Consider the following 72,089-nt stretch of genomic DNA (forward strand, 5'->3'; position numbering starts at 1 on the left):
CCCAGAACCCCCCACACTGTATTATCTGTGTATTATCTCCTATCTTTCTCTAGTATAACACTATACTAATCCTCAGAACCCCCACACTGTATTATCTGTATATTATCTCCTATCTCTCTCTAGTATAACACTACACTAATCGTCAGAACCCCCCCACACTGTATTATCTGTGTATTATCTCCTATCTCTCTATAGTATAACACTGCACTAATCCCCAGAACCCCCCACACTGTATTATCTGTTTATTATCTCCAATCTCTCTATACTATAACACTGCAGTAATCCCCAGAACCCCCCACACTGTATTATCTGTGTATTATCTCCTATCTCTCTCTAGTATAACACTACATTAATCCCCAGAACCCCCCACACTGTATTATCTGTGTATTATCTCCTATCTTTCTCTAGAATAACACTATACTAATCCTCAGAACCCCCACACTGTATTATCTGTATATTATCTCCTATCTCTCTCTAGTCCTAACAGTACACTAATCCCCAGAACCCCCCACACTGTATTATCTGTGTATTATCTCCTATCTCTCTTGTATAACACTACACTAACCCCCAGAACCACTCACACTGTATTATCTGTGTATTATCTCCTATCTCTCTCTAGTATAACACTACACTAATCCCCAGAACCCCCCACACTGTATTATCTGTGTATTATCTCCTATCTCTCTAGTATAACACTACACTAATCGCCAGAACCCCCCACACTGAATTATCTGTGTATTATCTCCTATCTCTCTCTAGTATAACACTACACTAATCGCCAGAACCCCCCACACTGAATTATCTGTGTATTATCTCCTATCTCTCTCTAGTATAACACTACACTAATCCTCAGAATCCCCCACACTGTATTATCTGTGTATTATCTCCTATCTCTCTCTAGTATAACACTACACTAATCGCCAGAACCCCCCACACTGAATTATCTGTGTATTATCTCCTATCTCTCTCTAAATATAACACTACACTAATCCCCAGAACCCACCACACTGTATTATCTGTGTATTATCTCCTATCTCTCTCTAAATATAAAACTACACTAATCGTCAGAACCCCCCCACACTGTATTATCTGTGTATTATCTCCTATCTCTCTATAGTATAACACTGCACTAATCCCCAGAACCCCCCACACTGTATTATCTGTGTATTATCTCCTATCTCTCTCTAGTATAACACTACACTAATCCCCGGAACCCCCCACACTGAATTATCTGTATATTATCTCCTATCTCTCTGTAGTATAACACTATACTAATCCTCAGAACCCCCCACACTGTAATATCTGTATATTATCTCCTATCTCTCTCTAGTATAACACTACACTAATCCCCGGAACCCCCCATACTGAATTATCTGTATATTATCTCCTATCTCTCTGTAGTATAACACTATACTAATCCTCAGAACCCCCACACTGTAATATCTGTATATCATCTCCTATCTCTCTGTAGTATAACACTATACTAATCCTCAGAACCCCCCACACTGTAATATCTGTATATTATCTCCTATCTCTCTGTAGTATAACACTATACTAATCCTCAGAACCCCCCACACTGTATTATCTGTGTATTATCTCCTATCTCTCTAGTATAACACTATACTAATCCTCAGAACCCCCCCACTGTATTATCTGTGTATTATTTCCTATCTCTCTCTAGTCCTAACACTACACTAATCCCCAGAATCCCCACACTTTATTATCTGTGTATTATCTCCTATCTCTCTCTAGTATAATACTATACTAATCCTCAGAACCCCCCACACTGTATTATCTGTGTATTATCTCCTATCTCTCTCTAGTATAACACTATACTAATCCCCAGAACCCCCCCAACACACACACACTGTATTATCTGTGTATTATCTAATATCTCTCTCTAGTATAACACTATACTAATCCTCAGAACCCCCCACACTGTATTATCTGTATATTATCTCCTATCTCTCTCTAGTCCTAACACTACACTAATCCCCGGAACCCCCCACACTGTATTATCTGTGTATTATCTCCTATCTCTCTCTTGTATAACACTACACTAACCCCCAGAACCACTCACGCTGTATTATCTGTGTATTATCTCCTATCTCTCTAGTATAACACTACACTAATCCCCAGAACCCTCCAAACTGTATTATCTGTGTATTATCTCCTATCTCTCTCTTTGTCCTAACACTACACTAATCCCCAGAACCCCCCACACTGTATTATCTGTGTATTATCTCCTATCTCTCTCTTTGTCCTAACACTACACTAATCGCCAGAACCCCCCACACTGAATTATCTGTGTATTATCTCCTAACTCTCTCTAGTATAACACTACACTAATTCCCAGAACCCCCCACACTGTATTATCTGTGTATTATCTCCTATCTCTCTCTAGTATAACACTACATTAATCCCCAGAACCCCCCCACACTGTATTATCTGTGTATTATCTCCTATCTCTCTCTAGTATAACACTACACTAATCCTCAGAACCCCCCACACTGTATTATCTGTATATTATCTCCTATCTCTCTCCTAGTATAACACTACACTAATCCCCAGAACCCCCCACACTGTATTATCTGTGTATTATCTCCTATCTCTCTCCTAGTATAACACTTACACTAATCCCCAGAACCCCCCACACTGTATTATTTGTGTATTATCTCCTATCTCTCTCTAGTATAACACTACACTAATCCCCAGAACCCCCCACACTGTATTATCTGTGTATTATCTCCTATCTCTCTCTAGTATAACACTACACTAATCCCCAGAACCCCCCACACTGTATTATCTGTATATTATCTCCTATCTCTCTCTAGTATAACACGACACTAATCCCCAGAACAGTCCACACTGTATTATCTGTGTATTATCTCCTATCTCTCTCTAGTGTAACACTACACTAATCCCCAGAACCCCCCACACTTTATTATCTGTGTATTATCTCCTATCTATTTCTAGTCCTAACACTACACTAATCCCCAGAACCCCATACACTGTATTATCTGTATATTATCTCCTATCTCTCTCTAGTATAACACTACACTAATCCCCAGAACCCCCCCACACTGTATTATATGTGTATTATCTCCTATCTCTTTCTAGTATAACACTATACTAATCCTCAGAACCCCCCACACTGAATTATCTGTATATTATCTCCTATCTCTCTCTAGTATAACACGACACTAATCCCCAGAACCCCATACACTGTATTATCTGTGTATTATCTCCTATCTCTCTCTAGTATAACACTACACTAATCCCCAGAACCCCCCACACTGTATTATATGTGTATTATCTCCTATCTCTCTCTAGTATAACACTATACTAATCCTCAGAACCCCCCACACTGAATTATCTGTATATTATCTCCTATCTCTCTCTAGTATAACACTACACTAATCCCCAGAACCCCCCACACTGTATTATCTGTGTATTATCTCTTATCTCTCTCTAGTATAACACTACACTAATCCCCAGAACCCCCACACACTGTATTATCTGTGTATTATCTCCTATCTCTCTCTGGTATAACATTACACTAACCCCCAGAATCCCCCACACTGTATTATCTGTGTATTATCTCCTATCTCTCTCTAGTATAACACTACACTAATCCCCAGAACCCCGTACACTGTATTACCTGTGTATTATCTCCTATCTCTCTCTAGTATAACACTACACTAATCCCCAGAACCCCCCACACTTCATTATCTGTGTATTATCTCCTATCTTTCTCTAGTATAATACTTTAATAATCCTCAGAACCCCCCACACTGTATTATCTGTATATTATCTCCTATCTCTCTCTAGTATAACACTATACTAATCCCCAGAACCCCCCCACACTGTATTATCTGTGTATTATCTCCTCTCTCTCTAGTATAACACGATACTAATCCTCAGAACCCCCCACACTGTATTATCTGTTTATTATCTCCTATCTCTCTCTAGTATAACACTACACTAATCCCCAGAACCCCCCCACACTGTATTATCTGTGTATTATCTCCTATCTCTCTCTAGTATAACACTACACTAATCACCAGAACACCCCCCACTGTATTATCTGTTTATTATCTCCTATCTCTCTCTAGTATAACACTACACTAATCCCCAGAACCCCCCACACTGTGTTATATGTGTATTACCTCCTATCTCTCTCTAGTATAACACTGTACTAATCCTTAGAACCCCCCACACTGTATTATCTGTTTATTATCTCCTATCTCTCTAGTATAACACTATACTAATCCCCTGAACCCCCCCCACTGTATTATCTGTGTATTATTTCCTATCTCTCTCTAGTCCTAACACTACGAAATCCCCAGAATCCCCACACTTTATTATCTGTGTATTATCTCCTATCTCTCTCTAGTATAACACTATACTAATCCTCAGAACCCCCCACACTGTATTATCTGTGTATTATCTCCTATCTCTCTCTAGTATAACACTACACTAATCCCCAGAACCACCCACACTGTATTATCTGTGTATTATCTCCAATCTCTCTATAGTATAACACAACACTAATCCTCAGAATCCCCCACACTGTATTATCTGTGTATTATCTCCTATCTCTCTCTAGTATAACACTACACTAATCGCCAGAACCCCCCACACTGAATTATCTGTGTATTATCTCCTATCTCTCTCTAAATATAACACTACACTAATCCCCAGAACCCACCACACTGTATTATCTGTGTATTATCTCCTATCTCTCTCTAAATATAAAACTACACTAATCGTCAGAACCCCCCCACACTGTATTATCTGTGTATTATCTCCTATCTCTCTATAGTATAACACTGCACTAATCCCCAGAACCCCCCACACTGTATTATCTGTGTATTATCTCCTATCTCTCTCTAGTATAACACTACACTAATCCGCAGAACCCACCACACTGAATTATCTGTGCATTATCTCCTATCTCTCTCTAGTATAACACTACACTAATCCCCAGAACCCCCCCCACACTGTATTATCTGTGTATTATCTCCTATCTCTCTCTAGTATAACACTACACTAATCACCAGAACACCCCCCACTGTATTATCTGTTTAATATCTCCTATCTCTCTCTAGTATAACACTACACTAATCCCCAGAACCCCCCACACTGTGTTATATGTGTATTACCTCCTATCTCTCTCTAGTATAACACTGTACTAATCCTTAGAACCCCCCACACTGTATTATCTGTTTTTTATCTCCTATCTCTCTAGTATAACACTATACTAATCCCCTGAACCCCCCCACTGTATTATCTGTGTATTATTTCCTATCTCTCTCTAGTCCTAACACTACGAAATCCCCAGAATCCCCACACTTTATTATCTGTGTATTATCTCCTATCTCTCTCTAGTATAACACTATACTAATCCTCAGAACCCCCCACACTGTATTATCTGTGTATTATCTCCTATCTCTCTCTAGTATAACACTACACTAATCCCCAGAACCACCCACACTGTATTATCTGTGTATTATCTCCAATCTCTCTATAGTATAACACAACACTAATCCCCAGAACCCCCCACATTGTATTATCTGTGTATTATCTCCTATCTCTCTCTAGTATAACACTATACTAATCCTCAGAACCCCCCACACTGTATTATCTGTATATTATCTCCTATCTCTCTCTAGTCCTAACACTACACTAATCACCAGAACCCCCCACACTGTATTATCTGTGTATTATCTCCTATCTCTCTCTAGTATAACACTATACTAATCCCCAGAACCCCCCCACACACACACACACTGTATTATCTGTTTATTATCTCCTATCTCTCTCTTGTATAACACTACACTAACCCCCAGAACCACTCACATTGTATTATCTGTGTATTATCTCCTATCTCTCTAGTATAACACTACACTAATCCCCAGAACCCCCCACACTGTATTATCTGTGTATTATCTCCTATCTCTCTCTAGTATGACACTACACTAATCGCCAGAACCCCCCACACTTCATTATCTGTGTATTATCTCCTATCTTTCTCTAGTATAATACTTTAATAATCCTCAGAACCCCCCACACTGTATTATCTGTATATTATCTCCTATCTCTCTCTAGTATAACACTATACTAATCCCCAGAACCCCCCACACTGTATTATCTGTGTATTATCTCCTATCTCTCTCTAGTATAACACTACATTAATCCCCAGAACCCCCCACACTGTATTATCTGTGTATTATCTCCTATCTTTCTCTAGTATAACACTATACTAATCCTCAGAACCCCCACACTGTATTATCTGTATATTATCTCCTATCTCTCTCTAGTATAACACTACACTAATCGTCAGAACCCCCCCACACTGTATTATCTGTGTATTATCTCCAATCTCTCTATACTATAACACTGCAGTAATCCCCAGAACCCCCCACACTGTATTATCTGTGTATTATCTCCTATCTCTCTCTAGTATAACACTACATTAATCCCCAGAACCCCCCACACTGTATTATCTGTGTATTATCTCCTATCTTTCTCTAGAATAACACTATACTAATCCTCAGAACCCCCACACTGTATTATCTGTATATTATCTCCTATCTCTCTCTAGTATAACACTACACTAATCGTCAGAACCCCCCCACACTGTATTATCTGTGTATTATCTCCAATCTCTCTATACTATAACACTGCAGTAATCCCCAGAACCCCCCACACTGTATTATCTGTGTATTATCTCCTATCTCTCTCTAGTATAACACTACATTAATCCCCAGAACCCCCCACACTGTATTATCTGTGTATTATCTCCTATCTTTCTCTAGAATAACACTATACTAATCCTCAGAACCCCCCACACTGTATTATCTGTATATTATCTCCTATCTCTCTCTAGTCCTAACAGTACACTAATCCCCAGAACCCCCCACACTGTATTATCTGTGTATTATCTCCTATCTCTCTTGTATAACACTACACTAACCCCCAGAACCACTCACACTGTATTATCTGTGTATTATCTCCTATCTCTCTCTAGTATAACACTACACTAATCCTCAGAATCCCCCACACTGTATTATCTGTGTATTATCTCCTATCTCTCTATAGTATAACACTGCACTAATCCCCAGAACCCCCCACACTGAATTATCTGTGTATTATCTCCTATCTCTCTCTAAATATAAAACTACACTAATCGTCAGAACCCCCCCACACTGTATTATCTGTGTATTATCTCCTATCTCTCTATAGTATAACACTGCACTAATCCCCAGAACTCCCCACACTGTATTATCTGTATATTATCTCCTATCTCTCTCTAGTCCTAACACTACACTAATCCCCAGAACCCCCCACACTGTATTATCTGTGTATTATCTCCTATCTCTCTCTTTGTCCTAACACTACACTAATCGCCAGAACCCCCCACACTGAATTATCTGTGTATTATCTCCTAACTCTCTCTAGTATAACACTACACTAATCCCCAGAACCCCCCCCACTGTATTATCTGTGTATTATCTCCTATCTCTCTATAGTATAACACTGCACTAATCCCCAGAACCCCCCACACTGTATTATCTGTGTATTATCTCCTATCTCTCTCTAGTATAACACTGCACTAATCCCCAGAACCCCCCACACTGAATTATCTGTGTATTATCTCCTAACACTCTCTAGTATAACACTACACTAATCCCCAGAACCCCCCCCACTGTATTATCTGTGTATTATCTCCTATCTCTCTATAGTATAACACTTACACTAATCCCCAGAACCCCCCACACTGTATTATCTGTGTATTATCTCCAATCTCTCTATAGTATAACACTGCACTAATCCCCAGAACCCCCCACACTGTATTATCTGTGTATTATCTCCTATCTATCTCTAGTATAACACTACATTAATCCCCAGAACCCCCCACACTGTATTATCTGTGTATTATCTCCTATCTCTCTCTAGTATAACACTACACTAATCCTCAGAACCCCCCACACTGTATTATCTGTATATTATCTCCTATCTCTCTCCTAGTATAACACTACACTAATCCCCAGAACCCCCCACACTGTATTATCTGTGTATTATCTCCTATCTCTCTCCTAGTATAACACTTACACTAATCCCCAGAACCCCCCACACTGTATTATTTGTGTATTATCTCCTATCTCTCTCTAGTATAACACTACACTAATCCCCAGAACCCCCCACACTGTATTATCTGTGTATTATCTCCTATCTCTCTCCTAGTATAACACTTACACTAATCCCCAGAACCCCCCACACTGTATTATTTGTGTATTATCTCCTATCTCTCTCCTAGTATAACACTTACACTAATCCCCAGAACCCCCCACACTGTATTATTTGTGTATTATCTCCTATCTCTCTCTAGTATAACACTACACTAATCCCCAGAACCCCCCACACTGTATTATCTGTATATTATCTCCTATCTCTCTCTAGTATAACACGACACTAATCCCCAGAACAGTCCACACTGTATTATCTGTGTATTATCTCCTATCTCTCTCTAGTATAACACTACACTAATCCCCAGAACCCCCCACACTTTATTATCTGTGTATTATCTCCTATCTATTTCTAGTCCTAACACTACACTAATCCCCAGAACCCCATACACTGTATTATCTGTGTATTATCTCCTATCTCTCTCTAGTATAACACTACACTAATCCCCAGAACCCCCCACACTGTATTATATGTGTATTATCTCCTATCTCTCTCTAGTATAACACTATACTAATCCTCAGAACCCCCCACACTGAATTATCTGTATATTATCTCCTATCTCTCTCTAGTATAACAGGACACTAATCCCCAGAACCCCATACACTGTATTATCTGTGTATTATCTCCTATCTCTCTCTAGTATAACACTACACTAATCCCCAGAACCCCCCACACTGTATTATCTGTGTATTATCTCTTATCTCTCTCTAGTATAACACTACACTAATCCCCAGAACCCCCACACACTGTATTATCTGATTATTATCTCCTATCTCTCTCTGGTATAACATTACACTAACCCCCAGAATCCCCCACACTGTATTATCTGTGTATTATCTCCTATCTCTCTCTAGTATAACACTACACTAATCCCCAGAACCCCGTACACTGTATTACCTGTGTATTATCTCCTATCTCTCTCTAGTATAACACTACACTAATCCCCAGAACCCCCCACACTTCATTATCTGTGTATTATCTCCTATCTTTCTCTAGTATAACACTACTCTAATCCCCAGAACCCCCCCACACTGTATTATCTGTGTATTATCTCCTCTCTCTCTAGTATAACACGATACTAATCCTCAGAACCCCCCACACTGTATTATCTGTTTATTATCTCCTATCTCTCTCTAGTATAACACTACACTAATCCCAAGAACCCCCCCACACTGTATTATCTGTGTATTATCTCCTATCTCTCTCTAGTATAACACTACACTAATCACCAGAACACCCCCCACTGTATTATCTGTTTATTATCTCCTATCTCTCTCTAGTATAACACTACACTAATCCCCAGAACCCCCCACACTGTGTTATATGTGTATTACCTCCTATCTCTCTCTAGTATAACACTGTACTAATCCTTAGAACCCCCCACACTGTATTATCTGTTTATTATCTCCTATCTCTCTAGTATAACACTATACTAATCCCCTGAACCCCCCCACTGTATTATCTGTGTATTTTTTCCTATCTCTCTCTAGTCCTAACACTACGAAATCCCCAGAATCCCCACACTTTATTATCTGTGTATTATCTCCTATCTCTCTCTAGTATAACACTATACTAATCCTCAGAACCCCCCACACTGTATTATCTGTGTATTATCTCTTATCTCTCTCTAGTATAACACTATACTAATCCCCAGAACCCCCCCCACACACACACACACTGTATTATCTGTGTATTATCTCCTATCTCTCTCTAGTATAACACTACACTAATCCCCAGAACCACCCACACTGTATTATCTGTGTATTATCTCCAATCTCTCTCTAGTATAACACAACACTAATCCCCAGAACCCCCCACATTGTATTATCTGTGTATTATCTCCTATCTCTCTCTAGTATAACACTATACTAATCCTCAGAACCCCCCACACTGTATTATCTGTGTATTATCTCCTCTCTCTCTAGTCCTAACACTACACTAATCACCAGAACCCCCCACACTGTATTATCTGTGTATTATCTCCTATCTCTCTCTAGTATAACACTATACTAATCCCCAGACCCCCCCCCCCCCACACACACACTGTATTATCTGTGTATTATCTCCTATCTCTCTCTAGTATAACACTACACTAACCCCCAGAACCACTCACATTGTATTATCTGTGTATTATCTCCTATCTTTCTCTAGTATAACACTATACTAATCCTCAGAACCCCCACACTGTATTATCTGTATATTATCTCCTATCTCTCTCTAGTATAACACTATACTAATCCTCAGAACCCCCACACTGTATTATCTGTATATTAACTCCTATCTCTCTCTAGTATAACACTACACTAATCGTCAGAACCCCCCCACACTGTATTATCTGTGTATTATCTCCTATCTCTCTATAGTATAACACTGAACTAATCCCCAGAACCCCCCACACAATATTATCTGTTTATTATCTCCAATCTCTCTATACTATAACACTGCAGTAATCCCCAGAACCCCCCACACTGTATTATCTGTGTATTATCTCCTATCTTTCTCTAGAATAACACTATACTAATCCTCAGAACCCCCACACTGTATTATCTGTATATTATCTCCTATCTCTCTCTAGTCCTAACAGTACACTAATCCCCAGAACCCCCCACACTGTATTATCTGTGTATTATCTCCTATCTCTCTTGTATAACACTACACTAACCCCCAGAACCACTCACACTGTATTATCTGTGTATTATCTCCTATCTCTCTCTAGTATAACACTACACTAATCCTCAGAATCCCCCACACTGTATTATCTGTGTATTATCTCCTATCTCTCTCTAGTATAACACTACACTAATCGCCAGAACCCCCCACACTGAATTATCTGTGTATTATCTCCTATCTCTCTCTAAATATAACACTACACTAATCCCCAGAACCCACCACACTGTATTATCTGTGTATTATCTCCTATCTCTCTCTAAATATAAAACTACACTAATCGTCAGAACCCCCCCACACTGTATTATCTGTGTATTATCTCCTATCTCTCTATAGTATAACACTGCACTAATCCCCAGAACCCCCCACACTGTATTATCTGTGTATTATCTCCTATCTCTCTCTAGTATAACACTACACTAATCCGCAGAACCCACCACACTGAATTATCTGTGCATTATCTCCTATCTCTCTCTAGTATAACACTACACTAATCCCCGGAACCCCCCACACTGAATTATCTGTATATTATCTCCTATCTCTCTGTAGTATAACACTACACTAATCCCCGGAACCCCCCACACTGAATTATCTGTATATTATCTCCTATCTCTCTGTAGTATAACACTATACTAATCCTCAGAACCCCCCACACTGTAATATCTGTATATTATCTCCTATCTCTCTCTAGTATAACACTACACTAATCCCCGGAACCCCCCACACTGAATTATCTGTGCATTATCTCCTATCTCTCTCTAGTATAACACTACACTAATCCCCGGAACCCCCCACACTGAATTATCTGTATATTATCTCCTATCTCTCTGTAGTATAACACTATACTAATCCTCAGAACCCCCCACACTCTATTATCTGTGTATTATCTCCTATCACTCTAGTATAACACTATACTAATCCACTGAACCCCCCCACTGTATTATCTGTGTATTATTTCCTATCTCTCTCTAGTCCTAACACTACACTAATCCCCAGAATCCCCCCACTTTATTATCTGTGTATTATCTCCTATCTCTCTCTAGTATAACACTATACTAATCCTCAGAACCCCCCAAACTGTATTATCTGTGTATTATCTCCTATCTCTCTCTAGTATAACACTATACTAATCCCCAGAACCCCCCCACACACACACACACTGTATTATCTGTGTATTATCTCCTATCTCTCTCTAGTATAACACTACACTAATCCCCAGAACCACCCACACTGTATTATCTTTGTATTATCTCCAATCTCTCTATAGTATAACACAACACTAATCCCCAGAACCCCCCACATTGTATTATCTGTGTATTATCTCCTATCTCTCTCTAGTATAACACTATACTAATCCTCAGAACCCCCCACACTGTATTATCTGTGTATTATCTCCTATCTCTCTAGTATAACACTATACTAATCCACTGAACCCCCCCACTGTATTATCTGTGTATTATTTCCTATCTCTCTCTAGTCCTAACACTACACTAATCCCCAGAATCCCCCCACTTTATTATCTGTGTATTATCTCCTATCTCTCTCTAGTATAACACTATACTAATCCTCAGAACCCCCCACACTGTATTATCTGTGTATTATCTCCTATCTCTCTCTAGTATAACACTATACTAATCCCCAGAACCCCCCCCACACACACACACTGTATTATCTGTGTATTATCTCCTATCTCTCTCTAGTATAACACTACACTAATCCCCAGAACCACCCACACTGTATTATCTTTGTATTATCTCCAATCTCTCTATAGTATAACACAACACTAATCCCCAGAACCCCCCACATTGTATTATCTGTGTATTATCTCCTATCTCTCTCTAGTATAACACTATACTAATCCTCAGAACCCCCCACACTGTATTATCTGTGTATTATCTCCTATCTCTCTAGTATAACACTATACTAATCCACTGAACCCCCCCACTGTATTATCTGTGTATTATTTCCTATCTCTCTCTAGTCCTAACACTACACTAATCCCCAGAATCCCCCCACTTTATTATCTGTGTATTATCTCCTATCTCTCTCTAGTATAACACTATACTAATCCTCAGAACCCCCCACACTGTATTATCTGTGTATTATCTCCTATCTCTCTCTAGTATAACACTATACTAATCCCCAGAACCCCCCCCACACACACACTGTATTATCTGTGTATTATCTCCTATCTCTCTCTAGTATAACACTACACTAATCCCCAGAACCACCCACACTGTATTATCTTTGTATTATCTCCAATCTCTCTATAGTATAACACAACACTAATCCCCAGAACCCCCCACATTGTATTATCTGTGTATTATCTCCTATCTCTCTCTAGTATAACACTATACTAATCCCCAGAACCCCCCCCACACACACACACTGTATTATCTGTGTATTATCTCCTATCTCTCTCTTGTATAACACTACACTAACCCCCAGAACCACTCACATTGTATTATCTGTGTATTATCTCCTATCTCTCTAGTATAACACTACTCTAATCCCCAGAACCCCCCACACTGTATTATCTGTGTATTATCTCCTATCTCTCTCTAGTATGACACTACACTAATCGCCAGAACCCCCCACACTTCATTATCTGTGTATTATCTCCTATCTTTCTCTAGTATAATACTTTAATAATCCTCAGAACCCCCCACACTGTATTATCTGTATATTATCTCCTATCTCTCTCTAGTATAACACTATAATAATCCCCAGAACCCCCCACACTGTATTATCTGTGTATTATCTCCTATCTCTCTATAGTATAACACTGCACTAATCCCCAGAACCCCCCACACTGTATTATCTGTGTATTATCTCCTATCTCTCTATAGTATAACACTTACACTAATCCCCAGAACCTCCCACACTGTATTATTTGTGTATTATCTCCTATCTCTCTCTCTAGTATAACACTACACTAATCCCCAGAACCCCCCCACACTGTATTATCTGTGTATTATCTCCTATCTCTCTCTAGTATAAAACTACACTAATCCCCAGAACCCCCCACACTGTATTATCTGTTTATTATCTCCAATCTCTCTATACTATAACACTGCAGTAATCCCCAGAACCCCCCATACTGTATTATCTGTGTATTATCTCCTATCTCTCTCTAGTATAACACTACATTAATCCCCAGAACCCCCCACACTGTATTATCTGTGTATTATCTCCTATCTTTCTCTAGTATAACACTATACTAATCCTCAGAACCCCCACAATGTATTATCTGTATATTATCTCCTATCTCTCTCTAGTCCTAACAGTACACTAATCCCCAGAACCCCCCCCCCCACACACACACTGTATTATCTGTGTATTATCTCCTATCTCTCTCTTGTATAACACTACACTAACCCCCAGAACCACTCACATTGTATTATCTGTGTATTATCTCCTATCTCTCTAGTATAACACTACTCTAATCCCCAGAACCCCCCACACTGTATTATCTGTGTATTATCTCCTATCTCTCTCTAGTATGACACTACACTAATCGCCAGAACCCCCCACACTTCATTATCTGTGTATTATCTCCTATCTTTCTCTAGTATAATACTTTAATAATCCTCAGAACCCCCCACACTGTATTATCTGTATATTATCTCCTATCTCTCTCTAGTATAACACTATAATAATCCCCAGAACCCCCCACACTGTATTATCTGTGTATTATCTCCTATCTCTCTATAGTATAACACTGCACTAATCCCCAGAACCCCCCACACTGTATTATCTGTGTATTATCTCCTATCTCTCTATAGTATAACACTTACACTAATCCCCAGAACCTCCCACACTGTATTATTTGTGTATTATCTCCTATCTCTCTCTCTAGTATAACACTACACTAATCCCCAGAACCCCCCCACACTGTATTATCTGTGTATTATCTCCTATCTCTCTCTAGTATAAAACTACACTAATCCCCAGAACCCCCCACACTGTATTATCTGTTTATTATCTCCAATCTCTCTATACTATAACACTGCAGTAATCCCCAGAACCCCCCATACTGTATTATCTGTGTATTATCTCCTATCTCTCTCTAGTATAACACTACATTAATCCCCAGAACCCCCCACACTGTATTATCTGTGTATTATCTCCTATCTTTCTCTAGTATAACACTATACTAATCCTCAGAACCCCCACAATGTATTATCTGTATATTATCTCCTATCTCTCTCTAGTCCTAACAGTACACTAATCCCCAGAACCCCCCACACTGTATTATCTGTGTATTATCTCCTATCTCTCTCTAGTATAACACTATACTAATCCCCAGAACCCCCCCCCCCCCCACACACACACACATACACACACACACACTGTATTATCTGTGTATTATCTCCTACCTCTCTCTAAATATAACACTACACTAATCGCCAGAACCCCCCACACTGTATTATCTGTGCATTTTTTCCTATCTCTCTCTAGTATAACACTACACTAATCTCCGGAACCCCCCACACTGAATTATCTGTATATTATCTCCTATCTCTCTCTAGTATAACACTATACTAATCCTCAGAACCCCCCACACTGTAATATCTGTATATTATCTCCTATCTCTCGCTAGTATAACACTACACTAATCCCCAGAACCCTCCACACTGTATTATCTGTGTATTATCTCCTAACTCTCTAGTATAACACTATACTAATCCTCAGAACCCCCCACACTGTAATATCTGTATATTATCTCCTATCTCTCGCTAGTATAACACTACACTAATCCCCAGAACCCACCACACTGTATTATCTGTGTATTATCTCCTATCTCTCTCTAAATATAAAACTACACTAATCGTCAGAACCCCCCCACACTGTATTATCTGTGTATTATCTCGTATCTCTCTATAGTATAACACTGCACTAATCCCCAGAACCCCCCACACTGTATTATCTGTGTATTATCTCCTATCTCTCTCTAGTATAACACTACACTAATCCGCAGAACCCACCACACTGTATTATCTGTGTATTATCTCCTACCTCTCTCTAAATATAACACTACACTAATCGCCAGAACCCCCCACACTGTATTATCTGTGCATTTTGTCCTATCTCTCTCTAGTATAACACTACACTAATCCCCGGAACCCCCCACACTGAATTATCTGTATATTATCTCCTATCTCTCTCTAGTATAACACTATACTAATCCTCAGAACCCCACACACTGTAATATCTGTATATTATCTCCTATCTCTCGCTAGTATAACACTACACTAATCCCCAGAACCCTCCACACTGTATTATCTGTGTATTATCTCCTAACTCTCTAGTATAATACTACACTAATCCCCAGAACCCCCCACACTGTATTATCTATGTATTATCTCCTATCTCTCTCTAGTATAACACTACACTAATCCCCAGAACCCCCCACACTGTATTATCTGTGTATTGTCCACTATCTCTTTCTAGTCCTAACACTACACTAATCCCCAGAACCCACCACACTGTATTATCTGTGTATTATCTTCTATCTATCTCTAGTCCTAACACTACACTAATTCCCAGAACCCCATACACTGTATTATCTGTGTATTATCTCCTATCTCTCTCTAGTATAACACTACACTAATCCTCAGAACCCCCCACACTGTATTATATGTGTATTATCTCCTATCTCTCTCTAGTATAACACTATACTAATCCTCAGAACCCCCCACACTGTATTATCTGTATATTATCCCCTATCTCTCTCTAGTATAACAGTATACTAATCCCCAGAACCCCCCCACACACACTGTATTATCTGTATATTATCTCCTATCTCTCTCTAGTATAACACGACACTAATCCGGAGAACCCCCACACTGTATTATCTGTGTGTTATCTCTTATCTCTCTCTAGTATAACACTACACTAATCCCCAGAACCCCCACACACTGTATTATCTGTGTATTATCTCCTATCTCTCTCTGGTATAACATTACACTAACCCCCAGAATCCCCCACACTGTATTATCTGTGTATTATCTCCTATCTCTCTCTAGTATAACACTACACTAATCCGCAGAACCCACCACACTGTATTATCTGTGTATTATCTCCTATCTCTCTCTAGTATAACACTACACTAATCCCCGGAACCCCCCACACTGAATTATCTGTATATTATCTCCTATCTCTCTGTAGTATAACACTATACTAATCCTCAGAACCCCCCACACTGTAATATCTGTATATTATCTCCTATCTCTCGCTAGTATAACACTAAACTAATCCCCAGAACCCTCCACACTGTATTATCTGTGTATTATCTCCTAACTCTCTAGTATAATACTACACTAATCCCCAGAACCCCCCACACTGTATTATCTATGTATTATCTCCTATCTCTCTCTAGTATAACACTACACTAATCTCCAGAAACCCCCACACTGTATTATTTGTGTATTGTCCACTATCTCTTTCTAGTCCTAACACTACACTAATCTCCAGAACCCCCCACACTGTGTTATCTGTGTATTATCTCCTATCTCTCTCTAGTATAACACTACATTATTCCCCTGAACCCCCCACACTGTATTATTTGTGTATTATCTCCTATCTCTCTCTAGTATAACACTACACTAATCCCCAGAACAGTCCACACTGTATTATCTGTGTATTATCTCCTATCTCTCTCTAGTATAACACTACACTAATCCCCAGAACCCACCACACTGTATTATCTGTGTATTATCTTCTATCTATCTCTAGTCCTAACACTACACTAATTCCCAGAACCCCATACACTGTATTATCTGTGTATTATCTCCTATCTCTCTCTAGTATAACACTATACTAATCCTCAGAACCCCCCACACTGTATTATCTGTATATTATCCCCTATCTCTCTCTAGTATAACAGTATACTAATCCCCAGAACCCCCCCCCCCCCACACTGTATTATCTGTATATTATCTCCTATCTCTCTCTAGTATAACACGACACTAATCCGGAGAACCCCCACACTGTATTATCTGTGTGTTATCTCTTATCTCTCTCTAGTATAACACTACACTAATCCCCAGAACCCCCACACACTGTATTATCTGTGTATTATCTCCTATTTCTCTCTGGTATAACATTACACTAACCCCCAGAATCCCCCACACTGTATTATCTGTGTATTATCTCCTATCTCTCTCTATTATAACACAACACTAATCCCCAGAACCCCCCACATTGTATTATCTGTGTATTATCTCCTATCTCTCTCTAGTATAACACTATACTAATCCTCAGAACCCCCCACACTGTATTATCTGTATATTATCTCCAATCTCTCTCTAGTCCTAACACTACACTAATCACCAGAACCCCCCACACTGTATTATCTGTGTATTATCTCCTATCTCTCTCTAGTATAACACTATACTAATCCCCAGAACCCCCACACACACACACACACTGTATTATCTGTGTATTATCTCCTATCTCTCTCTTGTATAACACTACACTAACCCCCAGAACCACTCACATTGTATTATCTGTGTATTATCTCCTATCTCTCTCTTTGTCCTAACACTACACTAATCCTCAGAATCCCCCACACTGTATTATCTGTGTATTATCTCCTATCTCTCTCTAGTATAACACTACACTAATCGCCAGAACCCCCCACACTGAATTATCTGTGTATTATCTCCTATCTCTCTCTAAATATAACACTACACTAATCCCCAGAACCCACCACACTGTATTATCTGTGTATTATCTCCTATCTCTCTCTAAATATAAAACTACACTAATCGTCAGAACCCCCCCCACACTGTATTATCTGTGTATTATCTCCTATCTCTCTATAGTATAACACTGCACTAATCCCCAGAACCCCCCACACTGTATTATCTGTGTATTATCTCCTATCTCTCTCTAGTATAACACTACACTAATCCGCAGAACCCACCACACTGTATTATCTGTGTATTATCTCCTACCTCTCTCTAAATATAACACTACACTAATCGCCAGAACCCCCCACACTGTATTATCTGTGCATTTTTTCCTATCTCTCTCTAGTATAACACTACACTAATCCCCGGAACCCCCCACACTGAATTATCTGTATATTATCTCCTATCTCTCTCTAGTATAACACTATACTAATCCTCAGAACCCCCCACACTGTAATATCTGTATATTATCTCCTATCTCTCTCTAGTATAACACTACACTAATCCCCAGAACCCTCCACACTGTATTATCTGTGTATTATCTCCTAACTCTCTAGTATAATACTACACTAATCCCCAGAACCCCCCACACTGTATTATCTATGTATTATCTCCTATCTCTCTCTAGTATAACACTACACTAATCCCCAGAACCCCCCACACTGTATTATCTGTGTATTGTCCACTATCTCTTTCTAGTCCTAACACTACACTAATCCCCAGAACCCACCACACTGTATTATCTGTGTATTATCTTCTATCTATCTCTAGTCCTAACACTACACTAATTCCCAGAACCCCATACACTGTATTATCTGTGTATTATCTCCTATCTCTCTCTAGTATAACACTACACTAATCCCCAGAACCCCCCACACTGTATTATATATGTATTATCTCCTATCTCTCTCTAGTATAACATTATACTAATCCTCAGAACCCCCCACACTGTATTATCTGTATATTATCCCCTATCTCTCTCTAGTATAACAGTATACTAATCCCCAGAACCCCCCCCCACACACTGTATTATCTGTATATTATCTCCTATCTCTCTCTAGTATAACACGACACTAATCCGGAGAACCCCCACACTGTATTATCTGTGTGTTATCTCTTATCTCTCTCTAGTATAACACTACACTAATCCCCAGAACCCCCACACACTGTATTATCTGTGTATTATCTCCTATCTCTCTGTAGTATAACACTATACTAATCCTCAGAACCCCCCACACTGTAATATCTGTATATTATCTCCTATCTCTCGCTAGTATAACACTACACTAATCCCCAGAACCCTCCACACTGTATTATCTGTGTATTATCTCCTATCTCTCTAGTATAATACTACACTAATCCCCAGAACCCCCCACACTGTATTATCTATGTATTATCTCCTATCTCTCTCTAGTATAACACTACACTAATCTCCAGAACCCCCCACACTGTATTATCTGTGTATTGTCCACTATCTCTTTCTAGTCCTAACACTACACTAATCCCCAGAACCCACCACACTGTATTATCTGTGTATTATCTCCTATCTCTCTCTAGTATAACACTACATTATTCCCCTGAACCCCCCACACTGTATTATTTGTGTATTATCTCCTATCTCTCTCTAGTATAACACTACACTAATCCCCAGAACAGTCCACACTGTATTATCTGTGTATTATCTCCTATCTCTCTCTAGTATAACACTACACTAATCCCCAGAACCCACCACACTGTATTATCTGTGTATTATCTTCTATCTATCTCTAGTCCTAACACTACACTAATTCCCAGAACCCCATACACTGTATTATCTGTGTATTATCTCCTATCTCTCTCTAGTATAACACTATACTAATCCTCAGAACCCCCCACACTGTATTATCTGTATATTATCCCCTATCTCTCTCTAGTATAACTGTATACTAATCCCCAGAACCCCCCCCCCCCACACTGTATTATCTGTATATTATCTCCTATCTCTCTCTAGTATAACACTACACTAATCCGGAGAACCCCCACACTGTATTATCTGTGTGTTATCTCTTATCTCTCTCTAGTATAACACTACACTAATCCCCAGAACCCCCACACACTGTATTATCTGTGTATTATCTCCTATCTCTCTCTGGTATAACATTACACTAACCCCCAGAATCCCCCACACTGTATTATCTGTGTATTATCTCCTATCTCTCTCTAGTATAACACTACACTAATCGCCAGAATCCCCCACACTGTATTATCTGTGTATTATCTCCTATCTCTCTCTAGTATAACACTACACTAATCCCCAGAACCCCCACACACTGTATTATCTGTGTATTATCTCCTATCTCTCTCTAGTATAACACTACACTAATCCCCAGAACCCCCCACACTTCATTATCTGTGTATTTTCTCCTATCTTTCTCTAGTATAATACTTTAATAATCCTCAGAACCCCCCACACTTTATTATCTGTGTATTATCTCCTATCTCTCTCTAGTATAACACTACACTAATCCCCAGAACCTCCCCACTGTATTATCTGTGTATTTGTGTATTATCTCCTATCTCTCTCTAGTCCTAACACTATTTCACAGAAGAGGGATTGACCTATCCACCCATAGGAATAATTCTAAAACATCACTTTTATTTTTACTATTAAAACCACCCAAATAGTGTAAAAAACATGCACACCGAAGCTGATGCTAATTCCTCTAGTGAGCAAATAGAGCTACGAAAGGGGGCTACATTGTATTCATACTGAGCCTAGGTATTGTATCCTGCCTCCCTTTCCACAAACTAGTGTTCACAACTTCCACATATTTCAAAAGACAGGACCTGTATTGGCACAGCTCGGTAGAAAACTTCCCCACCCCTCTGAGGTTACTGGCCTAATGCCATGCCAATAGAGAGGGGAGGTTCTGACAGCTAGAAACCTGTTCAGACACTCAGCGGGAGTATGACACACTAAATAGCTATAATTGCTGACCCAATTATTCCTATGGGTGGATAGGTCAATACCTCTTCTGTCAAATACTTTTGATAGGAATAGGCAAAATTGGTTTCAACAGTGAATTACAGTCCTAACACTACACTAATCCTAAGAACCCTCCAACCTGTATTATCTGTGTATTATCTCCTATCTCTCTCTAGTCCTAACACTACATTAATCCCCAGAACCCCCCCACACTGTATTATCTGTATATTATCTCCTATCTCTCTCTAAATATAACACTACACTAATCCCCAGAACCTCCCACACTGTATTATCTGTGTATTATCTCCTATCTCTCTCTAGTCCTAACACTACACTAATCCCCAGAACCCCCACACTGTATTATCTATGTATTATCTCCTATCTCTCTCTAGTATAACACTACACTAATCCCCAGAACCCCCCACACTGTATTATCTTTGTATTATCTCCTATCTCTCTCTAGTATAACACTACACTAATCCCCAGAACCCCCCACACTGTATTATCTGTGTATTATCTCCTAGCTCTCTCTAGTATAAGACTACACTAATCCCCAGAACCCCCCAAACTGTATTATCTGTGTATTATCTGTCCCCCGGACTCCGAAGGCCCTCAGCCTCCTGAGCAGGTAGAGTCTGCTGTGGTCCTTTCTGTGCAGCGCCTCCAGGTGATCAGCTCAGTCTAGTTTATTGTTGAGGAGCACGCCCAGGTACTTATAGGTCCTGACTATCTCAATACATGTTCCTAGGATCTCCACCGGGGTCGGAGCACCTCTCCGTTTACTAAAGTCCACCACCATCTCCTTGGTCTTCCCAGCATTAATCCTGAGCTGGTTCTGCTGGCACCATTCAACAAAATCCCGGTTTAAGTCTCTGTATTCCCTATCGTCACCATCAGTGATAAGGCCGACTATAGCAGAGTCATCGGAGTACTTCTGTAAGTAACAACTGGATGAGTTGTGCCTAAAGTCAGCAGTGTACAGTGTGAAGAGGAATGGGGCAAGAACTGTACCTTGTGGTGTCCCCGTATTACAGATCACAGTGTCAGACACACAGTCCTGGGCTCTCACATACTGAGGGCGGTTTGTCAGGTAGTCTAGGATCCAGATGGACAGGTGATGGTCCACACCACCAAGGTTCAGCTTCTCCCTCAGTAGCCCTGGCTGAATGGTGTTGAAAGCACTAGAGAAATCAAAGAACATTATTCTCACAGTGTTCCCGGGTTTCTCCAGGTGAGAGAGAGCTCTATGAAGAAGGTGGATGATGGCGTCATCTACCCCAATGCCCGGCCGATAGGCAAACTGGAGGGGGTCCAGAGCGGAGCTCACTAGGGGGCGTAGGTGTGTCAGGACCAGTCTCTCTAGGACCTTCATCAGGTGGGATGTCAGTGCTACAGGTCGGTAGTCATTGTAGCCCATCGGGTTGGGTTTCTTTGGGACTGGTACCACGCAAGATGTTTTCCACAGTTGAGGTACCACTCCCAGCTTTAGACTCATATTGTATATGTGCGTAATAATTTCGCACAGCTGGTCACTGCACATTTTAAGAACTCTTGCGCTTATACCATCAGGTCCCCCCGCTTTGTTTGCTCTATTCTTCTTCATTTCCTTACACACTAGAGACTCCGGCAGGATCAGATATTCAGATTGCAGTTGACCGCAGTTCGGTGGGGGTTGGGTCTTGGTGTGTGAGGGGAGGGGGATTGGCTGACATGCTGGTGGAGGGAGCATTGGCTTGGAGTCGAATCTATTGAAGAATAGACTAAGCTCGTTAAGCCACTTCCTGTCCCCTACTGTTCGATACCCTGTTGTTTTTTTCTTGTGTCCTGAAATTGCCCCCATCTGTAGTTCCATCTTCCGCCTGTAGTTGGCTTTCCCTTCTCTGATCAGTTGTTTCTGCACCGCCCCCAGGCCATTTTTGTCCCCAGACCTAAAAATTCGCTTTTTCTCCTTAAGAAGAGTTTTAATCTCAGAGCTGATCCATGGTTTGTTATTGGAGAAACACCTCACCTTTCTAGTTGGTACCGTGCTGTCCACACAGAAATTAATGTAGTCCGTTATGCAGTGTGTGAGCCCCTCAATGTCCTCTGGAAATGAGTCTTGAAACACTTCCCATAATGTTATATCAAAACAGTCCCTTAGAGACTCGACGCTTACCTCTGACCAAATCTTCACTGTACGGGTAACTGCCGGTTCTCTGCGCACCAGTGGAGTGTATGTGGGTCACAGATGTACCAGGTTGTGGTCTGATCTGCCTAGGGGTGGTAGGGCAGATGAGTTATATGCATCCCTTACATTAGCAAAGAGCAAGTCCAGTGTTTTGCTGTCTCTTGTATGGCAGGTTACGTACTGTGTGAAGCCTGGTAGAGTGAATGCTGAGACATGGTTGAAATCTCCCGACACTAGGAGCAGGGCATGGGGGTGAGATGATTGCAGCTCACTCACAACAGCATGGAGGACTTCACAGGCAGCGTCAGCTTTAGCAGAGGGGGGGGGACATATGCAGCTAGTACGATAACATGTGATAGTTCCCTTGGCAGGTAAAAAGGTCTCATGCCCACGGCTAGCAGTTCAATATCCTTTCCACACAATTGTTTCTTAACTACAATATGTCCTGGATTACACCATCTCTCATTGACAAATATTGCAATCCCTCCGCCTTTTCGATTACCGCTCTCCAGCGTCCGGTCCGCTCGAAGAAGTTTGAAGCCCTCCACGGAGGCAAGTATGTCCGGAGTGATTTCAGTAAGCCAAGTCTCTGTAAACAGCATCATACTGCACTCACGAAACTCCTGTTGATGTCTGGTCAGTGCTGTCAGTTCATCCATCTTATTCACAATTGATCTCACATTCCCCATGATGATGGACGGGATCACATGCTTTTTGCGTTTTTTTCCTTCACGTTTCAGTATGCCGGCTCGTTTTCCGCGTTTTCTAAGTTTTCTTATTAGTTCGTGGGGGATAGTAAGAGCATGCTTGCCCTGTAGCTTGTCCTGCAGCATGCTTCTAAGGTGTAATAGTGTCTCCTTAGTGTAAACCAGTCTTCCTTGTCTGTGTGGAGGCATGCTTCAGACAAAAAGGCTCAAAAAGGGTTTCTTTATAAGAGTTTCTGCATCAAATTCCAGCCCATGGTAAGTTCTTATACTAATACTCCTTATAGTAATAGAAAAAAGTGAAGAAAAAGGACGGGATAGAGAAAGATCAGTTTAGTTTTTAGCAGCTGTAAACACAGGCAGCCACACACTAGGCAGGCGCCTTGAGGCATAGGAGAAGATTATGAAGATTATGAAGATAATCTTGTTTCCCTTAGTCCTAACAGCGGCACAAGACTTCCCGCCCGGAAGAATTTTGTCATTGTTATAAATATATTATGTTACCTATGTATAATTATGTTACTCTTGTATATACACACAGGGGGGAGGTTCTTGTGCCCTCTTATAGGGCAAGCCATGATTAATTATTTGGCTAATTAAAAATCCGCCTGTCCTACCAGCACACAGGGGCAGAAATACCCCATATTGTGCTGCTGTTAGGACTAAGGGAAACAAGATTATCTTCATAATCCTTCGTTCACAACTTCCACATATGTCAAAAGACAGGACCTGTATTGGCACAGCTTGGTAGAAAACTCCCCCACCCCTCTGAGGTTACTGGCCTAATGCCATGCCAAATTCAGAAACTCAGCTGGAGTATGACACACTAAATAGCTATAATTGCTGACCCAATTATTCCTATGGGTGGATAGGTCAATCTGTCAAATACTTTTGATAGGAATAGGCAAAATTGGTTTCAACAGTGAATTACAGTCCTAACACTACACTAATCCTAAGAACCCCCCACACTGTATTATCTGTGTATTATCTCCTATCTCTCTCTAGTATAACACTACACTAATCCCCAGAACCCCCCACACTGTATTATCTGTGTATTATCTCCTATCTCTCTCTAGTATAACACTACACTAATCCTAAGAACCCCCCACACTGTATTATCTGTGTATTATCTCCTATCTCTCTCTAGTATAACACTACACTAATCCTAAGAACCCCCCACACTGTATTATCTGTGTATTATCTCCTATCTCTCTAGTATAACACTACACTAATCCCCAGAACCCCCCACACTGTATTATCTGTGTATTATCTCCTATCTCTCTCTAGTATAACACTACACTAATCCTAAGAACCCCCCACACTGTATTATCTGTGTATTATCTCCTATCTCTCTCTAGTATAACACTACACTAATCCTAAGAACCCCCCACACTGTGTTATCTGTGTATTATCTCCTATCTCTCTCCAGTCCTAACACTACACTAATCCCCAGAACTAGAGATGAGTGAACAGTAAAATATTCGATGTTCATTATTCGTTAGGAATAGCATCTCAATATTGGACTATTCAAACGAATATCGACCCCCATTATAGTCTATGGGAGAAAATGCTTCGTTTCAGGGGATCCCACCATTCGACTCTGGAGGGTCACCAAGTCCACTATGACACCTCAGCAAATGATGCCAACACAGAGAGCAGCAGAGATTGAGGCCCTTCAGGTGACTTCAGCCTTGTACCAGCAGAGTTTTAGATTTTGTCCCTTAGAGTGAGTACAGCCTTTAAAATACAGTGCTTTATTTTTGGCCCTTGGGAGGAGCCCTAAAAAATTGCTTTGCAGGCCCTTGGGGGGTATCCATGAAAAATTAATTAAAATAAAAAAAAAATTAAAAGTTTTTTTAAGAATTACATTAGGGTGAAGGGGCTGGGGTTGGAGGAGGAGGATGATGAGTGAATTGGGTGCTGGCAGCCCCTCTCCAGTACCTGGACTTTGGACTGGATATCCACGTCCACGTCCTCACCCACGTCCCCTGCTGCATAATTGGCAGGTTCACTGTATGTTTCTCACACTGAGAACAAGCTCTCCCTATCACTCCAAGGTCAAAGGTCACATGTTTTCGGCAGCCAATGGGTTCTTCCAATTTTTTTTCAATGCCTACGTTGTCGTAGTTCCTGTCCCACCTCCCCTGCACAGTTATTGGTGCAAAAAACGCGCCAGGAAGATGGGAGGGGATACGAATTTTTAATACGTTTGCCACGTGGTATTCGATTGGAATCGAATACCTCGAACAGCCTGATATTCGATCGAACGGTGTTCAATCGTCTCTACTACTAATCTCTCTATATGATAAAAATGAATTCTTGTCTGTCTGTCTGTTCTCTATGCGCGACCAAACGACTGGATCGATCTTCACCAAATTTGGCACACAGATACTTCAGGTGTCCGGGAAGGTTTAAGACGAGACTCCAATTCACTCGGCCATACCATTCCGGATATGTTGAGGCCTTTTCCTACTTTTGTCTCCTCTGACCAGAGAACATTCTTCCAGAACGTTTTTGGCTTTCTCAGGTAAGTTTTGGCAAACTCCAGCCCGGCTTTTCTATGTCTCTGGGTAAGAAGTGGGGTCTTCCTGGGTCTCCTACCATATAGTCCCTTCTCATTCAGACGCTGACACTGGATAGTACGAGGTGACACTGTTGTACCCTCGGACTGCAGGGCAGCTTGGACTTGTTTGGATGTTAGTCGAGGTTCTTTATCCGCCATCCGCACAATCTTGCGTTGAAATCTCTCGTCAATTTTTCTTTTGCGTCCACATCTAGGGAGGTTAGCCACAGGGCCATGGGCTTTACACTTCTTGATGACACTGCGCACGTTAGACACAGGAACATTCAGGTCTTTGGAGATGGACTTGTAGCCTTGAGATTGCTCATGCTTCCTCACAATTTTGCTTGTCAAGTCCTCAGACAGTTCTTTGGTCTTCTTTCTTTTCTCCATGCTCAATGTGGTAAACACAAGGACACAGGACAGAGGTGGAGTCAACTTTAATCCGTTTCAACAGGCTGCAAGTGTGATTTAGTTATTGCCACCACCTGTTAGGTGCCTCAGGTAAGTAACAGGTGCTGTTAATTACACAAATTAGAGAAGCATCCCATGATTTTTCAAACAGTGCCAATACTTTTGTCCACCCCCTTTTTTATGTTTGCTGTGGAATTATATCCAATTTGGCTTTTTGACAATTCTTTTTGTGGTTTCCCATTGAAGACAAATTAAATGAAGAAAATACCAAAGAGTTTGTGATTGCAATCATTTTCTGGAGGAAACTGAGTATTAGCTGACAGAATTGCAGGGGTGCCAATACTTTTGGCCAACACTGTACCTTTGATAAGCCCCCATATTAGGATTATTATTACGGACTCCTTCCAATCCTCGTGTCTCCTGCTATTATCATTATCTCCTTGGGGGCCCTCTTATTGGGGTGTATGTCGGGGGGGAATGACTTGTGGAATTGTATAGTATATCAATAAAAGTTGCCATTATAATGAATAGGGTCACGAGGAGGGGGTATTATACTGTGTGGGGCCACATAGAGAGGGCATCATAATGCGTGTGGGTAGCAAAGAGGGAGCATTATATTGTGTGGGGCCAAAAGTGGGCATTATACTTTGTGGGGTTCACAGTAAGGGGGCAATATACTGTATTGGGGCCGCATGGAGGGGTAATTATTAGAGATGAGCGAATACTGTTCGGATCAGCCGATCTGAACAGCACGCTCCCATAGAAATGAATGGAAGAACCTGGTGATAAGGAAATCAATATGAAATCCATATATGTTAAGGTATATTCATCTGCCCTGTCCCTTTAAGCTAGAAATATAAGTTTCCTTCTTGAAATACTAAAATCTCTAACTTGTTGTTTTCTAAAGTTATACATGACCCATGGACCCATTTAGCTGAATCAGAGTAATAAAGTGACTGGAATAAAATTGATAAGCGGGTGATTAGATATGATTAGGAGTAAATACTGCTGGGCAATGGGAAAAATATAACATTGAATAAACCTTGATATAACACACGGTTGGGTGACTAATATACGACGGATCAACCATATTCAGTAGGAACAGTAGTCAGAATATTAATTTCCATGATAGGGAAATGAATATACATTTATACATATACTCTATACTTGCTTTCCAATAACTTAAGCTAGGTCAGCTTGACCCATCGTCCATAATAAAGTGGACTATGTGCAGACATATTGCTGCACCCTATAATAAACCAGATCATAATAAAGTCATAAACTTCTATTAATACAGTTCAGATAAAATTACCTGCAGCAAGTCATTGGGACTTTGCCTTGTAACATGATGATTTCAGCTAAATTATTTCATGTGGTGTGATGGGAATTTACCTATTTCCAGAAATTGTCATTGGATATTAAAATTGCTTATTCAGATGTACGCCCACTTCTGTGGGTATAAGAAGAGATGATTTGTTCAATAAAGTATGCTTTTGCTCAGATTCAACTTGTTTCTGTGTCATTGCATCACTGACGCTCCGGAGTGCGACGTAATTTGGAATCCACCCAATATACCTATTAGTCTGACTTAAGGACTTCCTTATCACTGGCATGGCGACCGGCCGCCGGCAAAGTGTACAGTCCTATGAAAAAGTTTGGGCACCCCTATTAATCTTAATCATTTTTAGTTCTAAATATTTTGGTGTTTGCAACAGCCATTTCAGTTTGATATATCTAATAACTGATGGACACAGTAATATTTCAGGATTGAAATGAGGTTTATTGTACTAACAGAAAATGCGCAATATGCATTAAACCAAAATTTGACCGGTGCAAAAATATGGGCACCTCAACAGAAAAGTGACATTAATATTTAGTAGATCCTCCTTTTGCAAAGATAACAGCCTCTAGTCGCTTCCTGTAGCTTTTAATCAGTTCCTGGATCCTGGATGAAGGTATTTTGGACCATTTCTTTCTACAAAACAATTCAAGTTCAGTTAAGTTTGATGGTCGCCGAGCATGGACAGCCTGCTCTCAAATGATCTGAAAACAAAGATTGTTCAACATAGTTGTTCAGGGGAAGGATACAAAACGTTGTCTCAGAGATTTAACCTGTCAGTTTCCACTGTGAGGAACATAGTAAGGAAATGGAAGACCACGGGGACAGTTCTTGTTAAGCCCAGAAGTGGCAGGCCAAGAAAAATATCAGAAAGGCAGAGAAGGAGAATGGTGAGAACAGTCAAGGACAATCCACAGACACCTCCAAAGAGCTGCAGCATCATCTTGCTGCAGATGGTGTCACTGTGCATCGGTCAGCAATACAGCACACTTTGCACAAATAGAAGCTGTATGGGAGAGTGATGAGAAAGAAGCCGTTTCTGCACGTACGCCACAAATAGAGTTGCCTGAGGTATGAAAAAGCACATTTGGACAAGGCAGCTTCATTTTGGAAACAAAAATTGAGTTGTTTGGTTATAAAAAAAAGGCGTTATGCATGGTGTCCAAAAAGAAACAGCATTCCAAGAAAAACACATGCTACCCAATGTAAAATTTGGTGGAGGTTCCATCATGCTTTGGGGCTGTGTGGCCAATGCCGGCACCGGGAATCTTGTTAAAGTTGAGGGTCGCATGGATTCCACTCAGTATCAGCAGATTCTTGAGAATAATGTTCAAGAATCAGTGACGAAGTTGAAGTTACGCCGGGGATGGATATTTCAGCAAGACAATGATCCAAAACACCGCTCCAAATCCTCAGGCATTCATGCAGAGGAACAATTACAATGTTCTGGAATGGCTATCCCAGTCCCCAGACCTGAATATCATTGAACATCTGTGGGATGATTTGAAGCGGGCTGTCCATGCTCGGCGACCATCTAACTTAACTGAACCTGAATTGTTTGTCCAAAATCCCTTCATCCAGGATCCAGGAACTGATTAAAAGCTACAGGAAGCGACTAGAGGCTGTTATCTTTGCAAAAGGAGGATCTACTAAATATTAATGTCACTTTTCTGTTGAGGTGCCCATACTTTTGCACCGGTCAAATTTTGGTTTAATGCATATTGCGCATTTTCTGTTAGTACAATAAACCTCATTTCAATCCTGAAATATTACTGTGTCCATCAGTTATTAGATATATCAAACTGAAATGGCTGTTGCAAATACCAAAATATTTAGAACTAAAAATGATTAAGATTAATAGGGGTGCCCAAACTTTTTCATAGGACTGTATGTGCCAGGTGCTTCCATTCATTTCTATGGGAACGTGCTGTTCAGATCGGCTGATCCGAACAGTGTTCGCTCATCTCTAATAATTATAATTGGCCAAAAGGTGGACATTATACTGTGTGGAGGCCAAAAGAAAGGGACATTATCATGTGTGGGGGCCACAAGTAGGGTGCATTATCATGTGCGGGGATCAAGTGTGTGTGAGCTACTGGGGATAGCTATACTCTGTAGGGGCCACTGAGGTGGTGTTCTGCTCTGCAGGGGGCAGAAGGTGGGCATGATTCTGTATGGGGGCATTATACCCTGTGGTGGTTACTGAAAGGGTATTATACTGTGTGTAAACACAAATGGACTGAGTGGAATAGCACAGGATCAAAGGGGGCATAGGCAAGTTTAAAGGGGGGTCTTATCCCATTTACTTCAATGGAGCTGAGCTACAATACCAGACACAACCTGTGAACAAGTGTGGCGCTGTTCTAAGTGTGGTGCTGTTCTAAGTGTGGCGCTATATCGTTCTAAGGAGCTAGTATACCTTGTTACATTATTATCGGGTGATGATATATTTACTTTTTCAAGTATACACAGTGCCTTGAGAAAGCTCTCATTGTATAGATGTATACTACAGAATTCATAGAAATGCGGTCACTCGGTACAATGTTTCTTCACATGTTTTCCTTCCTTCTTGGAGTATTGTTTTACATGCTATAGTTGTAGACTGGGAGGTGTGCCTTATATGATAAGTGCTCTTAGTATATACCAGCCCTCAGTCAGCACTACACACATAGCAATGTGGACTAGAAAGCAACTACTGCTCCTACTCGGCTGCCTAGGATATATGGCTGTGGTAAGTTTTAGATTTTATTTTTCTGAAATTTTTGAACTCCTAATTTTTTTTTTTTTTAAATATATGTATTGTTTAGCTAGTTTTAGATGTAACATTATATATATATATATATATATATATATATATATATATATATATATATATATATACATATATATATTTGTAATTTTTTTTTTATTGTAGTCTACCATTTTCTTCTACTTTATGTTACAGTTTCCGGTCCCCCAAGGGGGTTAGAATGCACTTTTGCAATACTTCTATATTGTAAAGAGAGGTCAGCACTTGGGGTGCTCACTGTCTCACCATGTGGTGGGGGGTTTCTGGGTGAACGTAGCCCCCTCTGTGTAACTTCTCACATGTAGGGCTGTGTTCTGACAATGGAAGCTGTCGGAGTGTTCATGTCATATAAAAAAAAAAAACAACACATTTTACCCCAACCCCAGCCGCAAAGATAAATAAGTTAGGGTGTTTTTTGTCCCCATGTCACGTTGCTGAGATATCACTGTTGTTTATGAATATGTAAATTAGCTCTTTGGCACAAAGTGGGAGCTGCTGTTGCTCCAAAGTCGTAAGCGAATGGGGTGTTTCGGTGGGGGAAGAGGAGTTTAGGGGTGAATAAATGCCACGAGTAAGGGTAAAAAAAAACATCTGCAAGGAGTTTGTATGTTCTCCCCGTGGTTGCATGGATTTCCATCTCATATTCCAAAGACATACTGATAGGGAAAAAAAATGTACAAAAAAAAAACGAACCGAGTGTGCCGTGACTGACATGTACAGTCCCTGACCATATATGCTGCTCCATGTCTTGATGGTGGCGTGCTCCTGCCCCACGGCAAAAATTGCAAGGGGAAGCATGTTCAGTTGTTGAATACAAGGATGACTGACCATACCAGTGCATAGGAGGAGGAGGAGGACGAGGAGAAGCAAACAGTGATGGTGATGATGTGGTTGTGGTGGCTTAGCTACAAGAAAGACCTTGGCAATGAGAATGAGGTTGGTCTCACTCACAGTGCTTTCCATGCCCACCCTTTCCATGGCAATGCCGGTTCGTTTGTTCTATATGACCTTATGATAGAGTTGAAGTTCCTAAACAGACCTTGGGAACTTTCTGACTGCAAATCCGGCCCATTGCCATAGACTTGAGACATACCCACATACAACCACCGCAAGAACTTACAAAAACATCCACAACGGCAAGTGCCATCACCACCCACACAGGTGCTTCCTTTTGTTACTTTACCCTTATAGCTAGTGTTACCGGACATTTTTTATTCTGACACTTTTATAAAACACTAATGTATTGAATAGAAAATAGAAGGGCAATGTGGTTTACTGTTGTTGTTTGGCTCAAATACAAGTACGAGGCAATAAATACGCTAAGACTGTGAGACTGTGAGATAAAGACTGTAAAATCTTAGAGGAACACTACTAATGTCAGCATGGTGAGTGTATAACTTCACCAACCCGGGGGCTTATTGTAACGTTCATGTAACTAATTATTATCAAGAAGAATAACTTCTAGGAGGACACTAGGGGGCGGTTTTATTACTTCACTGTTTTATTTTGGCTTTTGGAGAAAAAAAAAGCCAAATAACGGTATGCCAGAAATGTAAAAAAAAAAAGAAGAGTGCTTTTGGTGAGCTACACTGTCTATTCTTGGTCTTCCTGGACACACACAATGCAGACTGTTCATTGTAAGAAATGACTAATGTAACTGCTGAATAGCGCGGAACAGCAGGAAATAATAGAGATTGGAATATTGGTTGTTGAGAATTTGTATTCTCTATATCTGTGTATTATCTCCTATCTCTCTCTAGTATAGCACTACACTAATCCCCAGAACCCCCCACACTGTATTATCTGTGTATTATCTCCTATCTCTCTAGTATAACACTACACTAATCCCCAGAACCCCCCACACTGTATTATCTGTGTATTATCTCCTATCTCTCTCTAGTATAACACTACACTAATCCCCAGAACCCCCCCCCACTGTATTATCTATGTATTATCTCCTATCTCTCTCTAGTATGACACTACACTAATCCCCAGAATCCCCCACACTGTATTATCTGTGTATTATCTCCTATCTCTCTCTAGTATAACACTACACTAATCCCCAGAACCCCTCACACTGTATTATCTATGTATTATCTCCTATCTCTCTCTAGTATAACACTACACTAATCCCCAGAAGCCCTAACACTGTATTATCTGTGTATTATCTCCTATCTCTCTCTAGTATAACACTACACTAATCCCCAGAACCCCCACACTGTATTATCTGTGTATTATCTCCTATCTCTCTCTAGTATAACACTACATTAATCCTCAGAACCCCCTACACTGTATTATCTGTGTATTATTTCCTATCTCTCTCTAGTATAACACTACACTAATCCCTATACCCCCCACACTGTATTATCTGTGTATTATCTCCTAGCTCTCTCTAGTCCTAACACTACACTAATCCCCAGAACCCCCCACACTGTATTATCTGTGTATTATCTCCTATCTCTCTAGTATAACACTACACTAATCCCCAGAACCCCACACATTGTATTATCTGTATATGATCTCCTATCTCTCTCTAGTATAACACTACACTAATCCCCAGAACCCCCCACATTGTATTATCTGTGTATTATCTCCTCTCTCTATCTAGTATAACACTACACTAATCCCAAGAACCCCACACACTGTTTTATCTGTGTATTATATCCTATCTCTCTCTAGTATAACACTACACTAATCCCCAGAACCCCCACACTGTATAATCTGTGTATTATCTCCTATCTCTATCTAGTATAACACTACACTAATCCCCAGAACCCCCCACACTGTATTATCTGTGTATTATCTCCTATCTCTCTAGTATAACACTACACTAATCCCCAGAACCCCACACATTGTATTATCTGTATATGATCTCCTATCTCTCTCTAGTATAACACTACACTAATCCCCAGAACCCCCCACATTGTATTATCTGTGTATTATCTCCTATCTCTCTCTAGTATAACACTACATTAATCCTCAGAACCCCCTACACTGTATTATCTGTGTATTATTTCCTATCCCTCTCTAGTATAACACTACACTAATCCCTATACCCCCACACTGTATTATCTGTGTATTATCTCCTAGCTCTCTCTAGTCCTAACACTACACTAATCCCCAGAACCCCCCACACTGTATTATCTGTGTATTATCTCCTATCTCTCTAGTATAACACTACACTAATCCCCAGAACCCCACACATTGTATTATCTGTATATGATCTCCTATCTCTCTCTAGTATAACACTACACTAATCCCCAGAACCCCCCACACTGTATTATCTGTGTATTATCTCCTATCTCTATCTAGTATAACACTACACTAATCCCAAGAACCCCCCACACTGTATAATCTGTGTATTATCTCCTAGCTCTCTCTAGTCCTAACACTACACTAATCCCCAGAACCCCCCACACTGTATTATCTGTGTATTATCTCCTATGTCTCTCTAGTATAACACTACACTAATCCCCAGAACCCCCCACACTGTATTATCTGTGTATTATCTCCTATCTCTCTCTAGTATAACACTACACTAATCCCCAGAACCCCCACACTGTATTATCTGTGTATTATCTCCTATCTCTCTAGCATAACACTACACTAATCCCCAGAACCCCACACACTGTATTATCTGTGTATTATCTCCTATCTCTCTCTAGTATAACACTACACTAATCTCCAGAACCCCACACACTGTATTATCTGTGTATTATCTCCTATCTCTCTCTAGTATAACACTACACTAATCCGCAGAACCTCACACACTGTATTATCTGTGTATTATCTCCTATCTCTCTCTAGTATAACACTACACTAATCTCCAGAACCCCACACACTGTATTATCTGTGTATTATCTCCTATCTCTCTCTAGTATAACACTACATTAATCCTCAGAACCCCCTACACTGTATTATCTGTGTATTATCTCCTATCACTCTCTAGTCCTATCACTACACTAATCTCCAGAACCCCCCACACTGTATAATCTGTGTATTATCTCCTAGCTCTCTCTAGTCCTAACACTACACTAATCCCCAGAACCCCCCACAATGTATTATCTGTGTATTATCTCCTATGTCTCTCTAGTATAACACTACACTAATCCCCAGAACCCCCCACACTGTATTATCTGTGTATTATCTCCTATGTCTCTCTAGTATAACACTACACTAATCCTCAGAACCCCCCACACTGTACTATCTATGTATTATCTCCTATCTCTCTCTAGTATGACACTACACTAATCCCCAGAATCCCCCACACTGTATTATCTGTGTATTATCTCCTATCTCTCTCTAGTATAACACTACACTAATCCCCAGAACTCCTCACACTGTATTATCTGTGTATTCTCTCCTATCTCTCTCTAGTATAACACTACACTAATCCCCAGAACCCCTCACACTGTATTATCTGTGTATTATCTCCTATCTCTCTCTAGTATAACACTACACTAATCCCCAGAACCCCCACACTGTGTTATCTGTGTATTATCTCCTATCTCTCTCTAGTATAACACTACACTAATCCCCAGAATCCCCCACACTGTATTATCTGTGTATTATCTCCTATCTCTCTCTAGTATAACACTACACTAATCCCCAGAACCCCTCACACTGTATTATCTGTGTATTCTCTCCTATCTCTCTCTAGTATAACACTATACTAATCCCCAGAAGCCCTCACACTGTATTATCTGTGTATTATCTCCTATCTCTCTCTAGTATAACACTACACTAATCCCCAGAACCCCCACACTGTGTTATCTGTGTATTATCTCCTATCTCTCTCTAGTATAACACTACACTAATCCCCAGAACGCCCCCACACTGTATTATCTGTGTATTATCTCCTATCTCTCTAGTATAACACTACACTAATCCCCAGAACCCCCCACACTGTATTATCTGTGTATTATCTCCTATCTCTCTCTAGTATAACACTACACTAATCCCCAGAACCCCCCACACTGTATTATCTGTGTATTATCCCCTATCTCTCTAGTATAACACTACACTAATCCCCAGAACCCCCTACACTGTATTATCTGTGTATTATCTCCTATCTCTCTAGTATAACACTACACTAATCCCCAGAACCCTTCACACTGTATTGTCTGTGTATTATCTCCTATCTCTCCAGTCCTAACACTTCACTAATCCCAAGAACCCCACACACTGTTTTATCTGTGTATTATATCCTATCTCTCTCTAGTATAACACTACACTAATACCTGGAACCCCCCACACTGTATTATCTGTGTATTATCTCCTATCTCTCTCTAGTATAACACTACACTAATCCCCAGAACCCCACACATTGTATTATCTGTGTATTATCTCCTATCTCTCCAGTCCTAACACTACACTAATCCCAAGAACCCCACACACTGTTTTATCTGTGTATTATATCCTATCTCTCTCTAGTATAACACTACACTAATACCTGGAACCCCCCACACTGTATTATCTGTGTATTATCTCCTATCTCTCTCTAGTATAACACTACACTAATCCACAGAAGCCTCCACACTGTATTATCTGTGTATTATCTCCTATCTCTCTCTAGTATAACACTACACTAATCCCCAGAACCCCTCACACTGTATTATCTATGTATTTTCTCCTATCTCTCTCTAGTATAACACTACACTAATCCCCAGAACCCCCCACACTGTATTATCTGTGTATTATCCCCTATCTCTCTAGTATAACACTACACTAATCCCCAGAACCCCCTACACTGTATTATCTGTGTATTATCTCCTATCTCTCTAGTATAACACTACACTAATCCCCAGAACCCTTCACACTGTATTGTCTGTGTATTATCTCCTATCTCTCCAGTCCTAACACTACACTAATCCCAAGAACCCCACACACTGTTTTATCTGTGTATTATATCCTATCTCTCTCTAGTATAACACTACACTAATACCTGGAACCCCCCACACTGTATTATCTGTGTATTATCTCCTATCTCTCTCTAGTATAACACTACACTAATCCCCAGAACCCCACACATTGTATTATCTGTGTATTATCTCCTATCTCTCCAGTCCTAACACTACACTAATCCCAAGAACCACACACACTGTTTTATCTGTGTATTATATCCTATCTCTCTCTAGTATAACACTACACTAATACCTGGAACCCCCCACACTGTATTATCTGTGTATTATCTCCTAGCTCTCTCTAGTATAACACTACATTAATCCTCAGAACCCCCTACACTGTATTATCTGTGTATTATTTCCTATCCCTCTCTAGTATAACACTACACTAATCCCTATACCCCCCACACTGTATTATCTGTGTATTATCTCCTATCTCTCTCTAGTCCTAACACTACACTAATCCCCAGAACCCCCCACACTGTATAATCTGTGTATTATCTCCTATCTCTATCTAGTATAACACTACACTAATCCCCAGAACCCCCCACACTGTATTATCTGTGTATTATCTCCTATCTCTCTCTAGTATAACACTACACTAATCCCCAGAACCCCCACACTGTATTATCTGTGTATTATCTCCTATCTCTCTAGTATAACACTACACTAATCCCCAGAACCCCCCACACTGTATTATCTGTGTATTATCTCCTATCTCTCTAGTATAACACTACACTAATCCCCAGAACCCCACACATTGTATTATCTGTATATGATCTCCTATCTCTCTCTAGTATAACACTACACTAATCCCCAGAACCCCCCACATTGTATTATCTGTGTATTATCTCCTATCTCTCTCTAGTATAACACTACATTAATCCTCAGAACCCCCTACACTGTATTATCTGTGTATTATTTCCTATCCCTCTCTAGTATAACACTACACTAATCCCTATACCCCCACACTGTATTATCTGTGTATTATCTCCTAGCTCTCTCTAGTCCTAACACTACACTAATCCCCAGAACCCCCCACACTGTATTATCTGTGTATTATCTCCTATCTCTCTAGTATAACACTACACTAATCCCTAGAACCCCACACATTGTATTATCTGTATATGATCTCCTATCTCTCTCTAGTATAACACTACACTAATCCCCAGAACCCCCCACACTGTATTATCTGTGTATTATCTCCTATCTCTATCTAGTATAACACTACACTAATCCCAAGAACCCCCCACACTGTATAATCTGTGTATTATCTCCTAGCTCTCTCTAGTCCTAACACTACACTAATCCCCAGAACCCCCCACACTGTATTATCTGTGTATTATCTCCTATGTCTCTCTAGTATAACACTACACTAATCCCCAGAACCCCCCACACTGTATTATCTGTGTATTATCTCCTATCTCTCTCTAGTATAACACTACACTAATCCCCAGAACCCCCACACTGTATTATCTGTGTATTATCTCCTATCTCTCTAGCATAACACTACACTAATCCCCAGAACCCCCCACACTGTATTATCTGTGTATTATCTCCTATCTCTCTAGTATAACACTACACTAATCCCCAGAACCCCACACATTGTATTATCTGTATATGATCTCCTATCTCTCTCTAGTATAACACTACACTAATCCCCAGAACCCCCCACATTGTATTATCTGTGTATTATCTCCTATCTCTCCAGTCCTAACATTACACTAATCCCAAGAACCCCACACACTGTTTTATCTGTGTATTATATCCTATCTCTCTCTAGTATAACACTACACTAATACCTGGAACCCCCTCACTGTATTATCTGTGTATTATCTCCTATCTCTCTCTAGTATAACACTACACTAATCTCCAGAACCCCACACACTGTATTATCTGTGTATTATCTCCTATCTCTCTCTAGTATAACACTACACTAATCTCCAGAACCCCACACACTGTATTATCTGTGTATTATCTCCTATCTCTCTCTAGTATAACACTACACTAATCCGCAGAACCTCACACACTGTATTATCTGTGTATTATCTCCTATCTCTCTCTAGTATAACACTACACTAATCTCCAGAACCCCACACACTGTATTATCTGTGTATTATCTCCTATCTCTCTCTAGTATAACACTACATTAATCCTCAGAACCCCCTACACTGTATTATCTGTGTATTATCTCCTATCACTCTCTAGTCCTATCACTACACTAATCTCCAGAACCCCCCACACTGTATAATCTGTGTATTATCTCCTAGCTCTCTCTAGTCCTAACACTACACTAATCCCCAGAACCCCCCACAATGTATTATCTGTGTATTATCTCCTATGTCTCTCTAGTATAACACTACACTAATCCCCAGAACCCCCCACACTGTATTATCTGTGTATTATCTCCTATGTCTCTCTAGTATAACACTACACTAATCCTCAGAACCCCCCACACTGTACTATCTATGTATTATCTCCTATCTCTCTCTAGTATGACACTACACTAATCCCCAGAATCCCCCACACTGTATTATCTGTGTATTATCTCCTATCTCTCTCTAGTATAACACTACACTAATCCCCAGAACTCCTCACACTGTATTATCTGTGTATTCTCTCCTATCTCTCTCTAGTATAACACTACACTAATCCCCAGAACCCCTCACACTGTATTATCTGTGTATTATCTCCTATCTCTCTCTAGTATAACACTACACTAATCCCCAGAACCCCCACACTGTGTTATCTGTGTATTATCTCCTATCTCTCTCTAGTATAACACTACACTAATCCCCAGAATCCCCCACACTGTATTATCTGTGTATTATCTCCTATCTCTTTCTAGTATAACACTACACTAATCCCCAGAACCCCTCACACTGTATTATCTGTGTATTCTCTCCTATCTCTCTCTAGTATAACACTATACTAATCCCCAGAAGCCCTCACACTGTATTATCTGTGTATTATCTCCTATCTCTCTCTAGTATAACACTACACTAATCCCCAGAACCCCCACACTGTGTTATCTGTGTATTATCTCCTATCTCTCTCTAGTATAACACTACACTAATCCCCAGAACGCCCCCACACTGTATTATCTGTGTATTATCTCCTATCTCTCTAGTATAACACTACACTAATCCCCAGAACCCCCCACACTGTATTATCTGTGTATTATCTCCTATCTCTCTCTAGTATAACACTACACTAATCCCCAGAACCCCCCACACTGTATTATCTGTGTATTATCCCCTATCTCTCTAGTATAACACTACACTAATCCCCAGAACCCCCTACACTGTATTATCTGTGTATTATCTCCTATCTCTCTAGTATAACACTACACTAATCCCCAGAACCCTTCACACTGTATTGTCTGTGTATTATCTCCTATCTCTCCAGTCCTAACACTTCACTAATCCCAAGAACCCCACACACTGTTTTATCTGTGTATTATATCCTATCTCTCTCTAGTATAACACTACACTAATACCTGGAACCCCCCACACTGTATTATCTGTGTATTATCTCCTATCTCTCTCTAGTATAACACTACACTAATCCCCAGAACCCCACACATTGTATTATCTGTGTATTATCTCCTATCTCTCCAGTCCTAACACTACACTAATCCCAAGAACCCCACACACTGTTTTATCTGTGTATTATATCCTATCTCTCTCTAGTATAACACTACACTAATACCTGGAACCCCCCACACTGTATTATCTGTGTATTATCTCCTATCTCTCTCTAGTATAACACTACACTAATCCACAGAAGCCTCCACACTGTATTATCTGTGTATTATCTCCTATCTCTCTCTAGTATAACACTACACTAATCCCCAGAACCCCTCACACTGTATTATCTATGTATTTTCTCCTATCTCTCTCTAGTATAACACTACACTAATCCCCAGAACCCCCCACACTGTATTATCTGTGTATTATCCCCTATCTCTCTCTAGTATAACACTACACTAATCCCCAGAACCCCCTACACTGTATTATCTGTGTATTATCTCCTATCTCTCTAGTATAACACTACACTAATCCCCAGAACCCTTCACACTGTATTGTCTGTGTATTATCTCCTATCTCTCCAGTCCTAACACTACACTAATCCCAAGAACCCCACACACTGTTTTATCTGTGTATTATATCCTATCTCTCTCTAGTATAACACTACACTAATACCTGGAACCCCCCACACTGTATTATCTGTGTATTATCTCCTATCTCTCTCTAGTATAACACTACACTAATCCCCAGAACCCCACACATTGTATTATCTGTGTATTATCTCCTATCTCTCCAGTCCTAATACTACACTAATCCCAAGAACCACACACACTGTTTTATCTGTGTATTATATCCTATCTCTCTCTAGTATAACACTACACTAATACCTGGAACCCCCCACACTGTATTATCTGTGTATTATCTCCTAGCTCTCTCTAGTATAACACTACATTAATCCTCAGAACCCCCTACACTGTATTATCTGTGTATTATTTCCTATCCCTCTCTAGTATAACACTACACTAATCCCTATACCCCCCACACTGTATTATCTGTGTATTATCTCCTATCTCTCTCTAGTCCTAACACTACACTAATCCCCAGAACCCCCCACACTGTATAATCTGTGTATTATCTCCTATCTCTATCTAGTATAACACTACACTAATCCCCAGAACCCCCCACACTGTATTATCTGTGTATTATCTCCTAGCTCTCTCTAGTCCTAACACTACACTAATCCCCAGAACCCCCCACAATGTATTATCTGTGTATTATCTCCTATGTCTCTCTAGTATAACACTACACTAATCCTCAGAACCCCCCACACTGTACTATCTATGTATTATCTCCTATCTCTCTCTAGTATGACACTACACTAATCCCCAGAATCCCCCACACTGTATTATCTGTGTATTATCTCCTATCTCTCTCTAGTATAACACTACACTAATCCCCAGAACTCCTCACACTGTATTATCTGTGTATTCTCTCCTATCTCTCTCTAGTATAACACTACACTAATCCCCAGAACCCCTCACACTGTATTATCTGTGTATTATCTCCTATCTCTCTCTAGTATAACACTACACTAATCCCCAGAACCCCCACACTGTGTTATCTGTGTATTATCTCCTATCTCTCTCTAGTATAACACTACACTAATCCCCAGAATCCCCCACACTGTATTATCTGTGTATTATCTCCTATCTCTTTCTAGTATAACACTACACTAATCCCCAGAACCCCTCACACTGTATTATCTGTGTATTCTCTCCTATCTCTCTCTAGTATAACACTATACTAATCCCCAGAAGCCCTCACACTGTATTATCTGTGTATTATCTCCTATCTCTCTCTAGTATAACACTACACTAATCCCCAGAACCCCCACACTGTGTTATCTGTGTATTATCTCCTATCTCTCTCTAGTATAACACTACACTAATCCCCAGAACGCCCTCACACTGTATTATCTGTGTATTATCTCCTATCTCTCTAGTATAACACTACACTAATCCCCAGAACCCCCCACACTGTATTATCTGTGTATTATCTCCTATCTCTCTCTAGTATAACACTACACTAATCCCCAGAACCCCCCACACTGTATTATCTGTGTATTATCCCCTATCTCTCTAGTATAACACTACACTAATCCCCAGAACCCCCTACACTGTATTATCTGTGTATTATCTCCTATCTCTCTAGTATAACACTACACTAATCCCCAGAACCCTTCACACTGTATTGTCTGTGTATTATCTCCTATCTCTCCAGTCCTAACACTTCACTAATCCCAAGAACCCCACACACTGTTTTATCTGTGTATTATATCCTATCTCTCTCTAGTATAACACTACACTAATACCTGGAACCCCCCACACTGTATTATCTGTGTATTATCTCCTATCTCTCTCTAGTATAACACTACACTAATCCCCAGAACCCCACACATTGTATTATCTGTGTATTATCTCCTATCTCTCCAGTCCTAACACTACACTAATCCCAAGAACCCCACACACTGTTTTATCTGTGTATTATATCCTATCTCTCTCTAGTATAACACTACACTAATACCTGGAACCCCCCACACTGTATTATCTGTGTATTATCTCCTATCTCTCTCTAGTATAACACTACACTAATCCACAGAAGCCTCCACACTGTATTATCTGTGTATTATCTCCTATCTCTCTCTAGTATAACACTACACTAATCCCCAGAACCCCTCACACTGTATTATCTATGTATTTTCTCCTATCTCTCTCTAGTATAACACTACACTAATCCCCAGAACCCCCCACACTGTATTATCTGTGTATTATCCCCTATCTCTCTAGTATAACACTACACTAATCCCCAGAACCCCCTACACTGTATTATCTGTGTATTATCTCCTATCTCTCTAGTATAACACTACACTAATCCCCAGAACCCTTCACACTGTATTGTCTGTGTATTATCTCCTATCTCTCCAGTCCTAACACTACACTAATCCCAAGAACCCCACACACTGTTTTATCTGTGTATTATATCCTATCTCTCTCTAGTATAACACTACACTAATACCTGGAACCCCCCACACTGTATTATCTGTGTATTATCTCCTATCTCTCTCTAGTATAACACTACACTAATCCCCAGAACCCCACACATTGTATTATCTGTGTATTATCTCCTATCTCTCCAGTCCTAATACTACACTAATCCCAAGAACCACACACACTGTTTTATCTGTGTATTATATCCTATCTCTCTCTAGTATAACACTACACTAATACCTGGAACCCCCCACACTGTATTATCTGTGTATTATCTCCTAGCTCTCTCTAGTATAACACTACATTAATCCTCAGAACCCCCTACACTGTATTATCTGTGTATTATTTCCTATCCCTCTCTAGTATAACACTACACTAATCCCTATACCCCCCACACTGTATTATCTGTGTATTATCTCCTATCTCTCTCTAGTCCTAACACTACACTAATCCCCAGAACCCCCCACACTGTATAATCTGTGTATTATCTCCTATCTCTATCTAGTATAACACTACACTAATCCCCAGAACCCCCCACACTGTATTATCTGTGTATTATCTCCTATCTCTCTCTAGTATAACACTACACTAATCCCCAGAACCCCCACACTGTATTATCTGTGTATTATCTCCTATCTCTCTAGTATAACACTACACTAATCCCCAGAACCCCCCACACTGTATTATCTGTGTATTATCTCCTATCTCTCTAGTATAACACTACACTAATCCCCAGAACCCCACACATTGTATTATCTGTATATGATCTCCTATCTCTCTCTAGTATAACACTACACTAATCCCCAGAACCCCCCACATTGTATTATCTGTGTATTATCTCCTATCTCTCTCTAGTATAACACTACATTAATCCTCAGAACCCCCTACACTGTATTATCTGTGTATTATTTCCTATCCCTCTCTAGTATAACACTACACTAATCCCTATACCCCCACACTGTATTATCTGTGTATTATCTCCTAGCTCTCTCTAGTCCTAACACTACACTAATCCCCAGAACCCCCCACACTGTATTATCTGTGTATTATCTCCTATCTCTCTAGTATAACACTACACTAATCCCCAGAACCCCACACATTGTATTATCTGTATATGATCTCCTATCTCTCTCTAGTATAACACTACACTAATCCCCAGAACCCCCCACACTGTATTATCTGTGTATTATCTCCTATCTCTATCTAGTATAACACTACACTAATCCCAAGAACCCCACACACTGTTTTATCTGTGTATTATATCCTATCTCTCTCTAGTATAACACTACACTAATCCCCAGAACCCCCACACTGTATAATCTGTGTATTATCTCCTCTCTCTATCTAGTATAACACTACACTAATCCCCAGAACCCCCCACACTGTATTATCTGTGTATTATCTCCTATCTCTCTCTAGTATAACACTACACTAATCCCCAGAACCCCCACACTGTATTATCTGTGTATTATCTCCTATCTCTCTAGCATAACACTACACTAATCCCCAGAACCCCCCACACTGTATTATCTGTGTATTATCTCCTATCTCTCTAGTATAACACTACACTAATCCCCAGAACCCCACACATTGTATTATCTGTATATGATCTCCTATCTCTCTCTAGTATAACACTACACTAATCCCCAGAACCCCCCACATTGTATTATCTGTGTATTATCTCCTGTCTCTCCAGTCCTAACATTACACTAATCCCAAGAACCCCACACACTGTTTTATCTGTGTATTATATCCTATCTCTCTCTAGTATAACACTACACTAATACCTGGAACCCCCTCACTGTATTATCTGTGTATTATCTCCTATCTCTCTCTAGTATAACACTACACTAATCTCCAGAACCCCACACACTGTATTATCTGTGTATTATCTCCTATCTCTCTCTAGTATAACACTACACTAATCTCCAGAACCCCACACACTGTATTATCTGTGTATTATCTCCTATCTCTCTCTAGTATAACACTACACTAATCCGCAGAACCTCACACACTGTATTATCTGTGTATTATCTCCTATCTCTCTCTAGTATAACACTACACTAATCTCCAGAACCCCACACACTGTATTATCTGTGTATTATCTCCTATCTCTCTCTAGTATAACACAACATTAATCCTCAGAACCCCCTACACTGTATTATCTGTGTATTATTTCCTATCCCTCTCTAGTATAACACTACACTAATCCCTATACCCCCACACTGTATTATCTGTGTATTATCTCCTATCACTCTCTAGTCCTATCACTACACTAATCTCCAGAACCCCCCACACTGTATAATCTGTGTATTATCTCCTATGTCTCTCTAGTATAACACTACACTAATCCCCAGAACCCCACACATTGTATTATCTGTATATGATCTCCTATCTCTCTCTAGTATAACACTACACTAATCCCCAGAACCCCCACACTGTATTATCTGTGTATTATCTCCTATCTCTATCTAGTATAACACTACACTAATCCCAAGAACCCCACACACTGTTTTATCTGTGTATTATATCCTATCTCTCTCTAGTATAACACTACACTAATCCCCAGAACCCCCACACTGTATAATCTGTGTATTATCTCCTCTCTCTATCTAGTATAACACTACACTAATCCCCAGAACCCCCCACACTGTATTATCTGTGTATTATCTCCTATCTCTCTCTAGTATAACACTACACTAATCCCCAGAACCCCCACACTGTATTATCTGTGTATTATCTCCTATCTCTCTAGCATAACACTACACTAATCCCCAGAACCCCCCACACTGTATTATCTGTGTATTATCTCCTATCTCTCTAGTATAACACTACACTAATCCCCAGAACCCCACACATTGTATTATCTGTATATGATCTCCTATCTCTCTCTAGTATAACACTACACTAATCCCCAGAACCCCCCACATTGTATTATCTGTGTATTATCTCCTATCTCTCCAGTCCTAACATTACACTAATCCCAAGAACCCCACACACTGTTTTATCTGTGTATTATATCCTATCTCTCTCTAGTATAACACTACACTAATACCTGGAACCCCCTCACTGTATTATCTGTGTATTATCTCCTATCTCTCTCTAGTATAACACTACACTAATCTCCAGAACCCCACACACTGTATTATCTGTGTATTATCTCCTATCTCTCTCTAGTATAACACTACACTAATCTCCAGAACCCCACACACTGTATTATCTGTGTATTATCTCCTATCTCTCTCTAGTATAACACTACACTAATCCGCAGAACCTCACACACTGTATTATCTGTGTATTATCTCCTATCTCTCTCTAGTATAACACTACACTAATCTCCAGAACCCCACACACTGTATTATCTGTGTATTATCTCCTATCTCTCTCTAGTATAACACAACATTAATCCTCAGAACCCCCTACACTGTATTATCTGTGTATTATTTCCTATCCCTCTCTAGTATAACACTACACTAATCCCTATACCCCCACACTGTATTATCTGTGTATTATCTCCTATCACTCTCTAGTCCTATCACTACACTAATCTCCAGAACCCCCCACACTGTATAATCTGTGTATTATCTCCTAGCTCTCTCTAGTCCTAACACTACACTAATCCCCAGAACCCCCCACACTGTATTATCTGTGTATTATCTCCTATGTCTCTCTAGTATAACACTACACTAATCCTCAGAACCCCCCACACTGTACTATCTATGTATTATCTCCTATCTCTCTCTAGTATGACACTACACTAATCCCCAGAATCCCCCACACTGTATTATCTGTGTATTATCTCCTATCTCTCTCTAGTATAACACTACACTAATCCCCAGAACTCCTCACACTGTATTATCTGTGTATTCTCTCCTATCTCTCTCTAGTATAACACTACACTAATCCCCAGAACCCCTCACACTGTATTATCTGTGTATTATCTCCTATCTCTCTCTAGTATAACACTACACTAATCCCCAGAACCCCCACACTGTGTTATCTGTGTATTATCTCCTATCTCTCTCTAGTATAACACTACACTAATCCCCAGAATCCCCCACACTGTATTATCTGTGTATTATCTCCTATCTCTCTCTAGTATAACACTACACTAATCCCCAGAACCCCTCACACTGTATTATCTGTGTATTCTCTCCTATCTCTCTCTAGTATAACACTATACTAATCCCCAGAAGCCCTCACACTGTATTATCTGTGTATTATCTCCTATCTCTCTCTAGTATAACACTACACTAATCCCCAGAACCCCCACACTGTGTTATCTGTGTATTATCTCCTATCTCTCTCTAGTATAACACTACACTAATCCCCAGAACGCCCCCACACTGTATTATCTGTGTATTATCTCCTATCTCTCTAGTATAACACTACACTAATCCCCAGAACCCCCCCCCACTGTATTATCTGTGTATTATCTCCTATCTCTCTCTAGTATAACACTACACTAATCCCCAGAACCCCCCACACTGTATTATCTGTGTATTATCCCCTATCTCTCTAGTATAACACTACACTAATCCCCAGAACCCCCTACACTGTATTATCTGTGTATTATCTCCTATCTCTCTAGTATAACACTACACTAATCCCCAGAACCCTTCACACTGTATTGTCTGTGTATTATCTCCTATCTCTCCAGTCCTAACACTTCACTAATCCCAAGAACCCCACACACTGTTTTATCTGTGTATTATATCCTATCTCTCTCTAGTATAACACTACACTAATACCTGGAACCCCCCACACTGTATTATCTGTGTATTATCTCCTATCTCTCTCTAGTATAACACTACACTAATCCACAGAAGCCTCCACACTGTATTATCTGTGTATTATCTCCTATCTCTCTCTAGTATAACACTACACTAATCCCCAGAACCCCTCACACTGTATTATCTATGTATTTTCTCCTATCTCTCTCTAGTATAACACTACACTAATCCCCAGAACCCCCCACACTGTATTATCTGTGTATTATCCCCTATCTCTCTAGTATAACACTACACTAATCCCCAGAACCCCCTACACTGTATTATCTGTGTATTATCTCCTATCTCTCTAGTATAACACTACACTAATCCCCAGAACCCTTCACACTGTATTGTCTGTGTATTATCTCCTATCTCTCCAGTCCTAACACTACACTAATCCCAAGAACCCCACACACTGTTTTATCTGTGTATTATATCCTATCTCTCTCTAGTATAACACTACACTAATACCTGGAACCCCCCACACTGTATTATCTGTGTATTATCTCCTATCTCTCTCTAGTATAACACTACACTAATCCCCAGAACCCCACACACTGTATTATCTGTGTATTATCTCCTATCTCTCCAGTCCTAACACTACACTAATCCCAAGAACCCCACACACTGTTTTATCTGTGTATTATATCCTATCTCTCTCTAGTATAACACTACACTAATACCTGGAACCCCCCACACTGTATTATCTGTGTATTATCTCCTAGCTCTCTCTAGTATAACACTACATTAATCCTCAGAACCCCCTACACTGTATTATCTGTGTATTATTTCCTATCCCTCTCTAGTATAACACTACACTAATCCCTATACCCCCCACACTGTATTATCTGTGTATTATCTCCTATCTCTCTCTAGTCCTAACACTACACTAATCCCCAGAACCCCCACACTGTATTATCTGTGTATTATCTCCTATGTCTCTCTAGTATAACACTACACTAATCCCCAGAACCCTCTACACTGTATTATCTGTGTATCATCTCCTTTCTCTCTCTAGTATAACACTACACTAATCCCCAGAACCCCCCACACTGTATTATCTGTGTATTATCTCCTATCTCTCTCTAGTATAACACTACACTAATCCCCAGAACCCTCCACACTGTATTATCTGTGTATTATCTCCTATATCTCTCTAGTCCTAACACTACACTAATCTCCAGAACCCCCCACACTGTATTATCTGTGTATTATCTCCTATCTCTCTCTAGTATAACACTACACTAATCCCCAGAACCCCCCTCACTGTATTATCTGTGTATTATCTCCTATATCTCTCTAGTCCTAACACTACACTAATCTCCAGAACCCCCCACACTGTATTATGTGTGTATTATCTCCTATCTCTCTCTAGTATAACACTATACTAATCCCCAGAACCCCCCTCACTGTATTATCTGTGTATTATCTCCTATCTCTCTCTAGTCCTAACACTACACTAATACCCGGAACCCTCTACACTGTATTATCTGTGTATTGTGTTCTACATATCAGATTCTGAGTTTTGGGGACTCCATCTTTCTAATCTCTATCTACAAAATTTACACTTTCTCTCTCTAACTGGGCTTTCTGTACTGCCTATGAGTCATAAATTACTTTAGACTTATAGTTCCTCATTATTCGGCTATACTCTGTCATGAGGGCTGCTTCCAAGGCTTTATGGGTGAGCCCATTCGTGAGGTCATTTGACCCTATTCTCTATTATTTTCACATAGCAGCCACCATTTGAGTCAATTTGTGAAAATTGAACTGCAAAATTGTCAAGTGTCAGTTCCAGGTTTTTTTTTTATATAGCTGTTGTTTTGCAGTGACTGTAATATTAATTTTGAGATTTTTGCGGCTCCTCCACAAAATATTCTGTTAAAAAATAACTGGAAACATTTTTTTAGTATATGATCTGTTAGTCAAAATTAAGTCCAAAAGAGCCCACCCCTTGACCCCTGGTCCTCCCCTTTCTCCTCATCTAGTTGAGTTCGGCCCTCCACCTCCTTGTAGTTGGCTCCTGTCCCTCTCCTTGTCCCACCCTCTAGTTAGGTCCTACCCTTCCTCTTCCTTGTAGTTGGCTCCTGTCCCTCTCCTTGTCCCACCCTCTAGTTAGGTCCTACCCTTCCTTGTAGTTGGCTACTGTCCCTCTCCTTGCCCCGCCCTCTAGTTAGGTCCTACCCTTCCTCTTCCTTGTAGTTGGCTCCTGTCCCTCTCCTTGCCCCGCCCTCTAGTTAGGTCCTACCCTTCCTCTTCCTTGTAGTTGGCTCCTGTCCCTCTCCTTGCCCCGCCCTCTAGTTATGTCCTACCCTTCCTCTTCCTTGTAGTTGGGTCTTGTTCCTCCTCCTCCTCCCTCTACTCGGATTCTGAACCAATTGGGAAAGATAAATGCTTTTAGCTATTGACAAAAACCTGTTTCCCTTATGAGATCTATGAGTTGTCCAATTTTTATTTGGGTCCTTGAAGTCCCTCATAATAACTATCTCAATGTGTTTTGCTTTCTCATCTCTTTCTCTTAGTACTAGTTTTTTGAGGATTTTGATATATTGCTATGTTGATATAGCATACATATACCATCAGTATTTTATCATGTATGTCTACCCATGGTCTTGATAGAAGACATTTTGGAGAGTTTGTTTTGAAGATCTGTAGATGTTTCTCTTGGACACATCATATAACCTTCTAATTAATCGGTGATATCAGTTTTTCTACAGATTCCTGTGGTTGGATGATTTGGGTAAGTGCACACAACCTCATTTTAAGGTTGTTAAACAACCTAACTTCACTGACCCTCCTACAATGGTGACTCCTATGGTCTCCAAACTTTTAGAACTTCTCAAGAACATTGACTGGCCTGAACTGCCATCAGCTGTGACTCATTTTAATTTCTCGACAAGTCCCCAAAACTGTGATTATCACTTGGTAAATCCTCAAGATACATATAGGGTTGGAGAATTCTTGGACGTTCTCATCACAGCTCGGTATCACAATGGACAACCAAAGAACTATGGTGGAGACTTCTTCCAGGCCAAGCTTCACAATACAAAAATGAAGGCCGGAGTGACTGGACAGGTGAAGGACCATGGCAATGGTAGTTATTCAGTTACGTTCCTGCTTCCATGGCCTGGAGAAGCTCAAGTGCACATCAGGCTCATTCACTCCAGTGAGGCCGTGGATGTTCTGGAGAGGAAGAGGGAGAGTCATCCCGGAAAGGTAATGAAGGTTAAATCTGTGGCCTTCTACAGCATTTGTCTTATTCACTTTAATGACCCTAAGCTGAAATACCAGACACAACTTATGGACGGGTGTGGCGCTGTTTCTGTAAAAAAATCAGCCATGTTTTTCTTATTCTGTCCAATTCTAGACTGGTCTCTTGCCAAGTTTTAAACATGACAGTTTTTGACCTTCAGGTCTATTTCAATGGATATTTCCACTATAATGGCAGCAGCGCGGTGATGGAGTGCAATGTGCAGGTTCTTGGAAATGACGTCTGCACGTATCTGGATCCTGTTAGTGGAGACAAGTGGCAGTGTGTGAGACCGCAGAAGATGCCATGTAATTCATTGATCTATCACTCCATGGGGAGCTATCGAAAAGTGACAAACGCTCTGGAGGATTCCCTACTTAGTGAGTGAGTGATGACCTTTTCAAAAAAGTTACGTTAGACCTTTAGAGCAGGACAATACCGCCAAGGAAGTAGTCCAGTTCTCAGTGGACGTCTCCAAGTGTAGTGTATTTAGTAGAGATGAGCGAACAGTAAAATGTTCGAGGTTCGATATTCGTTTCGAGTAGCCCCTCAATATTCGACTACTCGAATCGAATATCGAATCCTATTATAGTCTATGGGGGGAAAATGCACGTTTCAGGGGTAGGCAACGTTCAATCAAATTACACTTACCAAGTCCACGAGTGAGGGTCGGGCTGGATCCTCCGAGAAGTCTTCTCCGTGCAGCGTCCCCGCGGCGTCTTCTGGCTCTGAATTCACTCTGCCAGGCATCGGGCCTGGGCAGAGCCGACTGCGCATGCCCACACTACAAGCAGACATGCGCAGTCGGCTCTGCCCAGGCCCGATGCCTGGCAGAGTGAATGAAGAGCCGGAAGACGCCGCGGGGAAGCTGCACGGAGAAGACTTCTAAAGGTAGGAGAAGAACCAGCGTTGATTGGCCGACTGTATAGCATTCGGCCAATCAATGCTGGTTCTGCGTCGAACTTTTACATTTGAATAGCGAGTGGTACTCGATCGAGTAAGAGTATTTCGAATACCGTAGTATTCGATTGAATACCTACTCGATCGAGTACTACTCGCTCATCTCTAGTATCTAGTGATGGACGAAGCACATGAGAGTTGCGTCGTGAATAATCATGAAGTTCACCTGTAAGCTTTGGTTCCCTGATATGGTGACACGTCAAGCATCATGATGTCATGGCACCCCTTGTGACCACTACTGGTCAATGATGATGAGTAGCTTGGACCACTAGAGCTTACACCTTTCAGATAGGATCAAAGACTCTCCTACTTATAACAAACCCTTGCCCCGGACTAACCAAACATCATGCCGCAGCCATTGTGTGGTCATACCACGGGATGTGTCCATGTAACTCTTCCTTGGTGTAACCAAGGTTCACCACTACGTGTTACAGTAATATATACATGGCATGATCCAAGGGTTCTGTAGTACTTTTGGACAACGGTCACAAAGGGAACAACAAATACACTAAAAATCATAACTTCCGGTATACTAACCGGTCTTGGGTAGGGACAACCATCAATGATCTCCCATCTAAGGTTTCCATTTACCTCCCTACCGCAACAGAGACAGCTTCGAAGAATTATTTTGGTCACTATGCTGACATTTTTTATTTCCCTCCCTCAGGTCGGTCACTGACAAGACTATATCTGGCTCAATTCCTTCACTCAACGTCACAAAAGATCAAGGCTCCTCTGGTAAGGCCATAGGTCACTATGTTCTGGTCTTCATGCTTAATGCAGTTCCTAAATTGAGTCTATACATTACTTTGGTTTTATCTTTTTACATTGTATAAAAGGGGGCCTATTGGGGTAAACAAGTGGGTGGGACTATGTAAAGTCCTGAGTGACTCAAACGCTGCTTTGTTGCAGAGTCATTCAAGAAGTTCCAGGGATCCATACAGTCCTATTTCTGGAAAATGTCATGGTTTATCTTGGCCCATATAGTAGATGTGTTCATCCTTACCCTATCTCTTGGCTCAGGACATCCAGAGATATAAAAGAATGATCTTGTGATACTCCGTCATGTGATGTCTATCTTATGTGCGGCCATCCAGTGGTTGAGTTGTGAATTGCAGGACTTCACCAGAATCTCTCAACATTGTATTAACTGGTCTAATAAGAAAATGGAGACCTTAACCAAATCCAATCTAAGATAAGGATGGACACATCTGCTGTAGCTCTAGGAACCAAGTGTAAGGAAGGGCTAGAGAGAGAACCAGAGTGCAAGTGGAAGGGTATGGCAGATTTTTGAGCAGTGGTTGGCCATAACATGTTGTATAAAGCTGGATTCACAGTAACGTTGGAGTTTCTGTAGGAGCCTCCACCTAAAATTGGCGGAGAGAAAGTCCTGCAAGTAGGATTTTTCTCTTCGTTGGCTTTACTATAAAATTGGCGGCAGTGGTGTAACTGGGAATGGCGGGGCCCCGTGGCGAAGTTTTGACATAGGCCCCCCCCGACACGAAGACCTCAACCGACCCCCTCCTACGCATTCCTGCGCACTCTATTATGCCCCATAGTGGCCCCTGCACACAGTATTATCCCCCATAGTGGCCCCTTCACACAGTATTATCCCCCATAGTGGCCCCTGCACACAGTATTATCCCCCATAGTGGCCCCTGCACACAGTATTATCCCCCATAGTGGCCCCTGCACACAGTATTATGCCCCATAGTGGCCCCTGCACACAGTATTATGCCCCATAGTGGCCCCTGCACCCAGTATTATGTCCCTTAGTGGCTCCTGCACGCAGTATTATCCCCCATAGTGGCTCCTGTACACAGTATTATGTCCCACTGTGGACACCCATAAACAATTATTATACTCTGGGGTCTTTTCAGACCCCAGAGTATAATAATCGGAGAACCAGGGGGAGAAAAACATTTAAAAAAAACTCTGTTACTCACCTATCTCCCGTCTCCTACGTTGTAGGCCTCCGAAGTAGTTGATCTTCAATGACGTCAGATGTCACATGACCCGGGACGCAGGCCGGGGTAATGAGACGTCAGACGACTAGGCCAAAGTCTGCACGGATCGTGGAGAGGTAAGTAACAGTGGTATTTATGTTTCTTACCTCTCCCGGTCTGCCAATCATTATACTCGGGGGTCCGAAAAGACCCCCGAGTATAATGATAGCAGCGGTAGCGGCTGTCACTGGACCCCTAATGTCCCGGGCCCTGTGGCAGCTGCCTCTGCTGCTATGGCAGTAGTTACGCCACTGATTGGCGTAAATCTTGTGTATATTAGTGTGTTAGGGCCCAGGGTCTAACTAATGGTCCAGCAGAAGACACCCAAATCTGATGGGTACTATGGTCTGTTTCCTAGGAGTTAGTGCAGGGTGGGCCCCAGAATTATTTGATTTGGTGGTCCCGAGTCTGACTGTGAACTAGATCCTTAGTACTATAGGTAACACAGTGCTTTCCTCTACCATGTCTGCACACAGCACTATATTCATCCTGTATTTGACTTCGATAACTCAGATTTTATTGCTGTTGACACAATGTAGATAGCTGATGGTATCGGGGAGGATTATAATAGCATTGCCTATAATAGCTGCTATTCTGGCACCATAACCCTAGGCGGAGGAGTCCAGGAGATAAGTAAGAGCCGGAGATAACCTGAGCTCAAACACGCTCTTATCCTTCTACATTAATATTGATAGTGTATCTGACTCCAATAAACTTGGCCATGCACTTTATAAGGATTGGCTATGTGGAAATTTACCATGCCCACCACCATACACATCAACTAGTCAGCCAGTCTGGCCTAGGTTTGTCCATGCCCGCCTATACCTTGCTAAGCCAAGTTTTTTTTTTTACTACACCTTATGTCTCCATCTCACATATTCCATATTCTTGCAGATCTGATCTCCAAGCTTCCCACCTGTAAACCTGGACAGGAACTTCTCCAACCTTCTGGATTTTATTACGAAGACGTTTGGACATCATTGGTGTGCCGAGGACGTCATTTTCCTCATCCTTCAGATGTCCTTGGCTGTCTTAAAGGAAAAGACATCCATATGATTGGAGACTCCACTCTACGTCAATGGTTTGAGTACCTGGAGAGGTTCATACCTAGTAAGAGTTTTAGGTTACATATCACGCTATAGACCTTGTCATACAACATGCTGACTACGGGTCAGTACGATTATGACAATACCAATTTTACCGCCATCTTTTAGTTTTAGAATTTTTTTCTGAAAAGACATGTCTTAGGGACATTTTTATTTTTCGACAATCTCAAGCTAAAATGGCAGCTCTGGCAACTATGGACCCACATTGGGTGTGCCAAACAGGTAAAACTTCATTCACATCTGTGTTGGAGTCTCTGTTCAATATCTTTGGCACAGATATATCAGAAATTTCGATGGACACCCAGTAGACCGCATCACTGGAGTCCCTCAAGCTCCATTTGTGTCCATTGTAGAACAGGCCTGTTATTGTCCATTTTTCCATTCCTAATGTTCTCCAGTGGAGATAGAAGACATGGCATGAGAGAAACAATGTAGACGATTTGGCTTTTTCTTCTTCCGCTCCTTATTGGAATGTTATACTTTTCTAATCTCCCCACATTAATATTTTGAATCCCCTTTTTTGTATAAGTGGGCCCATAACCTTCCCTCTCTCAGACCCAATAACCTTGTATCTCAACCCTGTGGAGATCCACCTCACCACCATCTCTGACTCTGTGGTAGAAAGTTGAAGGTTGGAGAGGATGGATGATCTTACCAAATGTGGTAGATCTCACTCTTACTGCGTTGTCTCGGCCTGGACCCCATGGATCCTTTTCTAGTGATCTTATGATTACCAGGGTAAGAGACCATAACTCAACTGGACGAGTACCAGGAACTGCCTCTATGTAGTAAGGTCTCATCCAACTCCATCTTTTTTCTTTGATCATCTCACCCAATACACATCCAACCACGATCAATTGTCTCTCCTCCTTCTCTTTCTCTCTTATCTCTCACTGTGTTTAATTTGGACCTTAGTTATGGGTTTAGACTGCACATGTAGGTCTCTGGGGTCCCCATCTCTTCTATTGTAAGACTGGGGCTCCAACCTTCCTTCACTGGTTCCTGCTTGCTCTTTTTGGGACCAAGCACCCCAAAACACTCAATCTCAATTCCATATCTAAGAACAGCTTGTTTGTACAAGTTGGGTTAGCTTGGTATTTTATGTTCTTGTTCCTGAAAATTATAACAAGAATTAAAAACCCAAAAAAACCATAAAGGTGTAAGAGAACTTTAAAATGGGCCACTATTCTGACAACCTGAATACATTTTGGTCACTATCTATAAAGTAAGTGAACTGGTTTGGAATAAGCCAAATTCAACCTGAATTTTCAAAAATTTTAGCCCAAACCTTTCGGGGTTCACAGGTCACAATTCACTATTGTATCAGTTTTTTTAAGATTCCAAAGTATAATAAGTGGAAGCCCAGGGTAGATGACATAATAAACTCTTAGAGTCACCTTCCTTGACTTCTTCTGGGCTTTCCTACCCCATCCAGCTGAGGTCCTCTTTAGTCAGCTTCTGACCTCCTGGGTGACTCCAGGAACCCCAGGGAACTGCTGAGGTCCCTGATTCGAATATTCGTGAAAAGAATCTTGTGAAGTTCACCCAAGACGGACAGAAATTTAATTGTTATAGTGACTGCTTCTAAAGATATTTTTTTCTTCTGTAGGCCTCAAAAGGATAGACTTGCATGTGAACTACCAGTCAGGACCTCTGATAGCTGTAGATGCCAATGCTGGTCTGGTCATGAGATGGCGTGCCCATGGATTACCTTTAAGGACCACTAAGACCATGATGTCCGACCTTCACTATGAAGCAGCTCACTTGGCTGGGATTGGTGGAGGACCTGACACGGTGATCGTGCTCACCCTATGGGCTCATTTTACCAACTATCCTGTGAGAGTATACTTAGAACGTCTGGAGAGAGTCCGTGAGGCCATCTCAGCTCTACTATTTCGAAGCCCGGAGACGACGGTGATCATCAAATCAGCCAATACAGGTTATAAGTCAATATTTGGCAGTGACTGGTTGTCTCTCCAGCTGGACATGTTAATGAGGGCAATGTTCAAGGGTATGGGGGTGATAATCCTGGATGTCTGGGACATGACCTCCTGCCACTATCTTCCTGACAACATCCACCCAGGACCCCCAGTCATCAAGAACGAGGTGGACCTTATGTTGTCTTATATATGTCCACACTAATGGAGAACGATCTCAGCCACCATAACAATAAGTTAAGCTCACCTGAAAGGAGGATAGTCCTAAAATGGGTTTCTGTACCATGAGCAGTCTCTAATGGAGTATACCTCACTTGTCAACCACAACTCTACGGGTGGATTGTCTCAAAAATGGGAAGAAGTCTTGGTCACCACTTCCACTGCGCTATTCTCTCCATATGGATAAGAAGAAACTGACCATTTGTGAGCTTCTCAAGGGTTAGGTCTGGAATCATACAGACGTACTCAAGAGAGGAAGCAGCAACCTTTTTTTTTTTTAATACTGCACTGTTCATGGGGACACTATCTGACAATATTTATGGGACTTCTCTGGTCCTTTTTATGGGACCTCTCTGGTCCTTTTTATGGGACCAATCGTGTTGTGGTTATGGGGCCACTGTGGGTTTTTTCTGTGATGACTCTTGTATTGTTTATAGGGCCACTGTGGTTCTTTTTATGGAACCACTTTTGTACTGTATATGGGACTACTCTGGTGCTTTTTATGGGTATAGTCTTGTCCTTTTTATGGGACCACTCTTGTATTCTTTATGGGGAAATTGGGGGATCACTTTTTCAGCTGCTATCATTAATTTGCACTTTATCAATATTTATAGGGTTGCTCTAGCACTTTTTTTTTTTTGCGGGGGGGGGCAGATTCAGGTCAGAAATTTAAAGTTTAGCATTGAAACCTGTAACTGGGGAAAACATCTGCATTTGGGTTAGCAACTGGCTCACTGATAGGAAAAAGAGGGGACTTGTTAATGGTAAATATTCAGACTGGGCCACAGTCACCAGTGGGGTACCACAGGGGGTCAGTATTGGAGAAGTCACCAGTGGGGTGCCGCAAGGGTCAGTATTAGGTCCTCTCTTGTTTAATATCTTTATTAATGACCTGATAGAGGGTTTACAAAGCAGGGTGTCCATATTTGCAGATGATACTAAACTCTGTAAGGTAATCAATAATGAGGAGGATAGTAGAATATTACAAGGGGATCTAAGGAAACTGGAAGCATGGGGGGCGGAGACTTGGCAAATTAAGTTTAATGTTGACAAATGTAAGGTAATGCACTTTGGGCGATGTAATAAAATGTCTGACTATGTACTTAATACTAAATTACTGGGTAAGACTGCCAATGAAAAAGACTTAGGGATTTTGGTGGACAGCAAGCTTACCTTTAGTGACCAGTGCCAGGCAGCTGCTGCCAAGGCAAATAAAATTATGGGATGCATCAAAAGAGGTCTAGATTCTCATGACAAGGACATAGTTGTGCCTCTATACAAATCACTGGTACAGCCACACTGAGAATATTGTGCACAATTTTGGGCCCCGATATACAAGAAAGACATAAGTGAACTTGAAAAAGTGCAAAGACGGGCAACCAAAATGATTAGGGGAACGGATGGACTGGAGGACAACGAGAGATTAACAAACTTGGGGTTATTCAGCTTAGAGAAAAGACGTCTACGGGGAGATCTAATAACAATGTACACATACATGAAGGGACAATACAAAGAACTTTCTAAGGATCTTCTTACTCCTAGGCCAGTGACAAGGGGACATCCTCTACATCTAGGCCAGTGACAGTGACAAGGAGACATCCTCTACCCCTAGGCCAGTGACAGTGACAAGGGGACATCCTCTACACCTAGACCGGTGACATTGACAAGGAGACATCCTCTACACTGAGGCCAGTGACAGTGACAAGTGGACATCCTCTACACCTAGACCAGTGACGGTGACAAGGGGACATCCTCTACACCTAGACCGGTGACAGTGACAAGGGGACATCCTCTACACTGAAGCCAGTGACAAGGGGACATCCTCTACACCTAGACCAGTGACGGTGACAAGGGGACATCCTCTACACCTAGACTGGTGACAGTGACAAGGGGACATCCTCTAAACTGAGGCCAGTGACAGTGACAAGGGGACATCCTCTACACCTAGACCAGTGACGGTGACAAGGGGACATCCTCTACACCTAGACCAGTGACAAGGGGACATCCTCTACACCTAGACCAGTGACAAGGGGACATCCTCTACACTGAGGCCAATGACAGTGACAAGGGGACATCCTCTACACCTAGGCCAGTGACAGTGACAAGAGGACACCCTCTACACCGAGGCCAGTGACAGTGACAAGGGGACATCCTCTACACCGAGGCCAGTGACAGTGACAAGGGGACATCCTCTACACCTAGACCAGTGACAAGGGGACATCCTCTACACTGAGGCCAATGACAGTGACAAGGGGACATCCTCTACACCTAGGCCAGTGACAGTGACAAGAGGACACCCTCTACACCGAGGCCAATGACAGTGACAAGGGGACATCCTCTACACCTAGGCCAGTGACAGTGACAAGAGGACACCCTCTACACCGAGGCCAGTGACAGTGACAAGGAGACATCCTCTACACCTAGGCCAGTGACAAGGGGACATCCTCTACATCTAGGCCAGTGACAAGGGGACATCCTCTACACCTAGACCAGTGACAAGGGGACATCCTCTACACTGAGGCCAATGACAGTGACAAGGGGACATCCTCTACACCTAGGCCAGTGACAGTGACAAGAGGACACCCTCTACACCGAGGCCAGTGACAGTGACAAGGGGACATCCTCTACACCGAGGCCAGTGACAGTGACAAGGGGACATCCTCTACACCTAGACCAGTGACAAGGGGACATCCTCTACACTGAGGCCAATGACAGTGACAAGGGGACATCCTCTACACCTAGGCCAGTGACAGTGACAAGAGGACACCCTCTACACCGAGGCCAGTGACAGTGACAAGGGGACATCCTCTACACCTAGGCCAGTGACAGTGACAAGAGGACACCCTCTACACCGAGGCCAGTGACAGTGACAAGGAGACATCCTCTACACCTAGGCCAGTGACAAGGGGACATCCTCTACATCTAGGCCAGTGACAAGGGGACATCCTCTACACTGAGGCCAGTGACAGTGACAAGGGGACATCCTCTACACTGAGGCCAGTGACAGTGACAAGGGGACATCCTCTACACCTAGGCCAGTGATAGTGACAAGGAGACATCCTCTACACCGAGGCCAGTGACAGTGACAAGAGGACATCCTCTACACCGAGGCCAGTGACAGTGACAAGAGGACATCCTCTACACCGAGGCCAGTGACAGTGACAAGGGGACATCCTCTACACCGAGGCCAGTGACAGTGACAAGAGGACATCCTCTACACCGAGGCCAGTGACAGTGACAAGAGGACATCCACTACGTCTGGAGGAGAGAAAGTTTCACCAGAAACATAGAATGGGATTCTTCACAGTAAGAACAGCGAGGCTCTGGAAGTCTCTGAAGTGGTGATGGCGGATTCATTAAACAAGTTCGAAGAGGGCCTGGATGCCTTTCTTGAAGAGAAAAATATTACAGGTTATGGTCTCTAGATTGTAAGGACACGTTGATCCAGGGTTCTATACTGACTGCCAGATTTGGAGTCGGGAAGGAATTTTCCCCCCTGAAATGGGGCAATTGGCATGAGTCTCATGGTTTTTTTTTGCTTTACCCTGAATCAACACTGTAGGGATTGTAGGGTTATTGGTTGGACTTGATGGACCGGTGTCTTTATCCAACCTCATCTACTATGTAACTATGTAACCATGGGGCCAGTTTAGTGCATATAACAAATACTGAAATGGCGGTCAACCAGGTGGAAAGATAAGTGATTGCTGGGCAAATTGTACTACTAGATGAAATGGGGTAAGAAACCGAATTAGATAGGGAATATTGACTACTGATGTGCTTAAAGCCGCAGTTAAAGGGGTTGTCTAGAACAACACATTTTTGGCAAGGAGTCCGGTTAAGGTGAAAAAAACCAAACTTATAGATGCCTGTCCCTGGTGCTCTGGTGTCTCCCATCGTGGTCCAGAAAGGAAAGGACCAATGAGGCCACCAAGGTCGCCACATATGGTGCGGATAAGACCCGGGAGCAGCAGGACCAGACCACGGTGGGAGACATTGGAGCAACGGGGACAGGTGAGCATGTTTTTTTGTGTCTTTTTTCACCTTCTCCAGTCTCCTAGCCAAAAACGGGCTATCTTGCACAACCCCTTTACTTTATGTGATCAATTTTTATGAACTTTTAATATTTATTAAAAATCAAATTTTGTAGAATTTCTGAAATTTGGATATTTTATACTTGAAAAAAAAAATCATTTCATGAGAATGATAACAAAAATGTCTCCTAAAGCCATGAGATTCCTGGATTCTCAATGTGAGTCACCCACAAATCACCTGGTAATAATATGTTTATGGGGCCCAATAACAACTGATCCTCGGCATATAAATCCATCAAATCCATCATGGTGGTGGTCCTGGCTCGGCTACTCACCTTAACTAGCTGCTTGAATTTTAAAGCCAAGAGATTGAAACGTTCCGTAAAACCTGACGTGCTGATTTTGCAACTATTTCCTTATTTATTGCTTCATTGATGTAATCTTAACCACTTCAGGGCCGGGCCGTCTTCCTTCATTCATGATTAGACACATTTTTGAATTTTTTTTTTTTTTTTGCACATTTGTTTTTGAAGTGTATCACTTTTTTTGTTGTTGATTTTTGTGTCATTTTTGCATTTTTTTTAATGCAATTTTTCCTTTCCATTACAGTAATTTTTATGTTTATGACAAATAGTACTGTGTCATGAGGGGCAGGACCAGAACCTGTGATGTTGGTGTGGTTGCCACATTATTTTAAAATTTTTGCTTAATTTTTTTATGTTTTTTTTCATTGTTTTGCAAATTGTGTCCCCATAAAGTCATAATCGAGATGATCGGGCTCCTTTAGGCCCCAGCACTTCCTGCAGTTTCCTGTTACAGGTGGATCACATGATCAAGGACATGAAAAGTGTAAGGGTAAGTTCACATGGGGTTTTTTGGTCAGGGTTTTGAGGCCGTAATCGCCTCAAAACCCTGACCGAAAAACCGGCTCCCATTGAAATCAAAGGGAGCCGCTCAGGAGTTCCTTCCTGGAAAAAAGAAGTGAGATGCTCATTCTTCAGGCCAAGTTGCCTCGCGATTCGGCCTCAAGAAACTCTGGACTAGGCCCATTCACTGGGCCTAATGCAGAGTGGAGCGCGTGGCTGGATGCCGGTGCAGTGCACTGGGTTTCAGTCACGGTGACCCGGCCTTTGGATCGGGACCTAAACCTGCCTCCGCCTCAGGTTCCGATCCAAAAACCTTACCCTTAGGCCCCGACACTTCCTGCAGTTAACTGTTTCAAGTGGATCACATGATAGGGGACATAAAAAGTGTAAGAAACTGCAGCAATGTAAAATTACAGAGAGGGGGTGCCACCGAGTGCTGAGGAGCAGAGTGCATAAAAGTCAACAACACTCTGCTGGATCATTGACTTCAAACCCTAGAGTAAAATAATTGGAAGGCCACTGGTGGTCCATTGCCGTATCTGGTGGTCTATTGTAATGATGCTTTTGTCTAAGTGTCCCACATGACCGCTGAGGTTCAATCACAAAAAAAAAAAACACCCAAAAAATCCCAATCACCTTTCCAGGTCCACCACAGCGTCCGTACTCTTCCAAGGCGCCTTGATGACGTCAGCGTCACTGGGTATGGCTGGGCTTCAGAGGTTGTGTGGGGGACATCAAAATCATAACCTAAGCCATGAAGAAAGTGAGCACCAGTGTTTGGTTTTTTCTTGCACCTCTCCCAGGCCTCCAATTTGGCCGGGTTTAGAATTATTGTCAGGGACACCAATAAAGTGTAATGGTGGTAGGACAGAAAAATGACCTGAAAGGTTCCAAAACAAATTTAAGAAATAAAAGTTAATTCACATTTATAGTGACACTTCTTTGAGAACCAAAAATGCATTGAAGAGTGGTCTTTTAGGCGGTGGTCTTCTCAAAGAAGATGGCTGGTATGTATAATATTTTGGAGAAATTTTCTTAAATTTTAGGGAGCGCTAAAATGAGCCTTGGCCTTTGAAGGAAAACTCACGAACGTTAGAGATGAGTGAAATTTTTTTTACCAAACAGGAGTTATGAGTTTTCCAAAAAATTCAGCGACCATGAGATTTTTGTGGTTATTCGCCCACTTATCTAATAATCCAGGACCCTGGGAAGGTGTGAGAAAATAATGCTGCAGTGTTTGGGCTTCTTTTCCAGTATCTGTCGGCCTCCTAGCGGCAGTCAGTGGCTCCACCTCATGTCTGAACCGTCCCCCAGGGATTCTGATATCACCGGGGTGGCCAGAAAAGGGCAAAAGAGGCCAGAGAGGTGAGTATGAGCTGTTTAATAATTCTCTGCATCATCCTCCAGGGTTTTATACTGACTGCCAGATTGGAGTCGGGAAGAAATTTTTTCCCCTGACATGGGGCAATTGGCATGAGCCTCATGGGGTTTTTCGCCATCCCCTGGATCAACACTGTAGGGGATTGTAGGGTGATAGGTTGGACTTGATGGACTGATGTCTTCATCCAACCTCATCTACTATGTAACTATGTAACCCTGGGGCCTCCAGTTACTACTCTCTATATAACAATAGCACTTCTGATGGAACCAAAACTTGAGGGTCAACTTCGGGACTTTGCAAGAGTCATCCATCACTAACACAGATCCTGCTACTCCAGGTTACCATTGTTGCTCCTTCTATTGGTTTTCAGATAAGCCCAGGTTGTTCTAATATCACTCCGCACAAGTAACCACATTGGCCTCACTGAAATCCTAGACTGGACTTATGGAAGATAGACAGACTCTTAATACAATGAATTTAACTTCCCCCGGGGGACAGCTAAAGCCCTTAGGGTCCATTGTAAGTAAGATGTGATCTTTCAGCGTCTACCCCATTACAAGAGGTTAACGTCAGAAAAGTGAACAAGTTGCTACAAAAAATGGAAGAAGATGAAGATGTTAATGTGGTAGAAGGTGGAATTCAGGTTTTGGTGTGGGTTCCACCATCTTCCCTACACGTGCAACAATCATACGCTCCCTTGGGATCTTGTGTTAATGACCCAACAACTTTTTACATATTGTATTTGATTATTACTGCTGAGAAAGTCAAGTTTTACTCTGTCTGACAATGATCTGCTCGATACGTCCAGGATGTGGCCACGTCTGCCGGTGCACCTGGTTTCCCTTGTGGTTGGCATACATTGGGAGGTGTCAATCTTTTTGCTAAAGGGCGGTGGTGAGTGGAAACCACAAGCAAAAACATGTGATCTGTCAGGCGTGACCAGGACATGGGGTATACTGAATAGCTACTTTGTATAAAGATTAAAAAATTGTTGGAAAAAAATATATATTTTCACCCATTCCTTATGGGCTTTATGGTGACTGAATGGAGGAAGTGCAGAGAAAGCCCATTGGGGAACAAGATGACTTATCCAGAAAAACATAGCCTAGTAGGTGGAGGTGACAACTTGAGCAAAACATTTTACCTTCCAACAAATACTTTAGTTCCCTTTTCATCCCCCTCTAGATATTTACTACTGTTTAGGTTGAAGTTGTCTTCTTCATCTGCACATTCTCCATCTGTAGCAGCACCGGCCCTTATAAGGTCCATGAGGAATCTGTGGAATTCCCTACGTTGTATACAAATCTGATGTTGTAAAAACGTGACAGTGAACCAAGTGGAACCTAATATATGTCTGAACAGCTTGTGGAACAGTCTCCTCCAAGGACAAAGAGACCTTCTGTGAACTTCTTCTGGTCATCTCCTGCTCTCACAATACAAGTGATGGCCTATGATTGAAGAAAAGTGCCCAAACATTGTTGTCCGTGAAGGTGGATTCCATCTTTAGATGCAGAAGAAGGATGTTATTACATCCGCAACTGTACGTACTTCTAGGCCATCCGCTCACACACTGCTGCAGAGGAGATATGTTCAGCTTTGATTCCTTGCTTAGGGTTCTTGTTGCTCCAACACACCCATCTCCTTCACGTTGGTTTCCCTCTACCCCTCTAATAGTCAATGTTAGCCTTACCTGTGTGATTGACAGACAAAATCTCGGATGGGTATATATCTCAAAAATCCAGTATATGGGAAAATGGTGAGTTAAAACTTCCAAACTTTATTGAAACTTCATTACAACCACATATATATAGTGATGTCACATTATGCGAACTACTGACTCTAACTATAGGTGGTCCTCGAAGTGCATCAGGTTTGCTTAGAGGATCATTAGAGTCAACCCTAGAGACAAACCGCAGTTCTCGGCGCCCTGGTGGTGGACGCCGGTACTTCCGATGTCTTCATCCTCCGGATGTGCCAATGTGCATTCACACTGGAGGGGGTTTGGATGTACTGGTTGGGACATTAACTTCCATTTATTGTTTGTTCACATTGCCATTGGTGTTTGCTATTGCCTCGTGTGTGCTGGATATCTACTCTTTGCTATTTGTTACATGTATTCATATGCCTGACCTACGGCTTTAACTTTGATTATTCTCTTGGATTTCGATCCTGTACTTCGTCGCTCAACTGTTAACAACCCCTTGGCCAGCTGACCTCCCTTTTGTTGTTGTTTGCCTTGTCTGCGTTCTGTGTTTTCACTTATAGCTAAGAAGGGATTGCCACCCAGTTGTCGTCTGAAGTTATTTCTGCCACAAAGCTTTCAGTGCACCATTTTTTCACCAGATACACCATCAGCTTTCCACCCTTATTACTATGCATGTAGTATTTATGGGAGAAGGATGGGAAGGCTTTGGCTCTTTTTAGGTTCAAAAAGTCTAAGATGTTCTCAGGATAGAATCAGCTCTGAGAGGGCCCCTTGGGCTTCTTATCAATTATGCTGATTTTCTAGTGTTGAGATATGGGAAAGTAAGTCATCAATTTCCTTGGTTCTCACTTTTTTAGCTTGAAAGCTCAGACTCATGAGAATTCCTCTGAGGACGGATTTGTGAGCTTCCCATATGACATTAGGCTGAACCTCAGGTGCTTTATTCTCATTACCATTGCCTAGTTGACTGACAGCCTATCTTCCTATCAAGACTGGGGCGGGATAGTACGGCGGATGCCGGGTGTTTAACTATGGCGGCCGCCCAGCTCTCGTTATATTCAGTAGACACCCAGCACTAATGTCCCTGGTCAGTGCCCGCACCGATCGGGGGCATTAACCCCTCTGGCGCCTCGGTCAAAGCTGACCGAGGTGCCATTTTACCAATGGTGCGTGGAGCAAGCTCCCTGGCCTGTCATTTACTGGCTTCTATTGCAGGCTACTCTATGTAGCCTGCAATAGAAGCCCTGGTATTTTGCTTTGCATTAGTGATCAGACCCTCTGGAGTTCAAGATCCCTAGGGGGTCTAATAAATGTATTTAAAAATGTTTAAAAAAAGTTTCAAAAAAATCTAAAAATAATAATAATAAATAATAAAATTTCAAATCACTCCCCTTTCCCTAGAACACCTATAAAAGTACTTAAGGGGTTGGCCACCAATAAGCTGAAAAAACCAAAGTGCCCCAGGCAACTCAGAGAGATGGTTATAGGACAAATGCGCTGTAAAAATGAAATTTATCTTACCTGTTCCCCATTAAAATGAGATTTTGCAGTGTGAGCTCAGCCGGCCTGTGTGGGCGGGACTTCAACAAACTGAAAGTGAAACTCCTGCATTCCAGTGCATCACAGCGCTGCCTCTTTCCACACATAGGACGTGATCACACAGCTTCAATCACCTCAGCACCTCCGGCTAGCAGAATGCGCCGCTCACAATGGCTGTCACTGTCACAACACAGGGCTGAATCCTAGGGGTCCTGCACAACTAATAGCCGCTGAGGGCCGCTATGATTCATCCAATTTGAATGGAGAGGCAAATTCAAACGGACTAATCAATAAAATGCCACCGGACACCATCGATTACAATAGGGTTGTGACTAAATCTCATACTTATCCTCCATAAGAACCTGGTCCTTATCACTTATAGTATTAGCCGCCTCAGTGTGATCTATTTCCCATTACTGGTCAGGACTAGAGATGAGTGAACACTGTTCGGAACAGCCATTCCAAACAGCACGCTCCCATAGAAATGAATGGAAGCACCTGGCATGCAGACTTTGCTGGCGGCCGGCCGCTTAACCCCCCGCGTGTCGGCTATGTCCATTCATTTCTATGCGAGCGTGCTGTTCGGATCGGCTGATCTCTAGTCAGGACCTTTTTTGCCCCCTAGTGGTCAGGATCTGAACTGAAGTTGTATCTAGCCAGTTCATAATGAAATGGCTAAATCCCTTAAGTGTAGGGTTCACACTTCCCTTGGAGATCATTATGAAAGTGTCTGTTTTAACCCCCCCCCAAAAAAAACAAAACAAAAACGGACACCTATCATAACGGACAAAAAACGGACAGTAACTGATGACTATTAGAGATGAGCGAACAGTAAAATGTTCGAGATTCGATATTCGTTTCAAGTAGCCCCTCAATATTTGACTACTTGAATCGAATATCGAACCCTATTATAGTCTATGGGGGGAAAATGCTCGTTTCAGGGGTAGGCAATGTTCAATCAAATTACACTTACCAAGTCCACGAGTGAGGGTTGGGCTGGATCCTCCCAGAAGTCTTCTCCGTGCAGCGTCCCCGTGGCATCTTCCGGCTCTGAATTCACTCTGCCAGATATCGGGCCTGGGCAGAGCCGACTGCGCATGCCCGCACTACAAGCGAACATGCACAGTCGGCAGAGTGAATTCTGAGCCGTAAGACGCCGCGGGGAAGCTGCGCGGAGAAGACTTCTAAAGGTAGGAGAAGAACCAGCGTTGATTGGCCAACTGTATAGCATTCGGCCAATTAATGCTGGTTCTGCATTGAACGTTTCCATTTGAATAGCGAGTGGTACTCGATCGAGTACGAGTATTTCGAATACTGTAGTATTCAATCGAATACCTACTCGATCGAATACTACTCGCTCATCTCTAATGGCTATCAGTTACTGTCCTTTATATGTCCGTTTCCTATAGACTTCAATGTTAAAAAAAATAAAAAACAGACCAAATCAAATCAAAAAAGCTTTATTGGCACGTCCGAATAGGTATTTGGCATTGCCAAAGCTAGTAAAGTGGGCAGTGGGGGGGGGGGGGGGGGAGTTGGATTCGGGTGGGTGAGTGGTGGGTATGGGGGGGTGGGGGGGGGGTGATTTGGGTTATAACAGTCCATGGAGTCTCATCTTCCTCTTCATTGGTGACCGCTATATGGGGAGGTGGGGGTGGGGTGGGGCGGGTGTATTGGGATAAATATAACAGTCCATGGAGTCTCATCTTCCACTTAGTTGGTGACCGCTATATGGGGAGGTGGTGGTGGGGTGGGGCGGGTGTATTGGGATAAATATAACAGTCCATGGAGTCTCATCTTCCTCTTAGTTGGTGACCGCTATATGGGGGAGGTGGCGGTGGGGTGGGGCGGGTGTATTGGGATAAATATAATAGTCCGTGGAGTCTCATCTTCCTCTTGTTTGGTGACAGCTGGACACGTATTGGGCAGCGATCTCCACAGTGGCCTCTTCTTCTCCCAGTAGGATGTAGAGTTTCCTCTTCTTGTCTGCAGATATGAAGTCTGGGTTGTGGGCAGAGAGTCTTTGGTAGTAGACGGCCCTCACAGCTGAGTATTTGCTGCAGTGTAGCAGGAAGTGGGTCTCGTCTTCTAGGGCCCCCTGGTCACAGTGCTGGCACAGTCTCTTCTCCCGTGGCTTGTACGTCTGCCGGTATCGCCCCGTCTCTATCTCTAGGTTGTGGGCGCTCAGTCTGTATCGGCTCAGGGTCTGTCTGTGCTTGGGGTGGCGTATTCTCTCCAGGTAGGTGGCCATGGTGTAGTCCCTTTGTAGGGATTGGTACACAGTGAGTTTCTTGGAGTTATTTATTTTGTTTCTCCATTCTTCAATGTACCGCTCTCTGTTTGCCTCTGTGGTCGCCTTTATTTCGGCCTTGGTTATCATCTCTTGGTGTTTTTGGTTTGGTGGTTGGCTGCTGTTTGGTTGGTGAGTGTCTGGTTTGCTCAGGTGGCTTAGCCAGGCTTGGTGGTGGTAGGAGTCAGGCTTGCTCCCCTGGATGTGTGCCTGGAAAGCTAGCGCCCTCTTCTGTATGGTGAGCCATAGGGGGAGTCTGCCTAGCTCTGCCCTGCAGGCTATGTTGATGGTGTTGCGATGGACATGGAGCAGGTATTTGCAGAACTCCAGGTGGAAGTTCTCTGTTGGGCTGGAATCCCACTTTGACTGATCTGGGTAGGTGGCTGGGCCCCAAACCTCACTGCCATAGAGAAGGATCGGGGAGATGACTGCGTCAAATATCTTCAGCCAGACCCTCACCGGTGGTTTGAGGTGGTACAGTTGTCTTCTGATGGCGTAGAAGGTTCTGCAGGCTTTTGCTTTCAGGGTTTCTATTGCTGCTTTGAAGCTTCCTGATTGGCTGAGCTCCAGCCCCAGGTAGGTGTAGCTGTTCGTTTTCTCCAGTGTGGAGCCGTTCAGTGTGAATTGTGGGGTGGTGGAGGCTTTGTTGTGGCCCTTCTTCTGGAATACCATGACTTTGGTCTTCTGGTTGATGGGTAGAGCCCATGTGGTGCTGAATTTTTCCAGCACTGACAGGCTTTCTTGGAGGTCTTTCTCGGTGGGGGCCAGGAGTAGGAGGTCATCGGCATATAGCAGGAACTTCACCTCCCGGTCGTTCAGGGCGAGGCCTGGGGTTGGTGAGGCCTCCAGGGCTGTAGCCAGTTCATTGATATAGATGTTGAAGAGCGTTGGGCTCAGGCTACAGCCTTGTCTGACCCCTCGGGCCTGTTGGATGTATGCTGTCCTTTTCCCATTCACCTTCACACTGCACTGGTTTCCGGTGTAGGAGCTCTTGATGACGTCGTACGTTCTTTCTCCTATTCCACTCTCTAGGAGTTTTAGGAGTAGGCCTGGGTGCCATACTGAATCAAACGCCTTCTTAAAGTCCACGAAGCAGGCGAATATCTTGCCTCTTCTGGTGTTGTGGACGTGCGTCTGGATGAGGCTGTGCAGGGTGTAGATATGGTCTGTGGTGCGGTGGTTTGGCATGAACCCTGCTTGGCTCTTGCTGAGGACCCCGTGTTGTGTGAGGAAGGTGAGGATTCTGTTATTGATGATGCTGTTGAACAGTTTCCCTAGCGTGCTGCTGACGCAGATCCCTCTGTAGTTGTTGGGGTCATATTGGTCCCCATTCTTGTAGATGGGGGTTATGAGGCCTTTGTTCCAGTCTTCGGGGAAGTGTCCAGCATTGAGCACGAGGGTGAATAGCTTTGCCAGTGCCGCGTGTATTGCTGGAGGGCTGTATTTGATCATCTCTGGTAGGATGCCGTCAGGGCCACTGGCCTTTTTTCATTTCAGCAAGACAATTCTTTCCTGTATATCTTTTATGGTGATTGGTGAGTCCAGAGGGTTCTGGAAGTCTTTGATGACTCTCCATGTCCTTCAGTTTGGTGATTATCTGTTGCTGTTCTAGAGTTAGGTTTTCTTCTGGGATGTTTTTGTAGAGACCTCTGAAGTAGTTGAGCCAGATATTGCCATTTTGGATGTGGAGGGAGTTTTTCTTGGGCTTTGTGCCCATGTGGTGCCAGGTCTCCCAGAATGAGCTGTCCTGGAGGGAGTCCTCTAGTTGCTCTATTTTGTGGGAGAGGTACCTCTGTTTCTTCTCTCTGAGGGTGCCTTTGTATTGCTTGCATAGATTGTTGTAGGCTTCCCTCACCTCCTTGTTGTTGGGGTCCCTGTGTTTTTGGTTGGAGGCTGTTCTTAGGGTATGGCGTAGTGCTCTGCAGTCGCTGTCGAACCATTTGTGGGACTGTTTGTTGGTTTGTCTTATTGGTTTGGTTGGTTTCAGGCC

The 72,089-nt window shown here is 41.9% G+C and overlaps 1 protein-coding gene across 2 annotated transcripts; it reads left to right on the forward strand.

The window, feature by feature from the left end:
• Window positions 1–31,421: 31,421 nt before the first annotated feature.
• On the forward strand, window positions 31,422–59,838 carry LOC142202372 (NXPE family member 3-like). 2 transcript variants are annotated; one of them, XM_075272463.1, is made up of 7 exons: window positions 31,422–31,497; window positions 51,513–51,546; window positions 51,640–52,022; window positions 52,220–52,440; window positions 53,684–53,754; window positions 55,917–56,132; window positions 57,738–59,838. In XM_075272463.1, exons 1-7 carry the CDS (start codon window positions 31,441–31,443, stop codon window positions 58,268–58,270), a joined length of 1,515 nt encoding a protein of 504 aa, XP_075128564.1. In that variant the 5' UTR covers window positions 31,422–31,440; the 3' UTR covers window positions 58,271–59,838. The 2 variants fall into 2 exon arrangements, with proteins under 2 accessions (XP_075128564.1, XP_075128563.1); XM_075272462.1 differs by having other exon boundaries at window positions 51,513–52,022.
• The last annotated feature ends 12,251 nt before the right edge of the window (window positions 59,839–72,089 follow it).

This window comes from Leptodactylus fuscus, chromosome 5, assembly GCF_031893055.1.
Source record: "Leptodactylus fuscus isolate aLepFus1 chromosome 5, aLepFus1.hap2, whole genome shotgun sequence".
Classification (NCBI taxonomy): Eukaryota; Metazoa; Chordata; class Amphibia; order Anura; family Leptodactylidae; genus Leptodactylus; species Leptodactylus fuscus.

Coding starts and splice junctions, on each gene's coding strand:
- LOC142202372 (XM_075272462.1), top strand. CDS start 31,441: ATGTGGACTAGAAAGCAACTACTGCTCCTACTCGGCTGCCTAGGATAT. Junction 31,498..51,512: donor GCCTAGGATATATGGCTGTG/GTAAGTTTTAGA, acceptor CGGTGATATCAG/TTTTTCTACAGATTCCTGTG. Junction 52,441..53,683: donor GAGGATTCCCTACTTAGTGA/GTGAGTGATGAC, acceptor TCCCTCCCTCAG/GTCGGTCACTGACAAGACTA.